Raw genomic sequence first — 72089 nt, forward strand, 5'->3', positions numbered from 1 at the left:
ATGGGATTGCCTTTTTAGTCTCTCTGTCTGTAAGTTCACTATTGGTGTATAGAAAGGCCATAGATTTCTTGGCGTTAATTTTGTATCCTGCTACATTGCCGAATTCATTTATTAAGTCTATTAGTTTTTTGACGGAGTCTTTCGGATTTTTTATGTACAATATCATGTCGTCTGCAAATAAAGACAGCTTTACTTGTTCTTTTCCAATCTGGATGCCTTTTATTTCTTCTTCTTGTCTAATTGCAATGGCTAATACTTCCAGTACTATGTCAAACAGGAGTGGTGAGAGTGGGCATCCCTGTCTTGTTCCTGTTCTTAGGGGAAATGTCTTTAGTTTTTGTCCATTGAGTATGATGTTTGCTGTGGGTTTATCATATATAGCTTTTATTATGTTGAGGTATGAGCCATCTATTCCCACCTTGTTGAGAGCTTTTATCAAGAAAGGGTGTTGGATTTTGTCAAATGCTTTTTCTGCATCAATTGATATGACTATGTGATTTTTATCTTTCAATTTGTTTATGTGATGTATCACGTTTATTGATTTGCGGATATTGTACCATCCTTGCATTCCTGGGATAAAACCTACTTGGTCATGGTGTATGATCTTTCTGATGTACTGCTGGAGCCAATTTGCTAGAATTTTGTTGAGGATTTTGGCATCTATGTTCATGAGGGATATTGGTCTGTAATTCTCTTTCATTGTGTTGTCTTTATCTGGTTTTGGTATTAGGGTGATGCTGGCTTCATAGAAGGAGCTTGGAAGTGTTCCTTCCACTTGAATTTTTTGGAATAGTCTGAGGAGGATAGGTTTTAGTTCTTCCTTGAATGTTTGGTAAAACTCTCCTGTGAAGCCATCAGGCCCCGGGCTTTTGTTTGCCGGAAGCTTTTTGATGACTGCTTCAATTTCGTCCATAGTTATTGGCCTATTGAGCTGTTTAGATTCTTCTTGATTGATTTTTGGAAGGTTATATTTTTCTAGGAATATGTCCATTTCCTCCAGATTGTCCAGTTTGTTGGAATAGAGTTGTTCGTAGTATTTTGTAACAATCCTTTGTATCTCAGCGGGGTCTGTTGTTATTTCACCTCTTTCATTTCTGATTTTGTTTATTTGGGTCCTCTCTCTTTGCTTCTTGGTGAGCCTGGCTAGAGGTCCATCAATCTTGTTTATCCTTTCAAAGAACCAGCTCTTGGTTTTGTTGATCTTATGTATTGTTTCTTTGGTCTCTATGTCATTTATCTCCGCTCTGATCTTTGTTATTTCCTTCCTTCTGGTTACACTGGGCTTTTCTTGCTGCTCTTTTTCTAGCTCTTTGAGTTGTAGGGTTAAGTAATTTATTACCATTGTTTCTTGTTTTTTGCAATAGGCCTGTAGAGCTATGAACTTCCCTCTCAAGACTGCTTTCGCTGTGTCCCATAGATTTTGGATTGTTGTGTTTTCATTGTCATTTGTTGCCATGATGTTTTTTATTTCTTCCTTGATCTCTCTGGTGACCCAGTCCTTGTTTAATAGCATGCTGTTTAGTCTCCATGTGTTTGATTTCTTTGGATTGTATTTATTGTAGTTGATTTCCAGTTTTATGCCACTGTGATCTGAGAAGATGCTTGATATAATTTCTATCTTCTTGAATTTGAAGAGACTTTGCCTGTGACCCAGCATATGGTCTATCTTTGAAAATGACCCATGTGCACTTGAGAAGAATGTATATTCTGTGGCTTTGGGGTGAAATGTTCTGAAGATGTCAATTAATTCCATCTGGTCTAGTGAGTCATTTAGGATTGCTGTTTCTTTGCTGATTTTTTGTTTAGAGGATTTGTCCAGTGGTGATAGTGGGGTATTAAAGTCTCCTACTATGATTGTGTTGCTATTAATCTCTCCCTTGATATCCTCCAGGAGTTTTTTTATGTATTTGGGTGCTCCTATATTGGGAGCGTATATGTTTACCAGAATTATTTCTTCTTGTTGGATTTCTCCCTTTAGTATTATGAAGTGGCCTTCCTTATCTCTTGTTATGGCATTTACTTTGAGGTCTATTTTGTCAGATATAAGTATTGCTACCCCAGCTTTTTTTTCATTTCCATTTGCCTGAAAGATATTTTTCCATCCCTTCACTTTCAATCTGTGTGAGTCTCTTGTTCTGAGGTGGGTCTCTTGTAGACAGCATATATATGGGTCGTGTTTTTTTATCCATTCAGCTACTCGATGTCTTTTGATTGGAGCATTTAGTCCGTTTACATTTAAAGTTATTACTGAAAGGTATTTGTTTGCAGTCATATCTATTTTTGTGTCTGTATTCCTTCTTACCTGTTTATTTCTTCTTTTTACAGTATTCCCTTTAGCAATTCTTGCATTGCTGGTTTGGCGCCACACACTCTTCACACCGGTCAGGGGAAGAGCTGAAGCCCATGGCCAGCGGCAGCGGGACACCCATGAAGCTGCGTCTTCCTTTAAAGGACATGCGAGGCATCTCCATGCTATGGACAGAGGCTGCGGTCACATCCTCCCACCACACCCCTCCTTGGTGGGGGACAGGACTTGCCTGAGCTGTAATCAAACTCTAATGAGCAACCATTTTCCCTTCCGAGTTCTCCTGCTCTTAGGAGGTTTCCTATTCCAGGCAGTGCCCTGGAGGCGCACTTTGATGGGAAGGCAGAGGGGGAAATAGTTGATTGTTGCCATAGCTGCAACCATTGGAGGATCACCTGATATGACATCTGCCTTGAAACCTCACTCCCGTCTTTGATACCCTCGGTACCAAGGAAATTAACTGTGTTGATCGTTAGCAGGAAAGGAATGGAGGCCAGATGGCTCCTGGTGCGCTGTGAGATCATGGGTTCTGCAGTGACCAGAGAGCCGCAAGTGACGGGAGACCTGCGCCAGCGCCGAGCGCGACCTGCGGAAGGCCTGCCGCAGGGCCAGCCGCCGCAGTGAGCGGAGAGCAGACGCTGATGAGAAAAGCTACTTCCCGTTACGTCAATCATGCTCATTTGATTTTGATGATTGCATAGTTTTTCTTGAAATTGCTATAAAAATTTGTTTCTTTTAAAAGATGCCTGAGAAACCATGAGCTTAAGAAGTTTAACCAAGTTCTTTATTTTTCCACAGCCAGCAGCAGCAAAACGCAAATAGTGTAGGTCACCACCCAGAGGCTCCCGACCTTTTCTTTTCAAAGTCACCCGTTCATCACTCAAGTCAGAGAAGTGCTGGGGAGTCGGGAAGAATTATGAGACCCCAGGTCTCTGCTGAGGGTCAGAGCAGAAGCAGAGGCGAGTGCCGGCGCGGGGGGCTGGGAAGGAGGATGTTCTGTGTGATGCGCCCCCTTGGGTCAGCCCGCTCTGCAGGATGGCTGGCTGACAAAGCAGGGGCGCAGGCTGGCCCTGGGGAGCATAAAGGACCGAGGCAGGCGTGCCCTCTCTCCTCCGGGACACAATGTCACGGTGGGTGGCAGGTGCCCAGGTCTACCAAAAGCCCTCTCACTCCCCTTGTGGGGCTGACCGTACCAGACAGTGCTGGCAGCGAAGTACACGAGCAGGCTATGAGGCGGGCCTTCCAGAAGCTCCTTCCAAGGGGCTGGCTCAGCCTGCCGCTCCCCCGCCTCTCCGCCCGCTGCCCGGGGTGGAGCCACGGATGTCACCAGGATGGAGACAGGAGCAACCCCAGGACCCTGGTGCGGCTGCTCAGGGTTCCTGATTGCGAAGAGGAAGACCCCGAGAAGCCATTATTCCTGGGGGCTTGTCACTCAGCTGAGCGCAGGCCTGGCCCCACAGCCCTGCTGATGCGCGGGGAGGGGGGGGGGCAGCAGCAGCCCCGACCACAAGACCTCCTCGAGGGCACTGGTGCCCCGCCTGGCATCTGGAGGAGGAGGCTGTGGTGGGAGGCCCGGGGTCCACATCAGAAAAGGGAGCCCCCCCTCCCCAGCACCCTCTCTTCTCATAGGGACAGGGATCTTTGACGCAGGGTGCACTGCTCTCTCGGGTCACCAGCCTCAGCACTTCCTGAAAGCAGCTGTTTTGAGGGCCTGTGGTGGCAGCAACAGCGGCTCTGAAGCAGGAGGGAGCAGGAAGGAAGCCGGGAAAGTTAACCCAGAAGGACAGGGTGGTAGCAAAGCGATGAAATCACCGCGGCTCTGGTTCAGGTCAGCTGGTCGGTAGGAAGCATCGCCTGGCGATTAGGAAAGACAAAGAAGACATGGAGGATGGAGCCTCATTCTTTCTCCATCTCTGCCAGACATGTGGTGACATTCGGAATGACAACTCTGTGCCAGGTCTTCTCCTCTGTGGTCTTGCTTAATTCTAGAAGACCCCCCAAAGCTCCCAGGCGTCATTCCCAGGCTCAGGTGAGGACCTGGGGCACCCGTCCGCGTGGCCAAGCTCAGGCGGGAGCGCCCCGAGATAGCCCGACTCTATAGGCTCCACAGAGCTTCTCCTTGTAAACATGACCATAAAACTCCAGGAGAGAGAGAGAGCTTCAATTAGCCACCAATCCAGGTAACTTAATTTCCTGTTAATTGAGCACTCGCCAAAAACCTCTCCTTAAAAACATGTTTCCCCAAGTGTGTAAGGCACATTCTCTTGACTTAGTGAACCCAATTAATTGTCTTTGATAATTTACTTGAATTGATACATCTCGCCGACTGTTCTGAAAATCACTTCTCAGCATTTAATGGCATACACACCACAGATTCTTAGTTTTTGTCCAATCTTCCACTAATTAAAACTGAAAAGAACATCTCTAGGCATAAACTTCTTTCCTTTTATATTTCAAACTAGAGGCCTGGTGCATGAAATTCGTGCACGGGGGGAGGGGTGTCCCTCAGCCCAGCCTGCACCCTCTCCAATCTGGGACCCCTCGAGGGATGTCCAACTGCCCGTTTAGGCCCGATCCCAGTAGTAGGATTGAGCCTAAATGGGCAGTTGGACATCCTTCTCACAATCCAGGACTGTTGGCTCCCAACTGCTCGCCTGCCTGCCTTCCTGATTGCCCCTAACCGCTTCTGCCTGCCAGCCTGATCACCCCCTAACCACTCCCCTGCCAGCCTGATTGATGCCTAACTGCTCCCCTGCCAACCTGTTTGCCCCTAACTGCCCTCCCCTGCAGGCCTGGTCACCCCTAACTGCCCTCCCCTGCAGGCCTGGTCCCCCCCAACTGCCCTTCTCTGCAGGCCTGATTGCCCCCAACTTCCCTCCTCTGCCAGCCTGGTCACCCCTAATTGCCCTCCCCTGCAGGCTTGATTGCCCCCAACTGCCCTCCCTTGCAGGCCTGGTCCCTCCCAACTGCCCTCCCCTGCTGGCCTGATCACCCACAACTGCCCTTCCTTGCAGGCCTGGTCCCTCCCAACTGTCCTCCCCTGCTGGCCATCTTGTGGTGGCCATCTTGTGTCCACATGGGGGCAGCCATCTTGTGTGTTGGAGTGATGGTCAATTTGCATATTACTCTTTTATTAGATAGGATAGAGGCCTGGTGCACGGGTGGGGGCTGGCTGGTTTGCCCTGAAGGGTGTCCCGGATCAGGGTGGGGTTCCCTTGGGGCGTGGGGCAGCCTGGGCAAGAGGCCTGTGGTGGTTTGCAGGCTGGCCACACCCCACAGTGACCCAAGCGGAGGCCCTGGTATCCAGTATTTATTTATCTTCTATAATTGAAACTTCGTAGCCTTGAGTGGAGCCAAGTCTCCTACTTGCTCCCTGGCCGCAGCCATTTTTGTTGGGATTTATTTATCTTCTATAATAGAAATTTTGTAGGATTGAGTGGAGGCCTGAGCCAGCCAGGGTGTGAGGAAAGCTTCTTCCATTGCTGGGGGCAACCCAAGCCTCCTGCTCTCTCCGTAGCTGCAGCCATCTTGGTTGGGTTAATTTGCATACTCACTCCTGATTGGCTGGTGGGTGTAGCAGAGTGATGGTTAATTTGCATATTACTCTTTTATTAGATAGGATTAGCTTCAGATACGCCTAACGTGAAATGTTAGCTCATCTGGGTTATAACATACTTTATAGCTCTTTGAATGCTTCCCAGAGTGTTTACAAAATGCCATACCAGTTTTTTCCATGCCGTTGACAGCACTTGGCATTATAACTTTTGAAACAGTTGTAGAGTGTCCTTGCTCAGGATGAATTTAACAGTAAGCTGGTAACTGACGGGCTGGCAGAGCTGTGGACACGGTTCTCAGGGAAGATGGATGAGGCTTAGCCACGAGAGGAGGAAGCACCCAGAGAAGGTCTCAGAGAGCACAGAAGTAGCCCACCTCCACGGAAGCCCTGGTGTCCTGGCACTTCTCAGCGGCTAGCTCTCCAGACAGGAAAAGAGAAAGGTCCTGGTTTGCGGTGTTTGTCACGGTGTCAACTTCAACTCCCTTGGCCCAGGGTTGGGAAAGTGGGCAACTGGGCTCTTGTGACATGGTGGGTGCTGGCCCAGCACATCACTGACAGGGGCCAAGGGGACCCTTGGGAGGAATAGTAAGGGTAAGAACTTGGCATGGGTGTGCCACCACCACCCTCCGTACTGCTGTGTAAGACTTGCCACCCAACAGTTCTGGACACTTACAGGGACCCCAAACAGAGCATGGCATACCTGAGTGCCCTGTGTGGTCGAGATACACATGCCACTTGACCGTGGCACCGGTGCACAGGCCCTGGGAGATGCTCTGTGCCTTGCAGAAGCAGTGCCCCCATGGACCACCTCCCCTAATATCTGCACAAGATCTTGTTCAATCTGAACTGACAACAAAGGCCTTGAACTGTGCATCATATTTCATGTATAGTCATATCTCTATTGGTCATCTATTTCTATGAAATAGGAAAATCCTAACTCAACATAATCATAACTCAGTATGAGTGACAGAAAGTAGTTGATTACTCTGGCAGACAGTGCTAAGTACTAAGATTGAAAATGGACCCAGAAATGAGAAGGTATTTCTCAACAGACACTGTTTTCAGTGCTTTATCTGGTTTTGGCTAAGCAGCAGGTAACACTCAAAAGCCATAGGTTAGAAGTTTCAATGGAGAGATCACAGCAAATGGAATCTTAATTGCTATTTCACTTGGCTCTAGAAAGTGTTTCTTCATGTTCCTTTTCTGCATTGGATATAGTTTTATTTATACAATGACACTGCTTTATTTTTCTAACAAATTTAGAAACACAGGAAATATTGGGAAGCTGCTGATAGCTGAGCCATTCCATGACAGGGGCCAGTGTTCTGACCGTGTCTTCTGTTTTCTGTTTCTGATTATTTGACATCTGGGAACTTGCTGATCCTGGAGTAACCCTTCCTCCCAGGGCTAGACAATTCCTTCAGACACCGAACAGCTCACCTATGAGCATGCCGGCAGAAGCAAACCAACCAGTGCACAGCCCATTCCCAACCCCCTCCTCTCTGGGGCTCTCACACTGGGGCTCACTCTCCCCCTGCCCTCCTTACCCAGGGCCAGGTCCCAGATGACAAAGGCTGGCCCCTGTTCCCGCCACTGAAATTAGTCACTCTGACCAATCCAGAGTCTGCCCAGACATGCTTTGGAGTATCCATCCCCATCCTCTTACTACCACCATGCAGAGGATTTGATGGCTGGAGCTCCAGCAGCCATTGTGGGCCATGAGGATGCGTCCCATGTCCTAGGGAAGTAGAGCAAAATCATCTAATGAATGTGGATCTGTCATGATCTCATAAAGCCAATGAACCCTTTTCATGTGACAGAGAATAAAAATCTATGTTGTCTAAGTAACTATTATTTGAAATTTTGCAGTTGTATTCAGTAAAATAAGCTCACATAATACACTATCCTTAATGTAAAAAAATAATTATACTATCTTGGCCTGAAGTCATGGGTTCAAGCCTGTTGAGGTACTCAATGTTTCCCAAAAATATGTCACTTGATCACTGCTACTGACATCATTTTCAAAAAGAAAATAGCCCAGCCAGTGGGACTCAGTACTTGGGCATCAACCTATGAACCAGGAGGTAACTGCTCGATTCCTGGTCAGGACACCTGTCCAAGTTGTGGGCTCAATCCCCAGTATGGGGTGTGCAGGAGGCAGCCGATCTGTGATTCCCTCTCATATTGATGTTTCTATCTCTCTCTCCCTTTCCCTTCCTCTCTGAAATCAATTAAAACTTTTTTAAAAAATAGTTTAATTTATCTTTAATGTCAAAAATTTGTTAGGAGCATTTCCTGTCAATGGTCAACATACTCAGTGCTGGAAACCAGCATGTTCAATATCCTGCCCCTCCACTTTTTCTAAGCACAGAAGACAAAGTACTGCTGGCCTGGATGCGATTATATTTACAATTTTCACTGTTTTCTTGAACCACAGATCAAGGTCAAGAAGCAGGCCCAGCCAGTGTGAATCAAGGGGTTACGTTATCCCATCAGGCCACATGCTCGGGTTGCAGGACTGATCCCTAGTAGGGGGTGTGCAGGAGGCAGCCAATCAATGCTGTTTTTCTCTCATCAATGTTTCTATCTATCCCTCTCCCTTCCTCTCTCTCTAAAAATAAATAAGAATATATTTTTAAAAAACATAGATCAAGAGGCATATTGTTAATTACCTGCTGCTCTGGAGAATAGAGCAGGACATGATTTTTCATTCATAAAACCTTCCCCTTCCCATGCCAGTCATCACCAGTCCCCATTAGCACTCCAGGGCAGCCCAGTGTACCCTCTGCAGAGCATATCACCTCTTACAAAATTGTCACATGTTAAACAAGTGACAAAGTTCAAACATCTCCTCTAGCGTGGGTTCTCTGCTGACCCCTCACACGTGCCACCAGCATGTATTGAGCTGATTCAGGTGTGACACAGACTCAGAAAACACGAACGCACTGGCCACTGCTCTTCCACATGGGAGGCCATTGATATTATGTGATATCCAACAACAAATAAAGGAATTTAACCAAAGGCCAACTGTGCTTCCTCTCTGAGGACATCTGTAATAAGCTTCGAGTTTGGTCTTATTGGCTTCTGTGTGATGGTATGACTTGTGTCTCTTTCTGCGACAAAAGATAAAATTTGTGGTTTATTTCTTTTCTTTTCTTTAACAGCATTTCATTAATTTCACACTTAAAACCATTATATTGCATTTAATCTGTTACAGAAGGAAACCTGACTGGCTTACTAGTGATGATGAAAGGTGGGTGAATTGATAAGCTTTCTCAAAGAACCACTCGATGGCATAAGGAGTCCAGACTCAGATCACATCATAAGACATTTTCATCTTATTCCCCAAACATCTGTTTTCTTGGTTGGAAAGAGATTCCTGTCTTCAAAAATGATCATACTTGCAGATCCACAGATTCGCCATTTGCAGAGACTCCGAGTGCTGAGGACATTATAAGTTTAGTATTTTGCTACTATTCTATCTCTGCCTGTACACTTCATTGAGTCATGAGTTAGACATACAAAGGAAAAAAAGATACACTTTAACAAACACCAGCATGTATGTACCAAAGCATGAGCATGGCCCAGAGGACAGGCATAGGTGCACAGAAAACAGCCTGGAGGACAGGCCCAGGCCCAGGGGCTCTGGAATGGCTGTTGTGAAGTTGGAACTCAACTCTGAGGTTCCCAATGCGACTTCTGTGAGAGCCAATTAGTTTTAAGAATTTAATCTAAAACTAATTTGCAAATTCTAACACTAATTATCTTTGTCTTGTGTGGACAAAAAAGGGCCACATGCTATCCTGACTAACTCAGGGAAGGCTTGCATGGCAGCCTTCAAACTCAAGAGACCTAAAGTGACCACAAAGGATGGTCTGAAATTAAAACCTTTCTGAAATTAAAAAGCAGTTTATAGTGGGTAGATATGTCCTAGGCCAGTATCTTCCCTGACAAAGGTCAACTTCCATCTTTACTGAGCATATTGTCTTTTTGCATCTAAGATAACTTACCTCTCCCTTCCTCTCTCTCTCTAGTTACAAGGTCAGGGTAACCTGTAACTTACCTTTTTCCAGACCCCTCAGGGCACAACCAAATGCACCAGGATGCCAGGACAGAGACCACAAATTCCTTCATTGTTATTGTTATCATGTTAATTGTTGACTGTTGACTATCCTGCACCCACCGAAGCAAAAGAAGCATGTGTCTATCATTTCACTTTTTATCCAATCCCAGAGTTTCCCCCAACTGGCTTTCTCCCACCTCCCTAATCTATCACCAGTGGATTTCATGGAACCCACCTACGTCTCCTCCTTTGATTGTAATGTATAAAAAATGATTGTAATGAAAAACCACCATTCTCCAGAGGACTATCTCCATACGTTGAGATTCTGCTTCCCCGAAATTGTTGACGGTTTGGCTCAAATAAACTCACAAAATTCTTTACAGATTTGAATGTTTTTTTATGTTAACACTTGAAAACAGAAACTGCCTACACAACTCAACCAGCTACATCTTGAACCGTGCTGATCTTTTGGGCAAAGGCAAGATGTCCCAGAATGCTGGAAGAATTGTCAGCCAATTAGCCAAGTTTATTGCATATTTTCTGTAATCTAATTCATTTTTCATTGACACTACTCAGCCTAAATTTGAAAATGCTTAAAAAATAACTTGTCAAAGAGGATAAAAAATAATTCACAAGTCTGACTCTGGCGTGTTCTCAAGAACTTATCCTTTATAGTAGCACTGTATTTATTTGTATTGTATATATTTTATTTGTTATTTTAAGAGGAAAACAGTGACGGAAAGGAAATGCTAATCTTGGAGATTACAAACCAGAGATAACCTATTGGTTAAGATAAAGTGGGTTACATTACCACACCAAACGCACCAAGCAACACAGGTATTTCTCCGTTGGGCTATATGCCCACTGCCAGTCCCAGGAAGCTCTGCCCGCCCTCACCCTCCTCCTTGCTCTGAGACACGTGTTGACGGAGCCACCACTGTCTGGAGCATTGCTGCTCCTGTGAAGGAGAGGAGAACCCTGGCGGCCTGTTGGCAATGAAATGTTGTCTTCCACTCACGCTCCTCGGCCAGATAGGTCAGATCTGACTCCACAATGAGGGTGCCAGGAAGTGTGACCCTACTCTGTGCCATGGGGGCTGCACTGAATCCCACCATGAGTGTTTAGATGGGGTTCACTGCTCATTCTAACAAGTGTTTACAGGGTACTTACTGGTCCAAAGTGCCAAGAGTTCTCAGCAATGACTTCTGGTTAAACAGTATGAAGCAAATCAGCACATAAGCAAGAAGCATGTTAGCAAAATGAAACATGTTGGAAGAGCCATAAAGAACAGGAAAAGAAGAATTAAGAGGAATCCTGAACACGGTGACAATTCTTTTGATTCAAACGACTGGGAAGGCTTTATAGAAGAGTTCATTGGATGGCAGCCCTAACATAGGAAAATGTTCTAATAAGCAGGAATGAGATAGGGAGACAGAAAGAAGGGATTTCTGAGCAGAGGAAACAGCAGGGCCAAAGTCGTGGCTTTCAACATACCAGCTTTATAGTTGCATAGTCCGTATTATTATATATTTTTCATATTTTGTACACCCAGTGGCCAGACATTACATAACTTAATATGTGATTATCCCAATAAATCTCACACCCATCCAGCACCACACATAGTTATTAAGATGTTATTGACTATATTCCCTATGCTGTACTTTACCTCCCCATGACTATTCTGTAACAACTCATTTTGCTTCTTAATCCCTTCACCTTTTTTGTCCACTCCCCACCCACTCTCCCACCTGGTAACCAACAAAAAGTTCTCTGTATCTATGAGTCTGTTTCTGTTCTGCTTGTTCATTTTGATTGTTGATTCAATTATTGATAAATATGTATTTATTGCCATTTTATTGTTCATAATCTTTATCTTCTTTTCTTTTTCTTTAGGAAGACCCTTTAACATTTCATGTAATACTAGTTTGGTGGTGATGAACTCCTTTAGCCTTTTCTTGTCTGGGAGGCTCTTTATCTGACCTTCAATTCTAAATGAGAGCTTCGCTAGGTAGAGTAATCTTGCTTATAGGTCATTGCTTTTCATCACTTTAAATATTTCTTGCCACTTCTTTCTGGCCTGCAAAGTTTCTGTTGAGAAATCAGTTGACAGTCATAAGGGAGTTCCCTTGTAGGTTCCTAACTACTTTTCCCTTGCTGCTTTTAAGAATCTCTATTTGTCTTTAATCGTTTGCATTTTAATTATAATATGTTTTAGTGTGTGTCTCTTTGGGTTCATCTTGGGATCTCTGTACTTCCTGGACTTATATGTCAATGTCCTTCACCAGGCTAAGGAAGTTTTTCTGTCATTATTTTTTCAAATAGGTTTTCAATTTCTTGCTCTCTCTCTTCTCCTTCTGGCACCCCCATGATGTGAATGTTGGTACACTTGAAGTTGTCCCAAAGGCTCCTTACACTATCTTTTTTATTATTATTATTCCTTTTCCTTTTTGCTATTCTGATTGGGTGGGGTTTTTTTGTTTCTTTGTTTCCTTATATTCCAAATCACTGATTTGATTTTCAGCTTCATCTACTCTACTGTTGATCCCTTGTAAATTATTCTTTATTTCTGTTAGTGTAGCCTTCATTTCTAACTGGTTCTTTTTATGCTGTTGAGGTCCTCCCTAAATTCCTTGATCATCCTTATAATCAGTATTTTGAATACTGCATCTAGTAAATTGCTTATTTCCATTTTGCTTAGTTCTTTTTCTGGAGTTTTATTGTATTGTTTCATTTGGGCCATGTTTCTTTGTCTCCTCATTTTGGCCATCTCCTTGTGGTTGTTTCTGTGTATTAGGTAGAGCTGCTATGTCTCCCAGGCTTGGTAGCATTGCCTAATGTAATAGGTGTCCTTGTAGGGCCCAGTGGCACAGTCTCCCTGATCACTCCTGCTGGGTACTTGAGGTGTGCCCCCCGTGTGGGCTGCATAACCTCCTATTGTAGTTGTGTCTTGATTGCTATTAGCACATCAATGGGAGGGATTTACCCAGGCCAATCAGCTATAAGGATTGGCTGTGACCCCTGACCACCTACCTCCAACCACCTTGGAGGATCAGATGTGTGGGGACCCACAGCACAGAACAGGACTTACTTCAGCAGGGCTCTGGTGCACACTGAGTACACCCCTTGAGTGTGTCGCTTAGATGTGGTCTGGCTCTAGGACCCCCTGGGAGGTGCAGGCCAATATCAGCTACCACTTTTGTTCTACTGGGGACCTCCTGGCATAAGCTACAAAGCAACGTGCAGATAGCTGCTTCCTGTGCTAGGCTTGGAGGTGCCCAGGCAAGGCCAAGCTGTGAACCAAGGTCAGATGCTGCTAATGTGGGGCCTAAAGCCACTTAGTGAGAGGTACACGGCTCACTGAGGCCATATGCTGTTTGGTCAGAGATTTTAGGAAAATCTGAAGCATGAGCCAAGAAGGGCTCTTCCTATGGTAAAGCCACTGGAAACATCTTATCCCTCCTGATTTTTATCTGCCACATGTGGGTATGGGACCAGCCCATTCCACCCCTCCATCCCTCCTACCAGTCTTGATGTGCTGCTTCTTTAATTCTCTAGCTGTAGGACTTCCACTCAGCCGGATTTAAGGTGGTCCTTAATGATAGTTGTTCTGTAGTTAAGTTGTAATTTTGATGTGGTTGTGGGAGGAGGCAAGCACCGTGTTGGCCTATGCCGCCATCTTGGCCGGATGTCCTGTTTGATGCCAGGTTTACAGTGACAATGACAACTTAAACCAAGCCCATTTCCTTGTCCTCCTGAGTTCCTGATACTAACTGGTGGCTGTCACATGGGCTGCTAAAGGTCCTGCGTGGTGTCTGACGGGTGCTTCATGCATGTGCACACATGCATGCTTAGTGCTGACAAGCACTTGGTACTTGATACTTTCAAGAGGGACTCCTTGAAAGTCAATGTGTCCTTGCTATGGGATAGATAGCAAAGAATATAATCCTGACTTTGACCCAAGGGCAGGAAACCTTTCCTACCCGCTGTACAGCCTTTTGTTGTCCCTAATAAAAAACCTGCAGAAGGCTGATGCCACATTCATTATGACGGGACCTACCTCTGCAGGTTTTCAGGACCCCCAGATTTCCCACCTTATAGAAGTTCCGTGAAAACTGGGGTTTCCTCGTGTTCCTGCACCCAGGCTAAACCCTTCCATTTGCTTGAGGCAAAGGGGGTGTGAGGAATTAAAAGAGCAAATCAATAAAACAACAATAATGATAACTGTCATCCTTACACTGTAGAAGTAACGTTAAAATACCTGAGGCAGATGTCTGCGTCTCTGGGTCACCAGTCATTTGTGAAAGACTGGGGTGGGCGGAGGCCTCTTTTAGCTCAGAAACGGGAATGGGATGGGAAAGTGACTGAGAGCAGTTCCATGCTGAGAAAAGAGGAAGGCAGGTGAGGTCCTGCCCTGTCTGAAGCAGGATGGTGGCAGGACAGAGCCGCTGCCTCAGGTCACAGCTGACCCCATTCACGGCATCCGGGGCAACAGCAAGCCTGCAGAGCCCAGGATGGTGCATGGGCCATGCTGGAATTGGGCGGGGAAGGATGGAACATTCCGGACAGTTTGGGGCTTAGAACTAAGACCAGTGAGGTCACCCCATACTTGGAGTGGCTTGGTGGCAGCAGCTCTGCTGTACTTTCCTCTGCGCACCGATATTGGAGGATGCTGTACACAGAGGGGCCCAGGACCCCTCTCACCAATTCCACCCATTTGCTGCCTGGGAAACATTTATTAAAGGGGAGCCCCATTTAATAAGCAACCCCCCAGGAGATTTAGGGAGCTGGCTGGCATTCCATATTAAACTTGGCTAATAGCATCTGTACTCAAAGTTTACTCCACATTTCATCGCCAGGAACTTTAAAATATCCTGAAGTTAAAGCCACATTCCAGACCTGCTGAGTCATGATTTCTGAGTGGAGCCTGGATAGCAATAGGTTCCAAGGCTCCACCAGGCATTTCCATGGGCCGCAGCTGGTGTACCAGATTATAGCCTTGCTACTCAAGGCGCGGTCCATGGAGCATAGCGTTAGCACCTCCTGGGAGCCCCTGGAAATGCAGGTTTACAGGCCCCGCCAGCCCTCTGACTCAGGCTCTGCTGAAGCACAAGGTCCTCAAGTGCTTTGTTTGCACATTAGAGCTTGATGAGCACCAGCAGGATGCCCTTTAATGGGACCTAATGGGGCCTGGGATTGAAATGATCTGCTAAATGGAGAAGCAGAGTAATGGCACAGTAATGACCTGGGGTGGGGACGCTGCTGAGAGCAAGGCCTGGAAGCTGTTCAAGAGGCTCACAGAGCCGGAAAGTGTCTGGTTGGCCGCTGCATCTGCACAGGTTAACTCCCTCCGCACTGCCCGGCTCCACAAGACAGCTCCCAGTGCTTTGGCTTATCATTAACCAGTTAACTGCCACTGCTCCAAAACGGAAACCATCCCCACACGCCATGACAGTTTGAATTGAATTAAAAAAAGCTTCTATAGACGCTTATGGCATACAAAGGGTTAATTTACTGCCCAGGGCTGACCAGGAGCAGACATTAACAATCCTCATTTCTCAGTAAGTGAGGTTAGGATCCTGCCCACAGTCACCTAGCTATTCGAAGGCCCGGGAATGAGTTTGCTTTGCTGATTATTGTTTTCCTGTGCTAGCCTGGAGAAACAGGAGCAAGGACCAGGGGCGGCCAGCAGAGCGGAGCCCCGAGCAGTGCTGGGCTTCTGGATCCAGCCCACGGAAGAGTCTGGCCCTGGCGGGGAGGCGGGCACTCCTATTTGGAGCCAGGATGGAGCATCCTGTCAGCCCAGTGGCAGGGGCCGGGCGGGAAACACCCCGGGAACAGGGCAGGGCCGCTGCGGTGGCCACCCCAGGCTTGCACAGAGCCAGGCAGTCTTCTCTGTGGTCCAATCACAGAGCAGCAGCTGCAGGAACGAGCTCATGGCCACCGGAGACAGGCTGCCCCCTGAAGAACAAGAAACCACCGTCTCCCGGCAGGGTGTTAGAACGAAAGCTTTATTTTAATGTTTCATTATTTTCAGAACATCATTGGCAGCTGGGAATCAGAATGCAAGGGTGATTTTTGTAATTGAAGAGTAATTAAAATATGACAGAGAATGGAATTGGAACAATAAAACACCTTAAATATAAATATACACATGGACACCCCCCGGTATGAAAGCCACGTTCTGCGAGTGCCCTGCGCAGTGCTGTGTGGGCACCGCGCTCCTGGGTGGAGCTGCAAGAGCCTTCGCGTCCCGAGAGCTGTGGCTATTTCCGGAGAGCTTATGTAAAAGCCACACATTGCAAATTTTGAAAAAAATTATCACAAAGCAACTTTTAAAATATTTAATATATTGTTTATTCTACAAAGAATGAACACTTCTGAAATATTACAAACAGTGAAACAAATATAGTAGCTTATGGATATGTACAATGTACTACTTTATATTTCAAAAATGCAGGAAGATAAAGTATATGTGTTAATATATATGTAATTTTGATCTGATGAACAATTCAGTATTGCTCTGGTTGGTCCTGCTGTATTGCATGCATGCCCAGGGCACGCCATGGCTTGTGGCTGGATGGAGGAAGGGGGCGGGCGGGGCAGAGGGAGCGCAGGAGCCCGTGCTCATTTCCAGATGCCAGCCGAGCGCTACCGGGGCTTTTAGCTTTCTGTGCGGTCAAACTCCCGCCCACATGCACTGGAGGCGCATCCTCAGGAACCAACTCCCTTATCGTCGCTGCCTCCACCTGCTTCCATGGGAGGGACTCTCAGCCCTGAACCACGGGGCCCTGAGACCTTTGCCACAGTGTCGATACTGTCAGTTTCCTGCCCCGAAAGGGACCTCAGAGCAAAGACCTCGTTGAAGCTTCGCCAGCTTCCTGTGAACGAGGCCAGGTTTCCCACGAGTATGCGTCCCTCACACTCTGCAGCTCTAAGCACTAAAAACATGGCCCTGGCCTGGGCGGCGAACAGCACTCTCATCGTCAGTAGGAGGACGGCTGGCAGGGAGAGCTCCCGCTGGAAGCCTGGGACGGGCCAGCGCGGCGACACCAGCTTACTGCCAGCACAGACCCACCCAGGCCTCCAGGTCCCTGCTGGCCAGGAAGTCCTGCTTCTTTTGCCACTTGACCCAGAGCCAAATTAAAAACTGGTACATTTCTCTAAGAATAGAAACAGAAAACAGGTAGACACAAGTTGAAAGACAACTGTCCTAAAAGTCCACCCATTAGCTCTCCCTGTGTCGGCGGTGGGCAGTCCCGGAGCCGGACAGCCCGCAGGGGGGCGTCCATGAGGACACGAAGAGGCCTGGCCGGCCTCGGCCCCGCTGACACCCAGGCCCTCCCACACCCTCCCTGCTCAGGTGGGAGACCAGCGCCATCGGTTCTCAAAGCACCTCCCACACACTAACCCGTGGGGGCGGGGAGGGGGAGTCATTAGAAGAACGGAGGGTGAGACAACGGCAGGAAAATACCCCCGGAGGCTGACTTAGGGTTTGTGGAAATCAGGAGTGGGAGCGGCCACCGCGGCGGCTCCGGCCTGCTCCGGAGGCAGGTGCAGGGGAGAGGGGCCCGAGGAGGGTGCAGTCGCCCACAGGTGACACCTCTGCCCGGCTGCTGCCCACAGCAGGTGCCGGGGCCACGTCGGCTGCCAGGCGGGCGCAGGAGGAGTGCCGAGAGGAGATTCCGGAGTCGGGGGTCTGGGCTGTGCTTACGGGAACAAACGGGAGAACTTGGGCTCTGTCAGCGGGAATTTTCGGGAAGCAGAGCCAAACCGGACGCTGGACGGCAGAGAATTAGACCGGCGGCCTCGGCCCCACCGCCTGCCCCGTGCGCCCGCCAGGCAGGGGCCAGCACGGCCGCGATCGGGCTGAAGGACTAGGGTGCACGCAGATCATTAGGAAAAGAGGGGCCCTGCCCTGCACTGCTCTTAGGAGGCGTTTCTGAGGGGACCCGGGAGACCGTGTGCTACTCGAGGCGTTTTCCAGGAATGCAGTGTGTCCAAGGGCATCGAAACACAGCGACAACTGCCGTTCCAAGTGCGTCACAAGGTGCGGGTGGGCACGTCCCGTCGGGCCACCTGGAAGGCCGTGTGCTCGGGCCTTCCCGCGGCCTCGGTTGGCTGCCCCGCAGGTCAGGCCCGCCACGTGCAGAAGACAACCACGCGGCAGGAGAACGGGACGTCTCCAACAGCGAAGTCAGTCGCTTGTGTTTAAAATCTGAGGCTGGCAGAGGGCGCACCCTCCTGGGTTGAGGAAGGAAACTTCACATGTAAACCCTCTGAGTGCCAGTGCCACGGGGCCCGTACGCCGCGGTGCCCGCGCTCACGCCCGCAGCGCTCTCACAAGCAGGCATCCGTGAACCCAACTGCACGTGAACAGGAATCCTCTGGAAGGCTGAGCCGGAGGCTTTCTCCCCGAGGCCCAGGGAGGTGAGGGCACCCCTCAGGGCTCACAGGTCAGCGGGGAGTGAGCATCTCTGGGGGAGGCTGTGGTTTCAATCCAGTTAAAGAACCATGAGGAAAGCAACTTTGGCCTGGCTTCTCCCCTCTTCCCCCCCACCCCCCACAGGACGGCACCGGCTGCTGAGCGGAGGAAAGGCTGGTCTGTGGTGGACCTGCAGCCCCAGGTGAACATGCTTGGACACACATGCAGGGGCAGTCCCTCCCTCCCTCGCTCCACTCCTGGCAGCGCACACACACACACACACACACACACACACACACACACACGGCCACAGAGGCTGCGGGCACTCTCAGCCCCCTGCCACGCCGGCACGTGGGTTTTCGTTGGACCGTCTGGCGGATTCCCTGGTTCCGGAGAGGGGCTTATTGTGGGTGGTGTGGAATGCCCTCTTAAGGACAACAGGGCATGTCTCGGTCAAAATGAGATAGTTAACATGTGGGCATCTTACATGCTGCCCTGGCGGCGGCGGGTTTCACGGGGAAGAGGGAAGGTGAGGTGACAGGGACACGAGAAGGCATTCACATGACCACGCACTTGCCCTTGAGCTTCTCTTTCCTCTTCTGCTGCTTGCTCTTCTTGCCGTCGATCTGTAGGCTCACGGTCCTGCGCTTCTCCAGGTTGAGCAGCTCCTGGAAGAGCTCCTTCACGTTGTGGTTGAGCTTGGCCGAGGTCTCCATGAAGGCGCACTTCCACCTGCGGGCCAGGGCCTCCGCCTCGCTGCTCTCCACCTCGCGGCTCGGGCTCTCGTCGCACTTGTTCCCCACCAGCATGATGGGGATGCTCTCCACGTCCCCTTTGATCTCGCAGATCTGTTCGTAGATGGGCTTGAGCTCCTCCAGGGACTGCCGGCTGGTGATGGAGTACACGAGGATGAAGGCGTGCCCCTTGGAGATGGACAGCCGCTGCATGGCGGGGAACTGGTGGCTGCCGGTGGTGTCCGTGATCTGCAGCGTGCAGATGCTCTTGTCGCAGCTGATGACCTGCCGGTAGGTGTCCTCCACGGTGGGGATGTAGCTCTCCCGGAACGTGCCCTTCACAAACCTCAGGACCAGGGAGCTCTTGCCAACACCACCTGCTCCGAACACGGCCACCCGGTAATCGTTGCTCTGTTCCGGCATGTTGCTCGAGGGCTCCAACTCTCAAGCACAGAGCACCTAGCGGAGGACCAGAGGTTGAGAGAATTAGTAAGAAAGCACCTTGAAAGAGATCACTTGGGTGGCTTTACCCTCTTGGATAGCTTGAAAGAAACGGAAGTGATACAGTTTGCTTTCGCTCTCTCCACATTCAAATTTCATTTCAAAAATCCTTCAGTTCTAAATCCAATAAGTATAGTCAATCCTCAACTTCTAAAGAGGCAGGCAATCTACTCGGTGGCCAGCTGGGCAGTCTGTCTCTTCAGACTGGACCGTGACTCGAGCATCTTTGCTCACAGATGCACCATCTACCAGAGGAGGGTGCCGAGTCCGCCCAGGAGGCGGAACCAAGGAAAGCTCACGGAGAGATGGCATTTCACGCCCCAACACGCACGCGTTTTACCTCAAGTTCTGTAAACACCCAATACTCTACTCACAACATGTGACTTTTTTTTCCGAGCAGAGGAGGGGGAACAATGAGGAGGAAAGCCTATTAATCTTCATTCACTGTCCCAATTAACTCAGGAAATCCTCACCACCTTTCAGAACTGGTGTCGCACTGAAGAAACTGGGAACACAGAAGGAGTCTGGGGATGCCGTGTCCTGGCCTGGCAGAGCCAGTGAGAGGTGAGGCTGAAATGCAAGCCAGAGCGCCGGCCCCTGGCCCTCCTGCTGACTGCGGTGGCCACGACTCAGCTGGTGAGCCGTCCATCGGCAGCAAGAGTGGAGTTAACAAAAAAGCTTGGAGAGCCCTTTCACTCATCAAAATTCAGACGGGTACAGGTGCTTTATGTTTATGAATCGGAGGAGTTGAGCATTACCAAGAGAGTAGTATAAACTGCTATTAACAGCCATTAAAATGGAGTAGGATGGCGTTTGTCTTCATCACAAACTCCATACCGATAACTACTACCTTTCATCCTGCCCCTTCTTTGATACGAAAGGTCATAAACACACACAAAAGTGGAAAAGGAAGCAACACTGAGGTTTTGTTTTAGCTGAAGTCTACAAATTATAGAATAATATGAAACATGAAAGCCATTTCATTTCCTCCAGACAACCACTGTGCTTTCACTTCTCAAATTTTAGAGTAACAGAGGACCAACAGTGACAGAGCCATTGCAGAGGCCAGAGCAGCTATTAAGCATGGTGCCCATGGAGGGAATGGCTGCGGCCAGTAGAGGGACATCAGGTCAAAGACCAGGACTGCGCATCCCGTACACGGGCCTCCAAACCGCTCCAACACTGGGCGGTTCTCCGCGCACTTTGGAATCCCAAACCTCCCGAGAAGCTGCAGAAGCATCAGCGCTGAAAGAGGACGTGGAAAGATGTCAGGAAGTTCATGGACAGAGAAAGCCCGTGAGGAAGCCTGCTTAGGAGCGTGACTGTCCCATGAAATGTTCATAAGGTCCCGCGATCACTTCCCGAGCACAGCACTGCGGGAAGCCGCTCTGCTGGTCACAACGCGGCGGCCTGTGGGCTCTGGTGTGCAACCTCCCTGGGCCCCCGCGCGGGCCCTGTGCGCGTGGGCAGCAGGGTCCACGCGGCCCTGCTCTTCACCAGAGGGAGGGCCCACATTCGGCAGGAAGGGCGCATGGCTTAGCAAGCTCTGCGTCCCAAAACCTCTTGGTCTGCAGCTCACAGCCATTCTGTGTTTGATGACTATTCTGGGCCAACCTAAAATGTCTCCCTTATTAAACTGGCAACCAAGATACAGAAAACAAAGATAAAGCATAAAAAAAGAAGAATGTGTAGTACTGTAATTCATGTATCCAAGAAATATCTATTGAACTTCCTCTGAAGACCGGGCTCTGGGCCAGCAAGCAGCTGTCAGAGGACAGACCTCAGCCAGGGGCTCTGATCTGGAAGAACCTGGGATCAAGTGGAGCAGAAATTCAATGTCACAAAGATTTAATAAATTATATCACAGCAGGCCTGCAAAGGAGAGGTTTAAAGGAGCCCACCCAGCCTGGGGTAGCAGGACCAACTCCCCTAAGCAGGTGGCATGGGAGCAGGAAGCTGAATGGTGCACAGGAGGCAGGCAGGTGAAAGGTGAAAGTTCACTGGATTTATGAGAGAGGTCTGGGGCAATAACTCCATCCTCATCTTCAACTCTCTAACAGTTTTCCCCCAAACTATATTCTTCCACCTCAGATTCATTCATTCTACAAGCATTTATTAAAGAAGAAAAAACCCTCCACATAATATGCAAACGTGGTGCTTACCCAACAGAAGCTCACAGAGCTAGAAGACAAGCATAGGAAGGGTGCATGATGCCCACTGGGCAGGTGCGGCGGCAGAGTCATAAACAAAGGCAGGGGAAGAACTGGGTGGGGCGCCTGTCCTGTCCGCGCCCTCAGGAAAGGTTTCGCAGAGGGCTGCAGGGGAGAGTGAGGCAATGAGAGACACGTGTGCCGACCAGAGGAAAGAACCTCCTGGAGCGGAGCAAGAGCAGGATTAGGGCCAGCACTCAGGAGAACCACGCTAAGCAAACAGCACTGCAACAGATTAAAACCCAGGGAGAAGGCATGTGGCATGAGGGGAGAGGATCGAATGCCACATCCGACCCAGACTAACAAGAGAACTTGGCATGAGCTTTACTTGAACTTTTACTTGAACTTTCTGCACTTGAGTTGCCTAAGCTGTAAGATGATGGAGTAACACCTCATCTTTTTTTATGCATATATTTTTTATTTCAGAGAAGAAGGGAGAGCCACCCCAATTTAATAATATAAGACGACGACAAAATGTGAAGGGGCAGATTCTGTCAAGAAGACGTGGAGGGTGTGCAGCTAAAGCAGTGCACAAAGGGAACTTCATAGCTAAAAACACCTGCATTAAATGAAAAGAAAGGTCTCAAATCAGTAATGTAATCTTCCACCTTATTAGAGAAAAGCAGCAAACTAAACTCAAAAAAAGAAAAAATTAGATTATAGTAAAAATTAGTAAAACAATAAATATAAACACAGGAAGGATGAACTAATAAAACCAGAGTGGTTCTTTAAAATTATCAACAAAATTATCAAACATTTTGTTAAACTGACCAAGAAAAAAAAAGGTGAAAAGACTCAAATTACTAAAATCAGGAATGAAAGAGGAGACATTATTACTGACTTTACAGAAATAAAAAAGATTATAAGAGAATCCTACGATTAACTGTATGCCAACAAGTAATATAACTTAGATGAAACAAACTACCAAAGCTGACTCAAGAAGAAATAAAGATATAAATAGACCTATAACAGGTAAAGATATTAAATTAGTAATCAAAAATTACCCACAAAGAAAAGCCACGGTCTACGTGGCTTCACAGGGCATACATTTAAAGAACTGATAGCAGTTCCTCACAAATGCTTCCAAAAAATGACTAGGAGAAAATGCTTCTCACTATTTCTGAATCCAGTATTACCTTGATACCAACACCAGACAAAGATATCACAAGAAAACTACAGACCAGTATGTCTTATACTAGTAAAAAATTCAAAAATTTTTATAGATACAAAAATTCTCAGCAAAATATCAGCAAATTAAATTCATCAATGTATATAAGAATTATATAGCATAAAACAAGTAGGATATATACTAGTATGCAAAGATGGTTTAACATCCAAAAATTAATACAGCACACCTTATCAATAAACTAAAAGACAAAAGCTATGATAATTTTAGTAGATACAAAAAAATGACAAAATTCAGCACCCAATCGTGAAAAAAAAATGAATAAACCTTAAACCATTTTGAGCAAACCAATATAAAAACACAACTGCAGCAACTTGTTGTGATTAAATAAGGGAATAAAAGGTAACTTCCTTAATCAAATAAAGGGCTTATAATTTAAAACCCAGAGCTCAAGTAATATGTAACAATATTCTCTCCCTACGATTAGAAAAAGCTAAGAGTGTTCAGTCTTACAGTTCCCTTTTTCTTTTTATTGTAATTACAATTTAATACTTGTGTAGACATGAATGGTCATTCTCCCAGAACCAAATAAAGCACCAATCAGAATTACATAAAAGTAATTACAATCAAGAATTTGTTTTTATCTTTTTTGGAGATGAAAAGTTTTAAGAAACAAAAGGTTGTAAAAGTAATAAAATTTAATTTTGTTGTATCCTAATTGCTTAGTATGTTCTATTAATTCCAAATAAGTAAAATAATATAAAAATATATTTTCAATCTTTACAGAATGAAGAGAAAAACACATTAATCATTAAATAGTCTTGGATTTTCTTTACTTCTGAAGCATAGTAACCTCTATTTTGGGTAAAAACTGCTGTTTAAAATTTTAACCCTGATATTTCTGGCTTCTGTAAACGTTTGCTTGCTTAAATAATAGGGAAAAATAAGACTACTCCCATTCAAGAGAGGCCATAAACTATGCCCCAGACAGAGTTGTCAGTGCTGGTGCCAGATACAGTCTCAAGGACCTGTCCCAGCACACAGGACCTCTTTCTCAGAAGGTCCAGAAGTCTCATTCCAAATTTGGAAGACAAAGAACTGAAAAAGATATAAATAGGAAAGACTTCCTCTATTTGGGGCCCAGAATTCCTCGTGGCCTGCTAGCACTAGTGAAATGAAAGGGACTCCAAATAAATTTGGCTTATTGATTAAGGCGTCTTCTGATGTACAGTATAACACTTCTCCCACAGATGAATTCACAAATATAAGAATCAATGTACATTTATATTATGAAGTACAAATCTCCAACAGCCACATAGTCATACGTTTATGTGCAAAGTCGATGTTGCATGTCTTTGCTATGGAAAGCAGAGCACGGGCTCAATGGACAAAGCTGTCTTTGAGGAGCTGTGAGCGACTTATTTCAAACCTGAAGAACAGTATTTTGTCAGTCACCTGCCCCAAAACCAAGCCAGGACAGGATTTCCTTTCTTTTGTTCTCCACGTGGTCAGCGTCATTCTTAGGGGCCTGAGGTGGCAAGAAGATACATTTCACAAAACAACACAAGTTTGCCATCTGTCCACGGAAGACCCCTCCTCTGATGGGGCGGCTTCCTTCCACCCATGATCTACCAACTTTCTATCTTCTCAATCATCTTTACGACGCTAACCAACTGGCTAACGCCTTCCTGTTGTTTCTGATGCTGCTTGATTTCCTGTGACGGTTCTGCATCTATGTAATATCTTTCTTCAGATTTGATGCTCAAAATGACTCTGCATCCTGATTTGGACATGGCTTCACTTAGTCCAGTGGTCGGCAAACTGCGGCTCAAGAGCCACATGCGGCTCTTTGGCCCCTTGAGTGTGGCTCTTCCACAAAATACCACGGCCTGGGCAAGTCTATTTTGAAGAAGTGGCGTTAGAAGAAGTTTAAGTTTAAAAATTTTGGCTCTCAAAAGAAATTTCAATCGTTGTACTGTTGATATTTGGCTCTGTGGACTAATGAGTTTGCCGACCACCGATTTAGCCGATCCTTAACCTGAGTAAGTGCATCTAGTTCACACTGAATTGTATCTAGTTGAGCACGCAAGTGCTCTTCATCAGCTTGGATGGCATACCACTCCTGCGCTGAACTTCCTGTTTGATTAGGGCCTGTAAGGTTCTGTGGGAAAGGCCCATGAGTTTCCTCTTGTATTGTGCAATTTTGGCCACAGCTGTAGTTTGATCTTCTGTAATTCACCAAAAACTTCAGCTATAATATCGAATTTGGTCTGATGCTGCCTAATTATCTGATCTTGACCCTTCAGTCTTCGACACAGCTCTTTGAAAGCCACCCTTGGTTCAGCAACTAACTTTTCAGAATCAGGGTTATCCACCTTGGCTTGTTCCCAGAGAACAGGATCATGGCAACAAGAGGATTCTGTAAAAGCTGTTGGATCTGTGACAGGATTCCAGGGCAGGAGGACTAGGGAAACTGAGGCAGGAAAGTTAAGACAAGGCCACACAGGGTGGGCCATTTGCAGCCAGCTTGTAACTAAGAGCCATTATCTTCCCCAGCCCAGGACACAGCAAAGGGTTAAAAGCCTCCCTGAGGAGAGGATGCAGGAGAGGAGGGGGCGGGGAGGGGGGGAAAGGGGCAGCTTTACTCCCTAAGCAGAGAAGCCGCAGTCTCGGGCCTGACAAGGTAAAGTTTCCAGGTGCCTCTCCTGATTTCTGGGAGGGCCTCAGCAAAGTAAAGAGAGAAAAAAAGGACCTTGACAATGAATCTGTCCCAAAATAGTCAGCAGAGGGGTTTTGAAGCCTACAGACAGGAGGGTCTACAATGCCTCAGACCCCCACCCAACCTGCTCTTCAGGTTAGCTGAGAGAGCCCGTTCATAAGCCAGATGCATAGGTTTGCTTGCTTTGCTTTTTTCAATAAAGATGCATGCTTTGTTTTAATAAATTGGCTTTTCACAACGCAGCCAAGGTCTCTTGTATAAACACATTTATGTGAGAAGACAAGGATCGAGGCTGGGGACAGGCTCAGGGGCTGCCCGGCCCGGGGGCACCTCTCTGGTGTCAGTGAGAGGCGGCCGGAACAGAGCCGTGCAGACGCGGTAGAACCGTTGGGTCTGTGTGGGAGGAAGTTCTGCTCCAGCCAGACAGGGTCACACAGAGCTGCTGCAGTTGTGTCTCTATATTGGGTTGTTCAAAGCGACCTCTAGCCTTGTAGCTGGAGCTCTTCTGGGAGAACCATTTGGAGAACACTCAATAGCACAGATGTCAACTTCTGTCTGATCGTCTGGCAATGTGTGAATACCCTCTGCTTTTACTGTAAGGGCCTGAACTGCATACTTTAATCGGGTGACTTATATTTCAAAAAAGTTGTTATTTAAAACACACACACACACACAAAAACACCCCGAAGACATTGGGAGGGGCAGGAATCCACTGTGTGTGCGGCCATTATCTGCTCTTCTGAAACTGAGTCACCGCTAGCGAGGAAGAGGTCCCCGGACCCCAGGGGAGAACGTGTCAGAGGTGACAGCCTGGCATTGTTCCTAACAGCCAGGTACCGAAAACAGCCCACGTGTCACAACAGAAATGATAAGCAAACAATGGGATACTCATACCATCGAATCAACACACTGAATGGAAACATGTTCCTACAGGAAGAGAAGCCAGTGCAGAGACGAAGCCTACAAACACCATTCTTAGGCTGACAGTGGAGACGCGGGAGGCACTAGAAACGTCGCCTCTCTCCTCTGCATGGAGGTGGTGGCTACAGAGCTGTGCGTGCGGTTCTCCAGATTGTTCTGAATAATTTTATTCTTTTTAAATTATGGAAATGAAATACCAAATTTTAAAGAAGTCATCAAAAACTGGGTCCTCCCATAGAAATCACTCTCAGGTCCCAGTTAAAATCCCTATTGTTAGATGCCGGGTACAACAGGAATGGGAAGGAAGGCTTTGCCTTTGGAGAGCGAGAGGTCGGTGAAGGCCGCCACGCAGCAGGTAAGTGGTACGTGGGCTGTGACGAGAGCTGACGTCATTTCGCACCAGGCTGGAGAGTGATGGGACTGACTGAATGACTGGAAGGACAGTGTAGAGATATTTGGGGGTTAAGGAAAGGGGAGAGGACAATAGGTGTCGGGTAACGTAGGTTAAAGGAGTGGAGAAGGTTACCTGCAGAGGACTGGAGATGGCCGTCCAACGGAGCGAATCAGGAGGAAAGCAGGGCCACTGGGAGCCAGGCTGTGCGCAGCAGGTTGGTCTTCAGGGAGAGAAGGATGGAGCGAAGACAGGGGAGGCGACGGCACGGACGCCTGCTGGGACCGGCACAACAACCCAACCCACGCCTGCGGTCCGGCCCAAACACTGCAACAAACCAGTGAAAGTGGTGTCACGCATGTCTTTAAGAAAAAAGATTATAAAATCCTCTTTCATTCACACACAGGCCCCTTCCTTTGACAGTCCCCATCCCGCTTTCCAGAAATCACCAATCTGGAAAAAACGAGGCTCCGCTGTCATCTCCTGGTGTTCATCATTGTAATTTTAAAGAATACATTCATTGCCTTCATGACGGATCTTAATGTCTTTTTATTTTTCAACCACAGCTGGCAGACAATGTTGTTAGTTGTAGGTGCACACGTGGTGACTAGACATGTATAACCTATGAAGCGGTCACCCTGGCACTCGATGACTTGACGAGTGACTCCGGGCCACATCTACCTACAAAACCCACAGTTACCTTCCTCCGCGGCCTCGGTCCCGTCAACTGATGCTGTGCTTTCAGTCATATACCGGCATTTACGTTTTCCAGATGTAATATTTACAATTTGTTCTACGTTTTAAATCGTCTTCTATGCTTTTACCGTGCGCTGTGTCTAAGCCTATCGATCCACAGCGTTAGGAGGACCTTGTAAAGGCTTTTGCTGTAGGAGACAGTGGGACCGGACCCCTGCGAGGGGAGGGCGCCCCAGCAGACTTCACTCATTAAAGCGGATTTCTGTGTCAGCAGCATTTAGCTCTTACTGTTGTTTTTTTTTTTTAGCTTTGTTTATTTTTTGCCTAGGTAACGCTCAGTTGCCAATTTGTGTACTTTATCACCTTCCTATCATCCATTTTACATTTTCATATAGCCATTACTGGCAAATTCTTCTAGATGGCATTAACATTTCTGAGTTCATGCTCTCACTTGGTTCCTTCAGTTTTAAGGATTATGTAATCTTTAACTTTACCATCCGGAGTTGTTGATGGGAAAGCTGACGTCAGTGTGCTTCCCTGTCTTTGTAGGAAGCTGGGTTTTCCCTTCTCTTTGGTGGAGTTAGAGCACTGTCTCCATTCTGGAGTGAGGACATTTCGTCAGGATATGTCTAGGGCTGCTTTTCAAGTGCGAGGTCTTTGGGGGTGAGAAAGGGTTAAAACCTTATCCTTTCTGCAGCTTAGAGACATTTTCTTCTATTTCTAAAATGCACATCATCCCTATATTTTTCCTGGAACTTGTGTTGTATGATGGGCCCTCTACCTGGCTGTGACTTCTGTGGAATCTTTCCCCTATATTTTCAATAGCCTTTCTTGTAGTCTGACTTTTCTGTTTTCGCAGAAGTACTTTCTTGTTTTAGGAAAGGCGATACAACACTGGATTTCAACAAGATTGCTACCTGAGATTTGTTGCTGCTGGTCTTATGTTCTTATTTATCTGAAAATCTCCGGTTCTGTTTGTTTATTGTTCTTCTCTCCCACGCTGTTGGTCTCACCGAATGTCTGCTGGTCTCGGGTGGCCCCCTAGTTTCTGAAGGAGTCACTCCTCCTCAGGGGGAGGCGACTGGCCTGGCTTCTCTTGATAATGCACAGGCCTGTTGCCCTCACCAGCAGACCCCTGGAGTGACTGTCCCTCTACCCTCTGCTTTCCTTTTCTTGAACTTGTTTGGACTAAACTGTCTCTACAGTCACTTGTACTTGAAGCTGCGTATACACAGACAGATGCACAAGGGAAGGAGCAAGGAAAAGGTGTGGACCGCTCATCCCAAAGAGTCACAAAATCTAACAATGTACGTCTTGGAATAAAGAATTCAAAATGAGACTTTTAAATACTGGAACTCAGCCCGAGGCTCTCCTCGTCTATAAGGCCTGAATTCTGGGGAAAAGGAATTTTGACTTCCTGAGTCACAAAAGCCGCCACCTGGGAGAAATTAGATTCTGGTGAATGACATGAAAGAAGCATCTTAGTTAAACCAAGCTTTGCATGTATTACATCTGAATTGAGCCCGCTTCCAAAAACAAATAATTAAAACAGAGAACAATGATTGAAAAAGTTCAACTCCTTCAAAGTAAAGCGTTGGAAGTCTGGCAGTGGGTATCCTCTCCTGCCCATGTCCCTCACAGCCCGAGGCACAACCGCCTAGAGGTCACACGCTCGTCTCCCTCGGCGTTTGCTTGCTTCTCCGAAAGGCCTTCTTCTGAAATGCATTTGTCTTTATTATAACATTTAAACTTTATTAACTTTAAACAAACTCCACACTTAAGGTTGGTACTTGAGAGTCTATATGTAAAACTACGACTACTAAAAGGTAAGTGGGTCATGGAAGTAGAAATAAGGACTATTACTGAGATCAACATCAATCAGGGTACCCTAAAGGAAACCAAGAAACCGTTTCAGCAGCGCATACTTCTCTAGGCAAGAACGTCTACTTTTATATAATTTTAGAATCTCAATTTAAGAAAATTCATTCCAGGTGCCTTCATTGCTGAACCTAAACAACGAGATGTGTTTCTCAGAGGGAAACATGTGCCTAATTGTAAGGAAGTCAGACCTTCACAGCTCGTCTTTCTCCAAGAAGCAGAGTCGCCCGGCCGGCGTGGCCCAGCAGTTTAGCGTCAGCCCATGAGCCAGGGGCCATGGTTCCTGGTCAGGGCACAGGCCCAGGCTGTGGGCTCATCTCCAGTAGGGGGGCCTGTGAGAGGCAGCGATCCATGATTCCCTCTCTTCATTGGTGTTTCTCTCTCTCCCTCTCCTTTCCTCTCTCTGAAATTAATAAAAACCTTCTTTAAATTTAAAAATGAAAGCAGCAGCCGCCTCTTTTCAGGAACCTGGTCTCACCGCGCGATGGAGAAACCCACAGAGGCCATGTGAGCGCAGGGGCTGATGCAGGCGCCACACCCACACCCCAGGTAGGGCCGGAGAGGGTCTCAGGAACTCAGTGCAAGACTCTTAATGTCTGTGCGAATGCAATACATGGAGAGAAATCGGGCATTTATTGGGATGCAAGGGGCAGAATAAATGATTCTTTCAGAGTTTCATTAGCAAGAGGCAAACAAGCCCACAGCTTAAGCATAGAAATAAGGTTCACTGATGTTTGTCTGAAGCTACTCCATTTGGAGAACGCATGATGGACAGGAATCCCAAAGAGCCAGAAAAAATGCACTTGGAAACACTTTCAGACTCCCCAGCGCCTGACTGCATTGGGCCATCTCTGCTTCGGCCTGTTGCCTGCACGTGGGTAAGGGAAATTAGAGGGAAATCATTGCAATGATAAGCAATGCTACCATCTAGGTCACAGGACACGTCGCCCAGTTTGACCCGCATGCCCAGTGCAGCATGGAGCCCTGCAGGGAAGTAAATACGGGAGAAGGAGGGCGACTGTCACGCAGAAGCTGTGCCCAGGAGAACATGCGCGGTGCCAGGCACGACGGCTTCGCGTGCTGCCGCGGGTCCGCGTATCCGACCATGCGCTGTGCGCCTGCACCTGCTGAGTAGACGGGCTTCTAGTTTTAGCCAAATAGAAGGCGGCTAATTGGCTGAGGAATACAGACTGGCAAGTGGCTGAGAAAGATTCCTTCCAACAATCACGAACTATTTTGTCACTCAACTCTTGGAATCCAAGAATCCATTGCCCAATCCAAGGTCATGAAGATTTATCCCTCTGTTTTCTTCTAAGAGTTGGAAGAAAACGATTCTACAAGTGGTTTTAGTTCTTATGTTTAGATCCTGGCTCTGTTTCCATGTTTGCGTATGGTGTAGGAAGGGCCCAACTTTATCCCTTGACGTGGAAATCCAGTTGTCTCACTTGTTGAAGAGACAATTCTTCCTTCATGAATAGTCCTGACTCTTGTCCGAATCAATTAAGTATAAATGGGCGCATTGATTTCTGTGCTCTGAGTTCCACTCCATCGGTCTCTGTGTCCATCCTGGGCCAGTACCTCACTGTGCTGTCTACTGTAGCTTTACAGTCATTTTGAAATTAGTGAGTGTGAAGCCTCAGTGTTGTCCTTCTTTTTCCAGAGCATTTGGCTGCGAGGGGCCCCTTGCGATTTTGTGCAAATAACTAAACTAGACTTGATCCAAATTAAACACTTTATGCAACAAAGGACATTATCAAGAAAGCTAATTGAGAACCTACACAATGGGAGAAAATAGATATACATGATAAGGATCTAGTATCTAAGATGTATAGAAAACTCTCACAACTGAATAACAAAAAGAAAAACCAACTAAAAAATGGACAAAGAGCTTGAATAGACATTTCTTCAAAAAAGATACACACATGACCGACAAGCCCATTATTAGTCATCAGGAAACACTGGTCAAAGCCACAGCTCTGTCACCTCACACCCAGTAGGATGGCTACCATTTAAAAACATAAAAACACAAATGAATGGTAAAAACAAGTGCCATGGAACATGTGGAGAAACTGCTGGTAGAAATCTGAAATGGTACAGCCTCTCTGAAAACAGTGAAACTGAATTACCACATGATCCAGCAATCTACCTCTAGGTATACTTCCAAAATGATTTAAACAGTGTGTAAGTGACATATTCCTAAATAATAAAAGGCTACTATGCAAATTGTCCCCTCGACCAGGAGTTCGACCAGGAATTCAACCAGGAGTTCGACCAGGGGGTGGGGCCGGCCCACCAACTGCCCGCGACCCCTCTCCCCTGCCAGCCCGGCCTGCACGAATCCGTGCACCGGGCCTCTCGTACTGGTAGAACTGAAGAGATATATGCACATCCATGTTCATAACAGCACTACTCACAATAATTACGAGGGGGGAGCAAGCCAAGTGCCCACCAATTTGGATAAACAAAATGTGGTCTACACGCAGCGGAACACCGTTCAGCCTTGAGAGGGAAAGCAGCTCAGACAGAGGCTACAATGTGGCGAGCCCTGCGGACAGCACCGGGATGAAGTGCACCAGTCACCGAAGGACAAAAAGGTCTGCGCACGGCTGTGCGGTCCCTGGAGCAGTCAAAATAATGGAGACTGAGCGCAGAATGCTGGGGACAGGGCTCAGAGGGGTGCTACTGCTTCATGGGGACAGCGTTTCAGTTTTGCATGATGAAGGGGTCTGGAGATGGAGGGCGGTGAAGGCTGTACAATGTGCTTAAAACCCTGCACCTGTACACTTCGAAATGATTAAGATGGTAAATGTTAAGTGCTGTATATTTGCCACAGTAAAAATATATGATTGTAACTAACAATAAATGTGAGCACAGTTAGCATCACATTATACAGAACAAGCAATGAGCTGTAATCTGATCTGACAAAACCAAAACTATCTAATTCCCTGAAAAGACTAATTGAAATTTGCACCCACATTCACGGGAATGTGAAGCTTAACGATCAGCCAGAGCATTTAAACTCCACCGCACACCGCGCTGCCCCCCATGGAGCCGCCGCCACCTGCGGGAGGCAGAGGCCGATGCCCTGCACTGAGCTCAGGCACGGCGTGTGAAAAGGAGTGTCTCCAATGTGCCCACCGAAGTGAGCGGGTGAGAGCTGTGGTGCATTTACACAGCTTCCCAAGGAAGGAGGTTTTACCCTGCGCCACAGCATGGGTGGACCTGGAGAACATTGTGCTAAGCGAAATTAGCAGTGAGAGGAAGATAAATATCACATGATCTCACTTATATGTGGAATTTGATGAACAAACTGAACTACCAAGCAAAACAGAGGCAGACTCATAGACAGAAACCATGCAGACAGCTCTGGTGGGTTAGGGGGTGTTGGGAGGGTTGGGGTGGAGGGATTGAGCAAAAAGGAAAAAGAGAGAACTCACTGACATGGACAACAGGGTGGTGACTGTCGGGGGAGGGGGGGGAGGGCACAGAGGGGGTAAATGGTGATGGAAAAATAAAAGGTAAAAAGAATGTTAAATATCTCTCTCACAATTTTGATATTGATTACAAGATGAAATAATAATATGCATATACATTGGGTAAAGTCAAATATTTAAATTAACTTCGCCGGTGTCTTTTCACTTTTTAAATGCTATTACTAGAAAATGAAAATTACACATGTGACTAACATTGTGTATTTATTGGTCTGCACTGCTCTACAACATAAAAACAAACCTCCAGGCATTTTTAGCAAAATTTAACAATACATCATATTTAACCTAATATATTACAAAATTTAATTAAACTTGATTTATTTTTAGTGCTTAAATCCTCTTCTTATTGATAGTGCAAGGCAAGAAGCCACAAACCACCGGAAAAGACTTACTTTCCTGCTGTGGTAAAATATAGAAAATAATACACCGAATGATGGGGTGACAACTGAGATGCAGCTTCCTCTGACTCCGGTATGGAGATCAATAGAAAACAATGCCGACGGTTTGAACAGAGCCATATGACAAGTCTCACGGGGCAGAGATCGGCTAACGGTTGAGCAAAGTGCGAATGAGTCAAACCACTGCCGGCCTCTGCTGGCCTTTGCTGGCGCGACTCTCTGAGTAACAACAGGCTCTGGCACCTCGGCCGTGGCACTTTCTCCCTCCGCCTCCGAAGATCGTGCCCCAGAGAAGGACGCATCCACCTGCCCGTCAGGGCATTTAACCCCGCCCAGACTCTCAGCACAGCGAGCACACTGACCGATTTCCTCTGCTGCCAGCACATTATTGTGAGACAACCAAGGAAAATTGCAGCAGGGAAGATAAATGTGCTCTATAAAGAACCAGAATACATTTTTGAAAAATCTACATATGAAAACCACTCACAGCATGGCAGGGTCAAGGGAAACAGAAGATTACAGGAGGACGTGTGTCACGTTCCAGACCAGAGGAGAAGGCTGAGCGCTTCACTGGCCGGCCGGCCCCTGGTCACAGCCAGACCTGGCGGCCAGAAGCGCACAGGCCGCGGGACCCCGTGCATTGGGCAGTTCCTCTGCTTTCAATAAGGACATGTAGGTTCCTTCCTGTATTTTTATGGCGATAAGGAGCAACACAAAAATAATTTCTACCACATGTTGGCTCACTCGTCATCTTGTGACAAAGAAAATAAAGGGCATGAGTTGTGTGTGTTGTTGTTTTTTATAAAAGAGCAACTGTTCTAAATTCATTTCCAGGGTCTGTGTGGCAGGTGGCTTTAGTCGTGTGCCATCTAGCAGGAATGTTTCAAAAATAAGCACCCTTCCCCCGCCCTGTGACATAAAGGTGACATCTAAATGTGAGCGGGGACACAGGGCCTGCTTTGGAGACAGCTGTCTTACGGAGAAAGCATTTTGAAAAAAATACGTATAAAAATTCTTCTACCATGACTTTTCCAGAAGCAATGCAAAGGCGTCCCTTAAAATGCTTTCCTATCTGCACAATTAAACTTGAAAATCAATTCTTTTTTCATTTAAAGGTCTCCCACTAAAGGGTTTCATGGGATGGGTACGTTTGGTAAAACACGTCTATGCAGTTTCCTTCAGTTCCATCCCGAGTGCGGGGACCACAGAGGTGGCAGGAGGCCAGAGCGGGACTCCCGGAGAGCGGCCATCCCAGCAAAGCTTTGAGCGCGTTGACATGTGAAGTCTGGTGCCTGAGGAGGAAGGCCCAGCGGGCAGGCGCTAGCGTGGTGTGCTCCAGGGACATGGAAGGCTCTGAGTGCAGGAGGGAGGAAGGTAAGCCCGGAGATGCAATGGGCAGGGGAGAGGACGGGGCCGTGTCCAGGCAGCCTTCACTTTGAGGAGGAGGGGAGGCCAAGGAGGTTCTGAGCAGAGGAGAGGCAGGGCTGACGCCTGCTGCACCAGGGCCTCCCGAGGACTCGGATGGACAAGAGCGGAGGCAGCAGACCCCTGGGGAGGGCCGGCTGGGTGAGGGTGCCGGCAGGAAAGGTGGGGGGATGCCACTGCCCCTGGTTCGCTCACCAGTCAGACAGCCTCACACCTCCATCCTCGGTACGCTCCCCTCCCTGCTAAACTCGCCCCCCAATGGTGTCACCTGGTTCCATGACTTTGGGTATCAACCATACGCCCACAGCCATCTGCCCAGGCACGGCCAGGCCTCTCGCCCAAAGTGCAGGCGCTCAGGCCCGCTCTCTCCTGGATGTTGCCACTCGCATGCCTTGGAGATAACCCAAAGGCAACGTGAGCAACGCTGACCTCCCAGGACCCGAGACGGCTCCCCTTCTCTCTCAGCCCAGGCAGCCTTCGCCCAGGGCAGCCTACACCCTCGGAGTCCTCCTGAATCCCTCTTGTTTTCTCGTAGCTCACGTCCAACCCATCAGCCACATGTGTAAGTAGTATCTTCAAAACACGCCCAGACCTAACCCTAACCACCTCCCCTGGTTCCCAGGCGCCCCGAACGCCTGCGCCTCTTCCAGGGACCTCTGCCACGGCTCCTGAGGGGCAGTCGGCTCCAGGCCCGGGCACTGGGCCACATCATTCCTGCGCAAACCCCCCATCTCCCGCCCTGCGAGTAACAGCTCGAGGGCTCTGCCTCCGCCGGCACCGCACCCTCCCGTCCTACTTCCCCTCTCCAATCCAATCCGCCACTCTCCTCTTCAGTGCCACTCGGACACACCTGGCACAAGCTCCTGCCTCAGAGCCTCCGCACCAGCTGTTCCCGCCACCTGCTCCACCCTTCCTCCCGCCTCCCACAGACTATGTTCAAATATCACCTCTCAGCAGGAACTTCCCTGACCACCCGTCTGAGTTTACAATCCCACCCTCGACCCCCACCCCCGCTGTAACCTCTTCCTGCTTGACTTTCTCTATAGCACAACTTCCTTTCTGACATACTATCTATTTCCAGTTTTAAAATCTGTGCTTAATTCCACTATATTACAAGCTCCATGAGGGCTTTTATCTGTTTCATTCACTAGTGTCTCCCTAATGCTTGGACGCTGCGTGTCTGAGTCTGCAGTTGACTTCCGATGAACAGACCAGGAGGCCAGGCTGAGTGAGTTTAGGGACAGAGGCAGTGGGTGTTGTCTCCACTTGGCTATGCACCTGTGGTCCTATCCACACAGGTGGGCTGCGTGGGTCTCAGATGTGGCTTCCTCCTGCAACAGCAAGGACCAGTGGGGACCAGGCCCCTACTTCAGTGACGGGCGGTACGCTGCTGGCGATGGCCGCACACGGCCCCTGCGAGGAGGGAGCACTAACCACGGACAGTGGAGGGCTCACAGCGAGGGGGCAGGTGGACAACGCGTCCTGGGCCAGCGAGCATCTGAGATTGGGGTGCACAGGCGGGGTCCTCAGTGGAGGGAGGGCCCGAAGCCCAGCTTGTGGGGGACAGGGCTGTGAGAACAAGAGCGCAGAGGCTCACACATGCCTCGGGGGGCGCCGGGGCGAGTCTGAAAGGCAGTGAGTCTGCAAGAATTAAAAGCAGGGCTGACTTAAGGTAGCAGCAGCTGCACTAACGGGCCATGTTATGGAGGCCGAGGAGAGTGCGGGCTCCCCAAACAGGAGGGCTCCCCCGCGTCACTGGTGCCAGAGCTGACGTACAGAGCGCCGTGGGAAGCCCCTGGGCTGGGAGGCCACGGAGTCCCCCGCAAGAGAACCAACAGGAGGACTTTCTGAGGCAGCGCGTGGGGCGCGGCAGGAGCCAGGAGGGAGCCTGAGGTGCAGACGTCGGCACAGCCGCTCAGACACAGTTCCCAGGACTTGGGTTGAAAGTTGGAGGAAAGCTTATGAATTGGTGGCTGAGTGGTACCCTGTTTTGAAAGTTTAAAGGCTTCTTTTTAGTTAATGTTAAAATACAGAGACATGAACATGTATGAATGTTACTGGACATAGCAAGGTGAAGTGTAAGTTCTGGGAGAGTGCACAGAGGAGCTGAGCAAGCGTGCCGCACCCGGGCCTGTGGGACGGGTGTCCTGGTCCCCGGGGAGGGGACTTCCCAGAGTTGCAAGCGTCCCCGGGACTGCAGGTGTGGAACGGAGGAGTGGAGGAAAACTCAAACACACGGCATGTGAGGACAGGGGAAGGGAGAGGACTGCACCGCCAGCGCCCTGATGAGCAAACAAGGACAATCAGGCCGGGAGCGACGGCGTGAGAAGGCCGCCCAGGGATCGCTGGCCGTTTCCTGTGCTGCTCGACAGCCACCGGCAGGCCAGCCAACCACGCTCCGCGCTGAGCTGCTGGGTGCCCGGGACCAGGCAGCCACCGGCAGGCACCCTGCACCCAGTCCTCGGAGGCTGCCAGCCCAGGCCAGGCCCCAGTGCCACGGCATTCTGGCTCAAGGCTGGGATGACAACAGTCCCCGCAGGGGATGTTCTCACACCCTCAGGGGCACTCAGGTGGAGTCAGAACTGCCCGGGAGGAGGTGAGTCAGTCCAGGCACAGGGGCAAGTGCTGATGGAGGAGGGAACCGGATTTTCCCAGACACAAGCCGGGGTCCCGGGAGGCTGGCTCAGAGGATGCTGTGAGGGGAAATCGCTGTTTCGAGGTGATTTAGAGGTTGGGTACCAGGTGAGCTAGAAAAGGCTGATGCCAGTGGCCAGCATCCCACCAAGAAGCAACGTGCAACTATGAGATAGCGGCCCCGAGCCAGGCTGCGAAGGGGAAAGAGAAACCCAGACAGTGAGCAAGAGGAACCACCGGTTCTGGTCAGACAGCACGGCGGGCGCCCAGGAACCCTGACCACCACGCAAGTGTCCAGAGGTCCCGAACAAGCCTGACCTCGAAACGCCTTTGATGTAGGGGTTAGCAGCCCCATTTTACAGAAAAGGGAACTGAGACTCTAGCTCAGGGCTGGGGAACATCCGGCCCTCGGGCCACGTAAGGCTTGTGAAATCATTTGGTCCGGTCCTGCGTTAGGGGAGAGTTCATTAAATGTTTGACCAAACATAGCAGGCTAATTTTTAAGTTGATACTTTTGTATGGCCAGTGAATTTACACTAATAAAAGAGAAAGATGCAAATTGACCGTACCTTTGCGATGCCCACCAGACATCAGGAATGAGTATGCAAATTAACCCAACAAAGATGGCAGGTTATACTGCATACACAGGTACCGAGCGGCCAGAGGCGGGATGCTTGCGTCATTGCCATGGCGACGACGCAGGCGTTCTGCACTGCCCCAGCCGCTCCGGGCCTCTGGGCAGCGTGGGAAGGCGGAAAGGCAGCTCCGGCCGAAGCGAAGGCGGTGCCGGCAGCCAGGGGAAGGAAGGCCCATTCTTGCAGGAATCTTCGTGCATCGGGCCTCTAGTGATGTTATAAATACCCAAATGGCCCTGGGCAGAGAAAGGGTTCCCACCCCCGTCTAGGTGGTTAAAGTAGCAGCACATTGCTCAGCTCTTAAGGGGCCGCACCTGCACTTCTACTCAAGGTTAGCAGATCCAGCGCGGAGCTCAGCCAATCCCAATTAGTGACAACTGAGCAAGGAGCTCTGGACTCCAACATGTTGAGGAAGTTTTCTTTACACCAACATGTACTATTACCAAGCAACTGTCAGAGTGCTACAATTTATTTTTAAAATGTAATAGTGATATTAGGCAGCTAATAATGGGTGACTGTGTATGTTTTCTGACTCATCAAAAAGCCATAGATGCCTTTAAAAAAGCTGAACTCTGAGCCATCGTAACACACACCTGGAAACACGGGTTATACTTATGCCCTGGGGTATTTAAACCAGTGTTTCTGGTTAACCCTGATGCCGGGCAGTGTCCTGGTCAGGCTGAGCAGCCGGGGCCCAGGCTGCAGGGCCAGAGGCAGAGTCGGGGTGACTCTATGATCTTTGTGTGTCTCAGAGGGCAGAGGACGTGAAAATGGTTAGGATTCACACACCTTTCACTGCTCAGTGAAAATAAAGACTCAGAGTTCCTCACGAGTACAAATGTCTCACTAGTGACGTCCCGAAGGAGCACAGAGCCTATAATTTAGGTGTAAGAGGCAGTGGCTGTCTCAGGGCTGTAGGGCAAGATCCCAGGCCCCAAACAGGGTTCATCCTACCTAATAAAATAGTAATTTGCAAATTGACCGCACCTTCGCTATGCCAAAGCCACGCCCACCAGCCAATCAGGGCGAGCATGCAAATTACCCAACAAAGATGGCGGTTAATTTGCATACACTGAGGGAGGAGTGAAGACTGAAGACAACTTAGAAGGAAGAGGGAGGAAAAGCGGAAAGCAAGGTGGCTGCCAGAGGGAAAGCCCGGGCGGGGCTGAGCCGGGCGGGGCGGAGCGGGGTGGGCTGCAGTGGCGAGCGGGTGCAGGCGCGGTGGCCGCAAAGGCGGGGGCAGCGGCAGCGTACGCGGCCGCAACAGCCGCTTGCAGGATTTTCCTGCAAATGGGCTACTAGTGTTTCTATAATGGAAGTGGGAAGACTTCATGGAATTTGGAATTGACCTAAAGCCGTGGTCGGCAAACTGCGGCTCGCGAGCCACATGCAGCTCTTTGGCCCCTTGAGTGTGGCTCTTCCACAAAATACCACGGCCTGGGCGAGTCTATTTTGAAGAAGTGGCGTTAGAAGTTTAAGTTTAAAAAATTTGGCTCTCAAAAGAAATTTCAATCGTTGTACTGTTGATATTTGGCTCTGTGGACTAATGAGTTTGCCGACCACTGACCTAAAGGATACACATGGATAATCTTTTGAGAGAAAAGTCTCAGAATGTCCACGTAAGAATGAAAACAGTACAAAACAATTACCAATGCAAAAATCAACATTTCCTATACATTTCCAATGCATTGACTTGACTGAGCTCACTTCTCACATAAACTCACAGCAGCGACTAACGTGATTTCTGTTTCAATTGCCAGAAGTAGTCAAGAGCACAAATCAGATGGAAAGGAAGGTGGGTAAGGAGACACTGAGCATGTAAGTCACAGGTGAGTGGAAGCAGGTGTTAACAAAACGGTGCCTAGTCAGCGAGGGGCAGCTCTCAATAGAGGGAGAGGGAGAGAGGAGAGAGGAGCACCGTCTCCCAGCGTTCCCTGCAGACCTGTCCACATGGCCACCGGAAGAGCACACCGTGCTCGGTAACACTGCTCGGACTGCAGCGCCTACCAGCCTGTTTCTCACTGAACGCTGCTTTTGCTCAGTGAACAACCTTAAACATAAACATCGCATCTTGATTTTTCAGACTATGTGTAGAATGTACTCTTATAAGTGGAACTGCTGGGTCAAAGGGTATGTGCATTTTAACGATGGCAAAGATTGCCAATTGTCCCGAAAATTAGCACCATTGTGCCCCCAATGTGTACGGGAGTGCTAGTTCCTCATACCTTTCGTAGTCCAGTGTATTAGCCAACTCTTTAATCCTCTCCAGTGGAAAAAGAAATGTTTCTCATTATTGATCGAATCGCCGTTGTTTAATTTGTATGACACTGAGCATCTTTCCATGTGGAAGCGGTTTTGTTTGTGTGCTGAGACCTGCGTGGTCTTGCTCTCTGCTCAGCTTCCTATTAGCTGGCACAGGTGGCCCTTGCCCCGTATGGAGGCGGTCAGTATGCTGACTCCCTCTCTGTGGCTGGAGCCAGCATCTCAGGTTTAACACGCCCATCGTGTGATTCAGACACTCACAGACTCTGAGACCCACTGTATTCAGGAAAGTAGACTTCATCGAAAATATGTTGCTAATCTTCCTTCCCAGCTGTCATTTGTCTCATGATGTTGTTGTTTATTTTTTCTGGACAGAAATTTTAAATGTCTGTGCAGTCAAATTTAACAAACTTCTCCTGTTTAGTATCCCAGCTTGGGATCATCCTTAGAAAATTGTTTCCTCCTCTGAGATTATTAAAAATTCTCCTGTATTTCCACTTTCATTCTTTATGTTTAAATAGTTGCTACACTAATCTGATTTATTTCTGCATCTTGAAATTGTTGGTATATTTATACAAATTCAAACACTTGAAAAGATGGAAGAACAAAACAAGAGATGCAGTGTCATCTGTAAACCCACCGGAGAGAATAAAAACATATACAAACACTTGGTTGTCGTGATTCCTGGGAAATTTAGGTTCTTTTCAAAATCTAGGTCACCCATCATTTCTAGCATCCAGCCTTCCCACCCTCCTTTGCTGGCGGACCGCACTAAGATTAAGATCGCGATGCCCGTTTTGCATTCTGTGGTCCCTCATTCTTCTGTGGTCAGGAACCCAGTGAACACCAAAGGGGCTCAAAAGAGGAGCACGCTCTTTCTGTCAGCGCCCGGGACTCTCCCAGGCCAGGAGGCAGGGGCTGCCCACGGGTCTCCTGTGAGCAGCGGCCAGAGGGGGTGGCTGGGGGTGGAGTTGAGAAGATGAGGCCAAGTGCATACAAAAGGAAAGTGCCACAGAGCTGGCTGCTGGATCCGATGGGGGACTGAGAGCGCCTGGCTCTGGGCCGGTCCAGAGACCGGGACATGCTCCTTTTCCCCTCTGCTCAGCATCATCTGAGGATAAACTCCAAAATCAGAAGTCACAGGAGATACATTAAACACCGTCAAAAATAAACTTACACATGATCTCAAATTGCTCTAATAGTGTGATCTTGGACCTTTTATTTACTTTTATCAGTAAACAGAACCTAAAGATGACATCCGAAGGAGAGCTGCCCCTCCAAGGACTCCGCAGCCCGAGTTGTGGGGAGTGTGGGGACCCCAGCTTCAGAAGTGAAGGGGGGAGAAAAAGAGAGAGAGGACTCGTGTGCGTGTGCGTGTGCGCACTAAGGCCTGCTACAAAGTTGTGTTCTCTTTCTCAGAAAAACAATCACTTTCCAAACATGAATTAGCTTCAGAAAATACTGCACAAGCTCCTTCCATACTAAGTGCTCGTCTCCTTCACCTCCTGGTTTCCGGGACGAGAGCCGAGCGGCAGGCACCAGCAGGAGCCGCCCGGGCTGAAACCGCACCGTCACGAAGGGCGGGAGTCCCGCCGTGTTTCAGGAGTAGTATTCCCGGTCGGTCATACAGCATTCACATGTCACCAGCTTCATCTAATGGTGGACATGCACAGACACAAACATCAAAAATGTGAAAACCAAGCCTCGCAGCGAAGGATACGACCCAAAGCTCCGCCTTATACCACCGCGGGCTGTGGGCTGACTCCAGGGGCTGGCGGCTGAGTGCCCAGGAGAGGGATGGAGACAGCCACACTGGCTGGTCTCCTATGGGACTGGGCTCTCCCTGCCGACACTGAGATCAGGGACTGGCCCGAATGACCAACCGGGAATACTACTCCTGAAGCACTGAGGCAAACTAGTCCCACAGCAGGAGGGCCACGCGCCCCGAGGCCGGCCCCTGCTCCCGCCACAGCAGACCGCAGCTGCCCGGACGTCCCGTCCACCAGTCTGTCCACTTGTTACAGTCTGCAGTCAGGGGATGTAGCTGACCAACCCTCTTGTTTACTGATACAATTAGAGCAATTTGAGATTGTATGTAAATTTACTTTTGATGGTGTTTAATTGGTTTAATGTAATGGCCCTTAATATTTCAGCTTTTAAATTGCTTTGTCAAACGGTTAAAAATCTATAGCTGTGCTGGTCAATACACTGGCCACTAGTCACGTGGGTTACTGAACTCTTGAAACGTGGCTAATTAAAATTGAGATATTCTGTAAGACTTAGCATGAAAAACGTATATATCTTATTAGTACTTGGTATCCTCCTATATAATAAAAAGGTAATATGCAAATTGACCATCACTCCAACACACAAGATGGCCACCCCCATGTGGTCAAAGATGGCCACCCCCATGTGGACACAAGATGGCCACCACAAGGTGGCCAGCAGGGGAGGGCAGTTGTGGGCGATTAGGCCAGCAGGGGAGGGCAACATATTGGGTTAAAGGAAACATATGAAAATTAATTTTACTTGTTAATTTTTCTTTTCTAATGTGACTACTAGGACATTTAAATTATGTGTGTTGTTCACACATTTTATTTCTCTTGGAGATACTGACTTATGGGAAAACACTTAACTGCACTGAGCAGAGAGTGGCAAGGAATCTTTCTTTCCTGAACTGGCCAGTGGCAAGAGCAAAGCAGGAGGGAATGAGAGGGCATTTATTCTGAGTCTTTACCTCATCAATAAAGGAGACACTTGCAAACCACATAATAAAAACTAAAACATTGTTTGAAATCAATTAAAAAATAAAGTCAATACTTATATGTGTGCATGCATACATTTACCTTGCTAGAGAACATTAGGAATTGTGACAACATGACAACTATCATCTTCCCTTTTGATGAAAAGCAGCTATTTTCCAAGAAAAATCATAACCAAAAATAACTAATGTCCTAGAAATCAGTTCAGCTTTTAAAGAGACATCTGCCCATTGCAAATACACATACCAGATAGACAGATAGATGGGTAGGTCTATAGACAGAGGACAGGTGCATCGATGGATGACGAAGGCCCAGCCCACTGTATACATGAGCACCGGGCGCAGTGTTTATCGGAACTGGAAGTTACAGATGGGCACCGGATGCTTTTTTAACTTAAAACAGCTGGCAAGCCACCATCTCACCACAGACAACCAAATGTTCCCTCTGTAACAAAGAAATTCTCATAGTGCAAAAGTTTACTGTATTTATTTTGGGGGTAAATGATTATTTTTGTCTAAATCAATAGGTTAATTTCCAATATACTAATATACCAACTATGGCCACAAAACCAGAAGAATGTACAATGTTTCTATTTTCTCGGATTCACTCTCCTTTCAATAAAAGAGCCTCCATCATTTTAGTTTAATTTTCAGTGAGCTGTGCAGGCCTCAGGGCAGAGGTAGGGTCCACCCTGGAACACTCGGCTCCTGGCGGTGAAGGCCTGTGCACAGGGTGTGCACACCTGACATCAATGGGGAGGCCCGCGCACCACTGCCCACTGCCGAGAGCGCCGGCCTGCTGGCACAGCTGCAGAGGGACGCCACAGCGTGGCACTGATGGAGGTGGCTTCGGTATCTTTCTTAGGAACAACTCTATCGAGGCTCTAACGAGGAAAGATTCTGGAGGCTTCTACGTAGCCGTGCACACAGAACTGCCATGTGCAGATGGGACCGAGGCATGCCCAGCAAGGCTGACCCCTGCGCTCCCCGCCCTGTCGCCCGCACCACTGTCCCCACCACAGACTGAGGGCGGGTGGGGTGGGATGAGGAGCTTCTATTCCTGTAAGACGGGCTGTGTGCGGGCTTTCTGTGCCGGAGCCCACAGGGCCTCCCCATGTCCAGAGATAGAACTGTTGACAATGTGCAATTTCAGACCACAACCAACAGAATAGTGTTATCCCCCCACAAACCGGTTCCATTTTTTCTAACGTTCTTCTCCCCTTTCCTCTCCCTCCCCCTCCCCCTCTTGGAAGCCAAATGCGGTGGAGGGAAGTGCCTTTGATTGATCTGGAATGTACATGCTCGGTCCTTGATTGTTATCTAGAGCATCTTCATGAAAATTTTAAAAGTTTTTAGCTCAAAGCAGAAAGGACTTCCTGTGCTCACTCCACCTTCTCAAGGGAACGGGCTGTTCACAAGATGACAGGGGGCCGTAATGAGCGATTCCTAAGGACGGGAGCTGAGCGCCCCTGGGAGGATCCCACCAGGAGGTCCTTTTGCACCGTCAGTGGGTGGAACGCATCGTCCACGGAGCTTCCCGTTCAAGTCTCCCAAGCCCCACAGGACGTGAACTGGAGTTTTAAAGGGGAAAAAACAGCATTTGTCGCCGGGGTCTCAGGCCTGCTCCCACGCGGGAGAAGCCCGATGCTCTGCAAGCCCGCCCGGCAGCTGGGAGCTGGGAGCAGCCGCGGTCCTCCTAGGGACCACAGCCCACCAGCTGGAGGCGGGGGCAGCGCCCTGCGCGCATTCTGCTCCTGGGACAGGGCGGCAAGCAGGAGCGCATGCAGCGGCGAGGCTGTCCTTAAGAGACTGAAACAGGCGGCCAAGCCTCCCCAAGCCCAGAAGGGCTGCGGCTGGAGAGCGGGCTCCCCGCAGCCGCCACCATGCCTGCTTTTTCCTCACTCTGGACCACATCTTCTCAGGACTTGGATAAACCCATTAAATCGCCCACGTTCATAGAAACCCCTGGGCCACACCACAGGCTTTCCTAAAACACCAACTTCAGTTTTGGAAGAAACCCCAAATAATGTCAGTGGGTTTTTTAAAAAGAACTTGTTTTAAAGCAGGGTATCAAAATGTTCGCCTCCCGGAGGGTGCCCTCGCCACCTCCACCCAGTGTGTTGTGCTGACTCGCCCTCCCGGAGGCGGCCGTCCGCCCAGGGCGCACCCACAGCGGCCCGCGCGCAGGGCCGGCGCGGACGCAGGACGCCCCCGCCGCGCCGGGAAGCCCGTTACCTGAGGAAGGGCGGCTGCTCCGGGCTTCTCCGCGCTCGCCTCGCCCGGACGGACGGCAGCAGCGGCCGCGATCCGGCTCCTCCCGAGGCAGGCGGGGCGCGCACTCCCCCGCAGCCGTGACGACGCTGTCAGCTGCTCGCCCGCCGGCGCCCCCCTCGCTCCTGCGCCCCGTGCGCCCCGCGGTCCCGGCCCCGCGCACCTGCCCGGCGCTCTGCGCTCCGGCGCCGCCCCACCAGCGGGGCGGGCGGTCCCAGCCCGCAGCCCGGCCTTCCTCCTCCGCTGCGATCTCCGGCTTCCGCGCCGCCGAGCGCCGGCTGCCGCCAGGCTGGTCCTGCGTAAATGGCGCCGGCTCTCCACCAAAGAGCTCCCAGGCGCCACCTACTGCCCGCTTCTGGGATGGGCGGCAGGGCTGGAATTCTCTGAGATCTCAATGAATTAAAATGCTTTCATTGAAAGTGCGCCAGGTTATTTCGTTTTAGGTCGTTCACGTTGCCCACTATAATTACCACTAACCACATAAGCCTTTCTTTCCGTGTCCCGATGCCAGATTGAAACCCCACGCAGTTAGCAGGCGGACGAAATGGGGCCGTGCCCGATAGCCGCTGCTCCGTGCACACGAGTACATTGTAATTGGAGGGACGTGACACAACCACCATTGGCGACCCCAGGCCAGAATTCCCTTTCCACCGAGTAGTTTCGCATGGTTGTTTCAAGGAAATGACCGGGTTTATTTTCTGACATTGATAAACAATTTTGTCCAAGAAGTATTGGTCAAAAACAGGTGAATCAGCAAGAAATAAGATTTATGACTAACAATTCTGTGCCGACATTTTAAAGATGCTTGCCTGTAACACTGATCCGTAAATTTAAACTACGGGTTTGAGGAAATATTTCCTCCCTATTATAACTTATTATTTTTAATACTACCAAATTTGCTAAGGGTTGAGCAATATTTAATATTTTATTGATTTTAAATTAGATTTAGCTCATCAAAGCCCATTTACCTGTTCTAAAACTGTTTTTGAATTTCTGTATCATTACAAATAGCATTGTCCTTTGATGTTAATTTCCAAAGTACATTTCTACCCTGTTACTCGGAGGAAATACTTGTCTTTAAAATCTAACTCAAGAATGATCATAACAACCAGTAGCTTTATTTTGCTTACTAACTCTCCCCGATGCTGACCTTGCAGCTATGGCCATTGGGAAGGAAAAGAATTCACCGTTTTGTCTGTCATTTGAGACCACCAGCGGCAAATCTAACGAATGATGCCGGGAAGCAGTGGCCTCTCTCTGCCCATCTCCTCTTCCTTTCCAGTGGCGGGATGGCCCCTGGGAAAGCGTCCAGAGCAGGGTCCAGACACACTGGGAAGGCTCTGGGCTCCCTGCCACCATTTCTGGAATCTGAAACGACCATCCAGACTAACAAATCAGGATGTTTTCCATGACAACCCAAAATATAGGTTACCCAGTTAAATGATAAAGTGGAGGTTGAGGACTAACCAGAGAAGGGTGAAAAATTTAAAGAGCTAAAAATATTGAGCTGGGGAATGGGAAGGAGCTGCGAGGAGGGGGGGGGGGGGGGAGAATGGGAGATATCTATAATACTATCCTATCTATAATACTATCCTATCTAATAAAAGAGTAATATGCAAATTGACCATCACCCCAACACACAAGATGGCTGCCCCCATGTGGACACAAGATGGCCAGCAGAGAAGGGCAGTTGGGAGGGACCAAGCCTGCAAGGGAGGGCAGTTGGGGGTGATCAAGCCTGCAGAAGAGGGCAGTTAAGGGTGACCAGGCTGGCAGAGGAGGGAAGTTTGGGGTGACCGGGCCTGCAGGGAAGGGAAGTTGGGAGGGACTCAGGCCTGCAGGGGAGAGCAGTTTGGGTGGGGGGGGGGGGCAGGCCTGCAGGGAAGGGCAGTTGGAGGGAACCCAGGCCTGTAGGGGAGGGCAGTTAGGGGAAATCAGGCTGTCAGGGGAGCAGTTAGGCATCAATCAGGCTGGCAGGGCAGTGATTAGGTGGTAATCAGGCTGTCAGGCAGAAGCAGTTAGGGGCAATCAGGAAGGAAGGCAGGTGAGCAGTTGGGAGCCAGCAGTCCTGGATTGTGAGAGAGATGTCTGACTGCCCGTTTAGGCCCGGGATCGGGCCTAAACGGGCAGTCGGACATCCCTCGAGGGGTCCCAGATTGGAGAGGATGCAGGCTGGGCTGAGGGACACACACCCCTGTGCACGAATTTCATTCACCGGTCCTCTAGTCAACAATAAAAACATATTAAAAACAGAAATTAAATGTTCAACAACATAAAAAATAATAAAAATATTGAAGGCAAAAAGCCAGTTCTAGCCCAGATCTAGTAGGGAGCAAGAATCTGGAGTGGGTGAAGGGCACCAGTTCAATTCTGCAAATTACACATTATGGGAGAAGCCTGCGTTTTGCCACATATGATGAGTATTTGTTCTAGAAAGAGAAGCAGGGCCCAGGGCCCATTTACACAGGAGCAATGGACTGAAATGGTCTGTCTGCCACTCCCCCAGCTCTGACTGCATCGGCCAGAGGAGCAGCGTGCTCCCGGGACCTCATCGTCAGGTCAGATTGAATAAGATCCCAGGACACACCGAGGCCTGTTGGGGTGAGAAGCTCCAGGCGAGTGTCTTTCACACTCTGCCCTGATTCAGAACCACCCGGCGGGCTTGTTAATCCCGCAGCTGGGCCAGGACCCAGGTTTCCTGATTCAGCAGAGCTGGGGCTGGGCAGGATGTGTGACCCACCCCAGGCCGGCGGTCCTGCTGAGGCTGCTCGCAGCAGCACTGAGCTGGCCACCTGGGTGCAGAGACGGCTCCTGTGCGAATGTGCGCGGGGAAGCGGGCACAGCATTCCTCTATATCCCAAAGCAGATTGCAATGGACTCAGCCAACCCAGCGTCCTTCACTCCGAGGAGGCTGTGTCCTTCTCCTGACTCACACGTGTGCCCACGGTCTTTGGGGGAGACCATAAAAGGAGCCCCTCACCTGCGTTCCCTCTTTGCTCTCCTGACCTGGGGTTCTGCGAGCTCACACGTGGTCTCTATGCAAATCAGAAAAAGGACCCTCGCGGGGGACCCCCTCACTCTCTCTCCCCCTCAAGACAGAGCACGGTCTGAGGGTCAGAGGACCCTTTGTGCAAAGAACTTCCTTGGGAGAGGCACTGCCCACTCCAGGTTCAGCTGGGTGAGAGGGCGCCTGCGGAGCCCGCCCCTCTCTCGGGCTCTGCTGGTCACCCTTGAGTGTTACCCAACGGCATCGCCAAGCACGCCAGCCCTGCTCCTCCCCCGGGACCGCATGATCCACGTGAGAGCCAGCAGCTCCTTCTGGGACCTGGCCCCCAGGCCCAGAGCGTGCAAACACCATCCAGGGAGAGGCAGAGCGGAGACAGTAGGAGAGCCCTGCTCGGCTACTGAGCAGGCAGACACACAAGAAAGACGGCTGAGAGGCAGACACACACCAAAGATGCTTCTGGTCCTGCACCTTAGTACTTGTCTATTCAATCAAATTCTAAGAGTTATCACATAAGGGGCGGGGGGGGGGGGGGGAGGACACCCCATTTCCCAGCAGTCTTGTCAGCAGTCAGGATGTCCTCCTCCAGGACTGGCCATGACCTTCTTCTTCCCGCCTCTATCTTCTCCCCACGGAGCCACTCTAGTCTAATTGCTGGGTGGGCCAGACCCTCCACACTAAGATCTTGACCCTAAAATGCAAGAAGCTTTTCACATCTACTTGGAGAAAAGAAAGCCCAGGCCCAAGAATAGAAGGGCTCCCCGCAAAAGGGAAAGAAAATGCAATTTGTCTTTGGATTTTGTCCCTGAGTTCACTGGCCCCAAATCAGAGCTCTGAAGTTTGGTGGGCCCTTCAGAGATGCCCCAGCTGGCGCGCAGCACTGGGCCAGCCCCACATGTGTGCTGTGCCCCGGGCCCTCTCTGAGCGCCATTCCCAGGACAGGCGCCTGCTGAGAGCCTCCAGCAGCAACACTGCGGCCACTGGGGCACGGGACTCAGCCCCATGCGTGTGTCAGTGTGTAGTGCTCCCCGCACCCACTTCCGTAGCCAAGGACGATTGGTAGAGAATGGCATCAATTTGACGTGAATGAAGAACCTGAGAGCAGGCCTTTCTGCAGAGAATAAAGGTTGTGTGTTACTCCGCTGGTTTTGACCCTGATTCTGCATGTTTAACCACCCCTGCAGGCCTACCCACTGCACCAGGAGGCATTGCCTTTTCTCCCTCCCCATCCTTGATGCCACGTGCACCCCGCAAGGATGGGGCGCCACACTGTCTATTTGCTTTTAATCTTTCAGCTCAGCAGGCCCACACAGAGCTGCCAGCTGTTTTCTGTCATCTGAGAGTTATGTTATCCCTGTTTTATCTAAGGCTGACCTAGTTCTCTTGCTCGACTAACATATGAACAAATGCAGACAGATGCTACATCCATAAGATGCAACTTGGTAAGCTCTTACTGCTCTGCAGGTCCCTGGGTCCCGCCCAGCAGACCCCTCCTGTCCTCCTTCCCCAAACATCCTGTATCCTGTGGAACATGGGCCTTATTCATCACGTTCCTCTGAACCCTAAACTGCTTTGTGCAAGACTCTGCCACTTTGCCACAATTCAAAGCTGACGCCTCTGCAGTCCTCCCTTCTCCGGTAGCATCTCATGCAGACTTCCATCTCATGCCCCAGCAACTCCTCAGCTCAATGAGCGGGCCCTTCCGAGACATAGCTTCCCCTCTGGCTACACATCCTGCTTCCTGCTGGCTTGTAGCACGTTCTTCCTTCTGAGGGGGTTTAGAGATGAGAGAGGCAGTTAGGGCAGGGTCCCTGGGAAAGGGATGGGTGTGTGAGGGGCAGAGCCAGCTCCAAACCACCAGAATGTTTATCTCACCAGCACAGAGGGAGCAGAATGCTACAGGGGGAGGAAAGGGGAAGTGCTGGGTAGGCTTAGAAGCTTTGAAACTGACACCAGGCAGGAAGGGGGAGATCGGCCAATTGGGAAAAAGCACGAGGGGACATAAAACGAGGAAGGGTCCAATTAGAAAGTAGCATGAACAGACAAAGAGGCGGCAGCATTTATAAACCCTGAGACAAAGAGACTTCACGGGTTACCATTTTGGGGCCCCTCCCCAGGCGGGGGTTTGTATATGCTTGCAATAAATGTCCAGGCTTTTGCATAAAATCTTTTAGTCCATGATTTTTAGTCTTCAACTTTGTGGGACAAGAACCCGGAATAAGGACTCCGGCTTGCCGTTAGGGGTAACACTTTCATCTTGCCATCTTTTGGGTCATCTGCCACCTCCGCTCCTTTGGGTCTGGAGGTCTTCCTCTCCACCGGATAGAGCGCCCCTTGAAATGCCCCGCTTTCTCCCGCCCCCCGTGCCTTTATCCTCCTCTCCGCCCCAGAGCTGAGAATCCTGCCCAGCCTTTATGTGGCTCACAAAGCTCTCATGATGTGGCAGCTTGCAGTGTCCCAATTCCATCTCTGGCCCTCTTCCCTCTGCTCCCAGGAGCCAGCCAAACTAGCCTTTTCTCCGTTCCCTAAATGCACCAGCGCCTCCCTCCACTGTGCTTGCCATCAGCTCTGTGGGCTCATCGGGCCACGCTCATTCCACGCATCTCTGCCTCACCTCTGCTCCTGAGTGCACTGTCCACGAGAGGCCTTCCGTGGGTGCCCTGTTTAAGGGTGATTTGCCTCTTGGTGTGGGTGAATTGTGGCCCCTCCCAAAGGGTACGGGAGGACCATCCCCCAGTCTTCAGACACGTGACCTTATTTGAATACAGGGTTATCACAGAGATATTTGGAGAAGATGAGGTCATATGGGAGTAGAGTGGGCCTTTGAAATGACTGGTATTCTTTTAAGAAGAGGAGAAGAGATGCGTGGAGGAAGGCAGCCCTGTGGTGATGAAGGCAGAGGTCGGAGTGACAGACACACCTACAAGGATCACCAGCAAACAGCAAAAGTTAGAAGAGCGGGAAGGATTCTCCCCAAGCTTTCAGAGGGAGCTGGCCGGCAACAGCTTGAAGGATTGCAAACTCCAGCCCCAGAATCCCGGGTCCAGACTCCCAGCAACAAATCCCCTGAGCCCCAGTCCCTTCCTTATTTTGTTATGGATTCTGCCTCCTTCATAGTCTACACCACAATTAGTCTCCATTTTCTCTTTGTTGACTAGTCATATAGTTTTCATTAATGTTATTGTGTGAGAGAGAGAGATTTGTGCTTTGAGAGAGAGATATTTCCAATTCTAGCATTCTTACGTAACTTTAAATATATAGGGATGACCATTAGCATTGTACGAGATTTAATGCCATCTGGTCTATGGCTTAGGAAGAGCAACTGCGGCAAAACTACTCGCATGAAGGAAATGAAGGAGAGGCACGTGCAGAACTGATGCCCTGTCTTCGTTTATTGTGGCTTTATTCTTTCACCCAACCATGAAAAATTCTAACTTAACTTGCTATAGCGAGAACAGGGGAAGAAATCTTCAGTTCACCAATCACTCTTGCTGCAATCACTAAGCTCAGGCGGCTGCTACCGCAGGAGAAACGGGCCGACGGGATGACACATGGCTGTTCTGCGGAGATGTGCTCTTTCAAAGGGCAGTCCCACAGGTCTCTCAGTCCTGCGTGCAGGAGAGGTTCCAAAAGAACAAAGAACAACGGGCGCCAGAGGGCCTTTATCTAAATGTCACTCGTAAGCTGGGTAATGAGAATTGAAGGAGTTCCATTGGAGATAATAAACCAATTTTTGAGAGAGAAGATGAAGTAATTAATTATTCAACTTCATTTCCACAAGCCACATTCATCCTTAGCTGTTCAAGTAGGAAGCAGGCTGCACACTGCACTCCCAAGCACCTTCTTCAATAAGAAACCAGCTGTATGTAGTTCAATTCAGGAATTCTGAGTGTGCGGGTCGGTGGTTCCTGGCAGACACTTGTAGGCACAGAACCACCTCTGGGCAAGGCAGGGCCCTCCCCTCCCCCTGCTGGGATGCTGGTAGATGCACAGCCTGTGGTTCCAGCAAGGTCCCGCTGGGCCAAACAGCAAGCAGAGGTGGGCCCTCGGATGCAGCACAGGGAGCTTCCCACCAGAGGCATCATGGGCTGGCTTCCCCACCTGCCCTTGGGAAAACCTTGCTGGAGGGAGGAGTCTTGGAATTAAACTGGGTAAGAATTTTCCTTTGGTTTTGCAGCATCCTCCCAGGTTTGCTGGGAGCGGGTGGGGGTGGAGGGGTAGGGGAGTGGGGGGGTAGAGGGGGAGGGAGGCGTCACAGTATTTGGAGAAGCCCTGTGGTTGGAGCACAGCGGAAGTTTCCGGAGCCAATGACCAGGAATATCCCTCTTTGCCAGTTCACCTGTAGTTTACCTTCTGTAAGGCTTAATTTCCGAATGTATACTAGATGATGTCCATGTTCTCTTTTAGTTCCAAACTTAGTTTTGTTTTTCAGAACAATAGATTTGATCAATTGAAGGGGGAACAAATCATAGGAGCCTAAACGGCAAGGCAGGCATGGCCTGTCGGTAGGGTGGCCCTGCCTTGAGCCCTGGCTTCTCTCTCTGCTGAGCCGCCTCTAGATGTGACGTTCCACCCCGAGACCCCCATAAACTCATCCCAATTCCTTTCTAAACGTGTAATTAAATTATTGGGGTGATAATGGAATTGTACACTTGAAACCTATACAAATTTGGGGGCTTTGAAGGATGTGAAACCTGAGGCCTCCTTTCAATTCAACAGGACCAAGTTGGCTGCATCTGCCTGGACATTTTGTTGTTGTTGTTTTGTGTTTTGTTTTCAAAAATCCTACTGCATTAGTCATGTTTCCTCAGACATAGAACCCCTGAGGGGTGTGTGTGTGTGTGTGTGTGTGTGTGTGTGTGTGTGTGTGTTCATTACTGCCATGCGCTGCATAACGACATTCCCCTCAGTGACAGAATGCATACAATGGCGGTCTTGTCAGGGGCAGAAATAGAATGTTGGGGACCAACTATAATTGTAAGAAATGTTACTCATGCTCAGCATGTTTTGTTCTGATTAAAGAAGGCACATTCCAACCTGGCTGGGGGCTCACCTGGGCATGCGGGCCATCCTCCCCATCGGAGCTGCCTGTTCTCATGGAAAGGTTAACAGCCTTGTTGCAGAAACCAGAGCCAGAAACCAGAGCCGCCAGCCCTTTGAAGAGCCCAGGCTTTGCATACCCACAGGCTTTTGCAAATTTCCAGCTGCATTACTTGTTAACTGGCCTTTGGCTACCCTTTTGCCTCCTTCCCCATGTAATCTTTGTTCTTCTACCCGATATAAATAGCTGACACGGGAGGGGCGGGGGCGGTCAGAGCAGATGTTTGTGGATGACCTGCTGCTCCCACTCCGCTGGCCCGGCCTGGCGGAGGCTGCTGGTGCTGGCCCTGGGCGAGGGAGCCTCTCGGCACTCACTCCCCGGGAGCGGGAGCGAGGCTGCGAGTGCTGCTGCGAGGCGCTGGGCGTGGGGAAGCTGCAGAGAAGCTGATGGTGAAGGAAGGACCAGGGAGCTCTGCCCTGAGGATGGAGCCGCCCTTCCAGGCGGCGCCGCGGGGAGCACCTGGACGCGGGGAGGCCAGCGCCAGGGCCCGGCTTCCAGGAGCAGAGAACAGTCTTGCTCGGGGCCACGGCGGGGCCCCAATGGAGACCCGTGTGTCTGGCACCTTGAGACCCGCCTTCACGCGTGTCAGTGACACGCACGCCCGTGACCCGCAGAGCAGTGAGCCTCCTGGTGGCCGGCTCCTCCCCCAGAGGCCCCTCACGTCCAGGCGGCGCCATGGGGAGGGCCGTGTGGGGAGGACACCTTCAGGAAGTGCTCACTGTGGCACGTGCCCTTGTCGGTGCTCTCCATCCCCAAACCCAAGTGGTGGCATCCTCTCAGCCGCCTTTCCCGCCAGGAACGCCGGGAGGTGCAGCCTTAGCGTGTGCCTGGGCCGCCTGGGCCTGGCTGTGCGCAGCCGAGGGAGGACGGGTGCCATTCCAAAGGGTGACCGCGTCCACGCTGCACCCAGAGCCTCGCTGTGAGCCCCCGCGAGTCGACGGCTGTCACTCGGGGAAGACACAGGGTTCGTCAAAGGACTTGCCAAGCACGAGGGGCTGGCAGCTCAGCAGCTGGCGAGAGGCCAAGGGCTCCCCTGGGCGTGGAGGGGGTGGCCCGAGGAGCTCCTGGCGGGGGTCCTGGGGAGCTGACGGATGAGGAGCTGTGGGACCTGGAGCAGGAACGCAGGGCTGAGAAGAGACGGGAAACGGAAACTGCGGGGGAAGGAAAAGAAGATCCCCAAGAAAACGCCAGTGAAGCGTTTACAGGAGCTCTGCAGACTCCGCCAGCTCCGGGACGTTTGGAAACATGAACCCCAACACCAAAGGTTTTCCCCGATGGAGAGGGATGTCCATGGAGCATTACATGCTTGCAACCTAATCTGTGATTAAAGAGCAAGACAAGTGACCCATTGTGGTCATAGTTCTGACAGAGTGACACCTGCTTCCCCAGGAGACCTCAGGCCGGTCCTCCCAGAGGGGCTCCCGGAGGGCACTGCTGTCCCAGGAGACCACAGCCCGTGGCTGTCACTGCCCCTGGACACTCCCAGGACGAGATGTGGAGATGGAGGCAGTGGCATTTGAAGTATGGTAGCAACCACACTTAGGTAAAAACTGCTGTTTGAATTTTAACCCTGCTATTCTGGCTTCTGCCAGCACTTACTTGCTTGGACAATAGGGTGGTTACCTCAGCTTCCAGACTGAGGCCTGGAGACTCACAGAGGTAATGTTCCTGTGCCTGTGGACCAGGACTGCAGGAGATTGATTCCCACTGACTCAGTAGCTCCAGGAGTAGAAACTGTAGATAACCTTTAGAGCTTACTGAGTCCGCTTGGGTCTGCTTCTGTAAAAACCTGCTTTCCCAGCAGGACAAAGGAAAATTCTTGTGGTCTAGACCTTTGAAAGGACTGCCTACACCTGGAACGGGGCGGTCGTGAGGGTGGACTCCACCTGCATGTGGTGCCCTCGCAGCCGTCCTGGCCAGTTCAATAAATCCTTGCCTGCTTTTTAAATCAATTAGCAGCCTCCGGTGGTCTTATTCTGACTCCAGGGTTCGACCCCACAACAGCATTGATGGTCCTGACCCTGCGTGGGCCTAGGCTAGTGCATGTGTTCATGTGTTCGTGTCTTAGTGTTTAACAAAAAAGTTTAACAACTGAAAAGTAAAGCGACAAAATAATTTTAAATAGAAAAAAGCATATAGAATTAGGATTTAAAGGAAATGTTTTTGTACAGCTGTGCGACGCATTTGTGTTTAAGCTGAGTGTATGACAAAAGAGTCAGAAAGTTAAAATTGGAATAAAATAAAAGAGTCCCAGGAAGCTGAGGTGAGTTTGTTATTGCAGAAAGGAAGGCGTTTTCATAAGCTTACTGTAGGTGAGTGCGCCGTGTTTGCAATGTCTGCAGGGATGCACAGCATGTCCTAGGCCTTCACTCTCCTCACCACTCACTCAGACTCACCCAGAGCGCCGCCAGTCCTGGTGAGTGCATCATTTTTATCTGTCACGTGTTTACTGTGCCTTGTGTGTATTTAGATATGTTTAGACACACACAACACACTTACCATTGTGTTCCAGTTGCCTGCGTGTTCAGGAGAGTAACACGCTGTATGGTTTGTATGTTAGGAGCAATAGGCTAGACCGTACAGCCTGGGTGTGTAATGGGCCGCGCAAAGATGGTGTGTGAGGTGCACGCTGTGGCGTGTGCATGAAATTGCCTACTAATGCATTCTTCAAACAAAGCTCTGCTGTTAAGAGATTACAACTGTAAAAGGAATTGGCTCACATAATTATGGAGACTTCTGTCCCAAGGTATGTGCTTGGCAGGTTGAAGACTAAGGAGCCAATGTTGTGGTTACAGTCTGAACGCCAGCAGGCTTGAGACCCAGGAGGACCTGAAGTCAGGAAAAGCCGAGGTCCCAGTTCAAAGGCCACCAGGCAGGAGATCCCTCTTAACTGAGGACGTCAGCCTCCCTCCTCTATTCAGGCCGCCAGCTGATGGGAGAGGTCCCCACACTGGGGCGGGCATCTGCTCACACGGTCCACCAGGTTCAAATGTTAATCCATCCAGAAACACCCTCACAGGAACACCTGGAGTAATGTTTGACCCAATGTGTGGGCACTGTGTGGCCTCGTCAGGTTGACACATACAATCACACGCACCGAAGGGTTAGTAAGAAAAGACAACGCGGGAGTGGGGAGAGTCGGAGGACCATCAGAGCGTTGGGTACAGGATGGGCGATGGGCCCGGATGGCCGAGGGCAGATGCAACTTTGAAAGAGGCCCTGGAGCAGAAGGACAAGTTTCTCTCTGTGGTGACTCCAGGGTCAAGGGTATGAAGAAGGAGTGTGGAGAGGAGGAACCTACACCAAAACAATTAATGGAAAAAAACCAACAACAAAAAACAAAACACACCTCTGGCCAAGGGTTGAAAGGACCAGCTTTCACTGCTCGGAGGTGGAGCAGTGAGCCAAACCCCAGGATAAAGGCAAGGAAGCAATCACAGACAGAGTGATCTCCCTGGCACGGACCCAGTCTGAGTTGGTGCCCAGAGTAGCTCCTCCTGGACGGACTGGGCACCCTGGAGGAGCCCGCCTGCCCCTGTGGTCCTCGCCCAGGCCGTGAAGTGAAGCCTGGCCGTTGACCTGCGCTGCCCACAGTCCTAGCGCTGTGGCCAGCTCCCTTGTCCGCAAGGATATGAGGAAGGCCGGGACGACCACAGGAAGCACCGTACAGATCGCCCGGCTCCCATTGATAATAAAAACGCTGTCAGCATAACAAAGCCCAGCGGGCAGCCCGGAGCATGAGGCCCTGGAGGAAATGCTCTGTCCTTTCCATTCTCCAGAGGTCAAGCACAATCACCGTCACCTCTCCCCCGTGACACTAACTCTGGACACTGCCCTCAAGGGATGCGGTGTGAATAGCAGGTCAGAGGTGGGGTCTCCGGGCACTTGTGTGAAAGAGAGAGGTCCTCAGTGCCTTGCGCGTTTTCCTGAGATCTGCTGACTGTCTGCGTGATGAGAGCGGACAGCGCGGCCGGAGCAGAGCCGCCTCCTTTGCGTTCGGTGCAGCCTCCTCTCACCGGGTCGCTTCCATTCCTGGCTTCGGCTCCGTGTTACCTTTTCCATCGATGCACACGATTCTCATCCTGACAGCACGGGCTCCAGGATGCCATCTGTGCCATGCCAGTCCTCGCGCTCAGCAGCCTTTGCCAGCTCTGCCACCATTCCCAGCATTCAGCTGTCTCAGATGTCATTCCTCAGTACACGCGGCCTCCCCTGCCTCCTGGACAGCCTGATTCTCAGGGCGAAGGACATGCCGCGGGTTACCGTGTCCTTTGCACCTGCCACCCTCACCTCAAGGCTGCATTCCAGCCCGGGGCACAGCATGCCCTGCACGTTGGCAGAACTGGACCGCTCCTTGGCGTGGCGTTTGTGGGAGGCCTGATCCTGCACGTGACATGACCTGACATGACGCGGATGTGCTGTTTCCTGTTCTCACACGTCTGCTCCGAGAAACTCCGAGAAAACACTCTCCTGAGTTTGGGGTCTGTCACTCTCCAAGTTCTCTTGGCTCTTGAACTAGTTAGCACCCCTAAATGATGGGCTTCCCTCGCCGCGGGCAGCATGATGTGATGCACTGTGTGCATCCTGGGCAACTTCATTTTCTCTCCCTCCTCTCTGTGAGCTTCATCTGCAGGGGTCTGGGCGTGATTCATTTTACTTCTGAATGACGTGCCTCTCTTAATATTTATGACTAATTTGCTATTGCAAACAATGGCTATGTGAACGCTTTTACACATGCCACCTGACAAGCGCAGGGACTGGCCCTCCCTGGAGTGACACTGCTGGCAGCTCAGTCTTCAGCTCCACTCAAGAGGCCCAAGGTGTTCCCAAACAGTGGCGCCACCTCCTGGTGCGCAGGGCCTGAGTGCAGGCTGTGCCACACCCACTGACTGCTGGGTTCTCTTCATTTCTTTCAGGTCTGGTGAGTGAGAAATGCATCAAGCTGCTTGCTTCATTGATTACCAGTGAGTCTGGGCATTTAAAATATATGTTTAAAAATATATATATATTTCCCCCTTGTAAATAGACTCTAGATCACTGGCACATGATGCTTTTCTCTTTTGATTTTAAAGATTTCATATTTATTTATATATTTTTGTAGGACCTAGAAATTGCACAAGCTTTTATTTTGTTATTCAATTAGTGACATTCAATATTACTTTATATTAGTTTCAGGTGTGCAACATACTAGTTAGACAATCATATAATTTACAAAGTAATCACCCCAATATTTCCAGTACCCACCTGGCACCAGATGTAGTTATTCCAATATTATTGCCTATATTCCTTCTGCTGTACTTTACATCCCCATGACTATTTTGTAACTACCAATTTGTACTTCATAATACCTCACCTTTTTTACCAGCCCCACCCCCATCCTCTTTGGCAACCATCAGTCTGTTCTATGTCTTTGAGTCTGTTTTGGTTATGTTTGTTCATTTATTTTGTTCCTTAGATTCCACATATAAGTGAAATATATGGTACTTATTTTTCTCTGTCTGCCTTATTTCACTTGGCACAGTGGTTGACAAACTGCGGCTCGCGAGCCACATGAGGCTCGCGTGCTGCGGTTTGCCGCTCTGTTGACTAATGAGTTTGCCGACCACTGTGTAAGGCATTACCCTTACCCAGAAGCTTTGACTTCAGATTAAAGACATTAGTACATTATTAAAATGTTTTTAAGTGTTTTTCCCTAAGGCAGTGGTCGGCAAACTCATTAGTCAACAGAGCGGCAAACAGCGGCTCATGAGCCGCATGTGGCTCGCAAGCCGCCGTTTGCCGACCACTGACTTAGCATAATACTCTCCAGGTCCATTCGTGCTGTTGCAAATGGTAAGATTTAATTCCTTTTTATGATTGAGTAACATTTCATTGTACAAATGTACCACATTGTCTTTATCCAACTGATGGCCACGTGGGGTGCCTCCATATCTTGAATATTGTGAATAATGTTGCAATGAAAATAGGGGCACATAGGTCCTTTTGAATGAGTGTTTTGGGTTTCTGGAGACATGTAACCAGGAGTGGGTTTGCTGGGTCATAAGGCATTTTTAACTTTTTTAGAACCCTCCATGGTGGCTGCACCAATCTTCATTCACAACAGCCAAGAGGGTTCCCTTTCCTCCACACCCTCCAGCACTTGTTGCCTGTTGATTTAGTGATGGTAGGCATTCTGACAGGTGAGGTGAAATCTCATTGGTTTTAATTCGCATCTCTCTGATGATTGGTAATTCTGAGCATCTTATCATATATCTATTGGCCATCTGTATGTTCTCTATGGAGAAGTGTCTGTTCAGGTCCTCTGCCCTCTTTTTAATTGTATTGTTTGTTTGTGGTGTTGAGTTTTATAAGTTCTTTATAACTTTTGGATAGTAACACCTTATCAGATGAATCATTGGCAAATATGTTCCCCCAGTCAGTAGGTTGCCTTTTCATTTTGTTGGTGGTTTCCTTTGCTGTGCAAAAACTTTTTAGTTTAATATAGTCCCATTGGTTTATTTTTTCTTTTGCTATCTTTGCCTGAAGAGATATAACAGAAAAAAAAAATTGCTAAGAGACATGTCAGAGAATTTACTGCCTATGTTTTCTAGGAGTTTTATGATTTTGAGTTTTACATTTAAGTCTTTAATTCATTTTGAGTTTATTCTTGTACATGGCATAAGAAAGTGGTATAGTTTAATTGCTTTTGCATGTATCTGTCCATTTTTCCTGACACCATTTATTGAATAGACTGTCTTTACCGTGTTGTATATTCTTGCCTTCTTTGTCAAATGTTAATTGACTGTGTAGGAAAGGAATTATTTCTGGCTCTCTATTCTCTTCCATGTGACCTATGTGTCTTTTTATGCTCATGCCATGCTGGTTTGATTGCTACAGCCTTGTAGTATAGTTTGATATCAGATAGCATGATAGCACCAACTTTGGTCTTCTTTCTCAAAATTACAGTGGCTAATAATGGCAATAATCACTCTCCAATATATTATAAAAGTTAGTTATTTATCAGTTTGTTGCTTGGTATATCTCCCCAAAAAGAATATAAGCTCCTATTCTGTATTATTTTATAAGGTAAGCCAAGGGTCTAAAGCAGTGTCTAGTGTATAATAGGTGCTTATTAAATGTCACAAATTATTCTTACAGGTTTTAATTATCTACCATCTATTCTGTGCAGATGGCATATTTTAATGTCATGCCCTTAATGGACAGCTGCTTATATTGGTTGATTTTTGTAGTGAAAGCAGATGTATTGCAAACATTCTGAGATAAAAAATGACCACTTGGGGTAAACATTCTCATCCGCATACAAATATGCTATACTACCTCTCAACTTAAAGTCCTCCATCTACTACCTCCCTCCAGCTACCATCTTATTTCTCCAATCTATATTAATAATAGAGGAATATGCAAATTGTCTGGGATGCTGTCACAGTAACAGTAATGACTGAACAGCAGGCTGGCAGGCTGCATGGGGCAACAAGGCCAGCAGGGGGGTTAGTGAGGGACGACCAAATGACTGAACAGCAGGCTGAGTGGGGCGACCATGTCGGCAGGGGGGGCAGTTGGGGACAACCAGGCCAGGAGGGAGGCAGTTGGGGGTGACCAAGCTGGTAGGGGGGAGCAGTTGGGGGAGACCAGGCTGGCAGGGGAGGTTGGTAAAGGATGACCAGGCCAGTGGGGGGGGGGCAATTAGGGGCAACAGGCCAGCAGAGGGGGGCAGTTGAGGGCAACCAGGCTGGCGGGGGGGCAGTTAAGGGTGACCAGGCTGGCAGAGGGGGGAATTTTGGGGTGACCAGGCTGGCAGGGGGGGGGGTAGTTAGGGATGACCAGGCTGGCAGAGGGGCAGTTGGGGGTGACCAGGTCAGCAGTGGGGGCAGTAAAGGGCGACCAGGCCAGCGGGGGTAGGGGGCAGTTATGGGGCAACCAGGCTGGCGGGGGGGCAGTTAAGGGTGACCAGGCTGGCAGAGGGGGGCATTTTGGGGTGACCAGGCCGGCAGGGGCGGGGGGTGCAGTTAGGGACGACCAGGCTGGTGGATGGGCAGTTGGGGGCGACCAGGTCAGCAATGGGGGCAGTAAGGGGCGACCAGGCCAGCGGGGGTAGGGGGCAGTTAGGGGCAACCAGACTGGCGAAGGGGCAGTTGGGGGCAACCAGGCCAGCAGGGGGGTAAGTTGGGGGTGACAAGGCCAGCAGGCAGGTGAGCAGTTAGGAGCCAGTGGTCCCAGATTGTGAGAGGGATGTCCGACTGCCGAACATTCTCCGAGGGGTCCTGGATTGGAGAGGGTGCAGGCTGGGCTGAGGGGGCCCCTCACCCCCCATGCATGAATTTCATGCACCGGGCCTCTAGTATTCTTTATAAACCAGAATTAATTCTCAAAAACATTATATATTCCCACTGTCTCCACTCCCTCTCCTCTAGTCACTATTCAAAAGCCTTGGTCTGGCTTTACCCACAGCACCCAGTGAGCCAGGCTTCCATGGGGCCAGATCTAATGTACTTCTCAGCTGCTGCATAACCTTCCCCTCGCTGGGCCGTGAAAGGTCCTCTCTGCTTGGTCACCCCAACACCCCGCTCTGCTGGCTCCCCTGCCAGTGGCGGCATTTTCTGAGCTGTGTGTCGTCCTCTCCCTGAGTACCTCTCCACATTGAGGCTCCTCGGAGTTTGATTCTGGGTCTCTAATCTCTTCCCTGTGCTTTGTTCCTTGTTCATCTCCAAGGTTTGATCCCATCTTTGTGTTCATGACAGAGTTGTCTGGAGCTTTGAGCGCTCTGTGGCTCCACACTGGCGTTTCCAACCACGGCCTCTGACTCCCACGTGGTCCTTAGAAATGCCTGTTTCTAAAACAAACCCTTGAGTTCTGTTCCCCATGTTCTGTCCCCTTGTTCCTCGTGTCATAAAGAGGGCCACCATCTGCTCACGTGTCAAGCCAAACCCTCAACCGTCTTCCTAGCAGGTGTTTGAACATGTTCCGCCTCCTTGGGCTCTCCTCACGCCCTCCCATCAATCCCCTTCCACCCTTGCCTTTCTCTAATCCAGGCTCCCCCCAGCAGCAAGAGAGCTCCTTGAGAAATAGAGTTCCGATGATATTGGCCTTGTAATTCCCAGGAGACTTGCCATGAAACCCACCCTTCGCCATCACCTCCAAGGCCTTCTCCTTCTTTCTTGCAGAGCCTTTGTGCTCCTTTCCCCTTGCCCCCAGCTCTCCAGATGCAGCGATTCCCTCCCTCCCTGACCATCCTACTCTGTCAGTGCAGGGACCTCGCACTGTGGCTCTGTGCACGGGACTGACTCCTACGTTAAATGGCCTCTCTTCAGAGGGGCCTGCAGACCAGCTCGCTGCCCAGGCGGGGCCTTTCTACATGGCCCAGGCTTCCTTCTGTCAGTGGCCTCATCATCCTGGCATTGTTTTGTCTGCGAATGGGTTTTGCATTGCCAGTCTTCACCTCTGAGGCAGCAGATGCAAGGATGGGACAGAGCCTCCGTCCTCTGTCCCAGCTACAGACAAGACATTTGCTCAATATTAGTTAAATGAATGGCATTTCCCAAGTACTTCACTGTTGGGAGCGCCATACTGATTTGCATTTCAGAAACAGTCAGAACTACTTTAACGTAATATTATAGGACACAGCTGCCACAATTGTAACAGTGCTCCCTGCCATGAAGGTGCACCAAACTTTTAGATCCCGATAAATAATAGGCATAATTTAAGGTTGAAAAGGAAGCCGGGGCAGGTAGCCCAGCAATGAGTGAGTTGCCTTCAGTTACATGTGAGTTACAGGGCTGATTGCATTTGGAACTATCATTCCCTCCTACACCAGCCATGATTTATAACTTCTCACAAGCACGTAGCATATGTGCCATAATTATTAAAACTGAGTTAATGTAAAAACACTAACACAGTCTCCAGCTAGCATATCCATCCAATGGAATGTGACTCAGCTTGGAAAGGAAGGGAATTCGGACACGTGCCACAGCATGCATGGCCCTGAGGACACTATGCTAATGAAAGCAGCCAGGCACAAAAGGAGACATGCTGCCTGATTGCACGTATAGGAGGCATGGGTTCCAGGCAAAATCACAGCCAGAACGCAGAACGGTGGTTGGCAGGGGCTGGGGGCGGGACAATGGCGAGTTAGTGTTTGATGCAGACAGAGTTCCAGCTTGACAAGAGCGCTGGAGCTGGTCGGTGGGGAGGGGGGCACAACAATGGAATGCACTAAGGCCACTGAGAAATGGTCAAGATGGCCGATTCATGTTATGTAAATTTTATTGCAATTTAAAAGGCATCTCTGGCTTTATTCTCTACTGGGTACCCTCATTTGCTCTCTCATCCTCTTCCTCATTCCTTTAACTATATCATGTCTTATTAGAGTGCATGTATTTATGTGACTCAGCTGAAATATTTCCTTGAGCTAAATGTGGGGTATATTTTTTAATTGCACTGATCTGATCCCAGACGTGGTGGATTTGGAAGCATACGTGCCACTTTCGTGGATGAAAATGAACCATCAGTTTCACAGCTGGAGTGGGGGCTGATGCCAGGCAATAAAGCACCCCAAGGTACGGACGTGGCTCAGGACAAGTGACAGAGAGGATACCAGATGCTGGGCTTTGCACAAAAAGCAGATGATATGGGTCAGGACGACAGGAGGCCCGCACCTATTTGTCCACCTGCCTTTCTCTAACTCAGCGCACTCTCGGAGGGCAGGCCGTGCCTACCAGCACCCTCTCCCTCAAGGCACAGCCCCCTCCAGTGTGTCCAGAGATTGACACAGCTCCACGGTGCTGATCTATTTAGCTCTTACAGTGAGGACAGTGTTATCAGCATGTCACAGATGGGAAGATTGAGGTGTCAACAGTCCAATAACTTGCCAGGTGATGTGCTGTCACCACCAAAGAGCTGGTTCTGCTCTCGTGCGTGCCTAGCCCTGTGCTTTCCCACAGGGGCCCCTCAGACACTGCCCCAGGGACTCCTCGGTCTCCCACGCCAGGAGGTCCCCAGAGTCCAGGAGTGCTCCGCTGGCCTGCAGTAAAGCTGTGATCTGTGTGTGTCTGCTTCTCAAGGGGAGTGACTAGGAATGGAATGCAGCCACAGCTGCGATATGGTGTGTCAGGTCCTGGTTCTCGGGACTGCCCGCTGGGAGAACAGGCATGGAATCGAGACATTCTCTTAGTGTCCAGCTGCCTTCTATCTTCCGGGGAGAATTTGTAGACATATCAGCTCTGAGGCAGGCACTTGGCTGGGGTACAGCTGCACTGGGCAGAGCCCGTCGCTGCACTGCCCGCGTAGGCTGTCTCCTCACCCCTCCTGGAAGGGCCTCTGGCCAATCGTAGGCCTGAGCGCTGCTGTGGGAGCCTCTCGGTGCAGCCAGCAGAGGTGTGCTGTTTGCAGCCTTCTCTCTGGGGGGGTGGGGGGCTGAGAAATGCCCACTCCTGTCCACACAGGGAGCTTCCAGGGCGCCTCCACGGTGAAGACCCCTGGTCACCATGTGGCCGCACCCGCAGCAGTGCCAGCCTCGCCTGGGAACTTGGTAAGAACGCAGGTTCTCAGGCCTCCCCACACCGGTTGAACCAGAAACTCAGGTGGGGCACAGCCCAGGGTTTAGCCAGTGCCCTGTGATTCTCATGCATGCTCAAGGGGAACAGCCCCCAAAAGTGGAGGGGACCCCCAGAAAGGTAGGGAAAGACAAGGGGGGAGAGACCAAGTAAAGGCCAACCTAACTGCCCTGAAGAGGCCATGTCTTGTGAACTGAATCAGAAAAGTTACCCAAGGGCATTCTCTGCTGTCCAAGGGCTGCTTGGCCAGCATACAGTTGCCCTGACTGTCACCGTGCTGTGCGCATTCCTGGTGCTGCTGGGCAAGGCCCAGGGGTTCATGTTGGATTAGAAAGCAGACCCAATAAAGATGACATCCCATCATCATGGCCATCATCACCCTGCTTCAGGCCCATCCTGGCCTCCCAGAGGCGGCACTGCCTGGGCACAGAGGGCAGTGTTACCCACTGTCCATTTCTCTCAAGCATTTTCTCCGTGCCAAATGTGGGTCTAAGTTTTCTGCAGATGCTTTCACTCAATTGCATAACCATCCTGTTTGTTTGGTATTATTGTTATTCCCATTTTATGGATGAGGAAGCTGTGGTCGGTCACATGGTTAAGCTCACAGGAACTCCCAACTGAGAACTGGCCTGCTGAAATCCTCTGTATGACTAGGGCCAGCCACTCCCCTTCCTCACAATTTTCTCCTCTGTATAAATGAGAGGCTACAAAGGGCCCACCTCACAGGCTTCCAGTGAGAGCCCAGCGGTCAGGACAGTGCCCCTCCTCAGTGCATGTTGACACACTTGGGGAGCCCTACAACTGGTTTGATTTCAGAGATTCTGTTTCCCTATTTGCTCTGCTTCTCTGGAGTGGAAATCTTTATAGATTGTCAGCCTTCCTGCATCCAATTGTCTTTATCTACAGAAGGAACAAAGCACCACACGTACACACATCAGACACAGAAACATACACCATACACATACACACAGACACAGACACCCATATACACACATTACACACACACAATATGCACACATCCACATAATACACACACATGCACATACTCTTGCATATCTAGTTCATGCATACTTCATTAGATAAATTAATTTTTATGTCCTAAGAAGAACCCAAACAGACCCACACTCAGACACATCATAATTAAAATGCCAAAAATTAAAGACAAAGAGAGAATCTTAAAGGCAGCAAAAGAAAAGCCATTTGTTGCCTACAAAGGAGGAGCTCCCATAAGACTGTCAGCTGATTTCTCATCAGAAACTCTATAGGCTAGAAGAGAATGGCATAAAGTATTCAAGTTAATGAAAACCAAGGATCTGAAACCAAGTTTACTATATTCAGCAAGGCTGTGATTCAAAATAGATGGTGAAATAAAGACCTTCCCAGACAACAACAACAAAAAAAGGCTAAAGGAGTTTATCACCACCAAACCAGCACTACAAGAAATGCTGCTAAAGGAACTGTTGTAATGAGAAGATATATATATATATATATATATATATATATATATATATATATATATATATCTCAAGTGGCCAGATTATTATTATGATCTCTGAATGCATAATAATCTGGCCACTCAGTGTATATATGTGTGTGTGTGTGTGTGTGTGTGTGTGCACGTGTGTGTGTGTGTGTGTCTGTTTGGGTTCTTCTTAAGACCCAGTGCATGAATTTGTGCATGGGTGGGGTCTGGCCAGCCTTGCCAGGAGGAGGGGACATGGGCAGTTGTGGCCTGCCTGCTGGTCAAACTCCTGGTCAAGGGGACAATTTGCATATTAGCCTTTTATTATATAGGATATACACTGAGTGGCCAGATTATTATGCATTCAAAGATCATAATAATCTGGCCACTCAGTGTGTGTGTGTGTGTGTGTGTGTGTGTGTGTGTGTGTATATATATATATATATATATATATATATATATATATATAGAGAGAGAGAGAGAGAGAGAGAGAGAGATAGGCATACAGAATTAAAAGGGCCACAAATAAGTACTATCAATAATAACCTTAAAAGATTAAATACTCCAATCAAAAGACACAGGTTAGCTGATTGGATAAAAAACATGATCCAATTACTAGTATATACTGTCTATAAGAGAACCACCTCAGAAAAAAAGACCCACACAGGATGAGAGTGAAGAGATGGAAACAAAATTTCTCATGCAAATGGAAATGAAAAAAGAGCTGATGTAGCAATACTCCTATCTGACAAAATAGACGTCAAAATGAAGGCCATCACAATAGACAACAAAGGTCACTACATAATACTAAAGGGATTGATGCAACAAGAGGATATAACCCTGGTAAACATATATGCACCCAATATCTAAAAATGCTTCTACCAGACTTTAAGGGAGAGATTGACAACAGTACAGTCATAGTAGGGTACTTGAACACCCCACTGACCTCACTGGATCGATCTTACAGATAAAAAATGAACAAGGAAGAAGTGACTCTAAAAGAAACACTGGATCAGATGGATTTAACTGATATTTATAGAACATTTCACCTCAAAGCTATAGAATATGCATTCTTCTCAAATGCAAATGGGTCATTCACAATGATAAGCCACATGTTAGGACACAAAACAAGTCTCTACAAGTTCAGGAAGATTGAAATCATATCAACCATCTTCTCATATCACAATGGAATGAAATTAAAAATCAACTATAGCAAAAACACTCAAAAACATTCAAACACATAAAAGCTAAACAGCATGTTATTAAATAAAGATTGGGTTACCAATGAGATTAAGAAATAAATAAAAAAACTTCCTGGAAACAAATGAAAATGAATACACAACAACCCCAAATATCTAGGACACAGCAAAAGCAGTCCTGAGAGGGAAGTTCATAGCACTATAGACCTACCTCAAAAAAAAAAATTAATAATAAACTATTTAACCCTACAACTTAAAGAGCTAGAAAGAGAACAACAATAAAAACCAGGAGTAAATAGAAGGAAAGAAATAATAAAGATTAGAGCAGAAATAAATAACATAGAGGCTAAAATAACAATATAAAACATGAATGACACCAAGAGCTGGTTCTTTGAAAAGATAAACAAAATTGATGAACCATTAGCCAGACTCATCAAGAAACAGAGAGAGAGGATCTAAATAAATTAAATCACAAATGAAAGCCGAGAATTAGCAACTGATGCCACAGAAACAGAAAGGATTGTAAGAAAATACTGTGAACAACAATATGCCAACAAGTTGGACAATGTGGATGAAATGGACAAATTACTAGAAAAATACAATCTTCCAAACTGAATCCGGAAGAATCAGAAAACCCAAATAGGCCAATAACAACTGAGGAAAAAGAAGCAGTAATCAAAGCACTCCCAAAAAACAAAGGCCCAGTTACAGACAGCTTCACAGGAGAGTTTTCCAAACATTCAAAGAAGAATTAACACCTATACTCCTAAAACTATCCCAAAACATCCAAGGGTAAGGAACACTTCCAAGCTCTTTTTATGAGGCCAGCATTATCCTAATTCTAAAACCAGATAAAGACACTACAAAAAGAGAATTATAGGCCAATATCCCTGATGAACATAGATGCTAAAATCTTCAACAAAATATTAGCAAGATGCTAAAATCTTCAACAAAATATTAGCAAGCAATATGTTAAAAAGATCATACATCATGACAAAGTGGGATTCATTCCAGGGATACAAGGCTGGTACAATATTCACAAAACAATAAATGTGATACATCACATAAAGAAATTGAAAGACAAAAATCACATGATCTTATCAATAGATGCAGAAAAAAAATTTGACAAAATCCAACACCTATTTTTTATTAAAACTCTCAGCAAAGTGGGAATAGAGGGATCATACTTCAACATGATAAAGGCCATATATGACAAGCCTACAGCACATATCATGTTCAATGGGAAAAAACTAAAACCATTTCCCCTAAGAACAGGAACAAGACTGGATGTCACTTTCACCACTCTTATTCAACATAGTACTGGAAGTCCTAGCCACAGTGATCAGACAAGAAGAAAAAACAAAATGCATCCAAATTGGAAAGGAGGAAATAAAACTCATTACTCGCAGATGACATGATATTGTACATAGAAAACCCTAAAGACTCCATAAAAAAACTACTAGATTTAATAAATGAATTTGGCAACATAGCAGGATACAAAATTTACACCCCAAAATTGATGTGTGTATATTATATACACCAATAAAATGAATTCTCAGAAAGAGAAGGAACTAAACAAACAATCCTGTTTAGCATTGCCACAACAACAACAACAAAAATAAGATACTTAGTAATAAACTTAACCAAGGAGGTAAAAAGACTTGTACTTGAAAAACTACAGGACGTTGAAAAAAGAGATAGAAGGAGATATAAACAAGTGGAAGATTATTCCATGTTCATGGATTGGTAGAATCAACATCATTAAAATGTCCATACTACACAAAGTAATCTACAGATTCACTTCAATCCATATTAAAATACCAACAGCATATTTCATAAATCTAGAACAAATACTCCAAAAATTTATATGGAACCACAAAAGACCCTGAATAGCTGCAGCAATATTGAGAAAGGAGAACAAAGTTGGAGGGATCACAATACTAGATATCAAGTTATACTACAAACCCACTGTAATCAAGACAGCCTGGTACTGGCCCAAGAACAGGCATATAGACCAATGGAACAGAACAGAGACCCCAGAAATCGACCCAAGCCATTATGCCCAATTAATATTTGACAGAGGAAGCAAGAGCATACAATGGAATCAAGACAGTCTCCAATAAATGGTGTTGGCAAAATTAGACAGATACATGCAAAAAAAGAAAACTAGATCACCAACTTACACCATTCACAAGAATAAACTCAAAATGGATAAAAGATTTAAATGTAAGTCATGAAACCATAAAGATCTTAGAAGAAACCACAGGCAGCAAAATCTTAGATATCTCTCATAGCACTACGTTTATTGATACATCTCCACCGTGGTCGGCAAACTGCGGCTCGCGAGCCACATGCGGCTCTTTGGTCCCTTGAGTGTGGCTCTTCCACAAAATACCACGGCCTGGGCGAGTCTATTTTGAAGAAGTGGCGTTAGAAGAAGTTTAAAAATTTTGGCTCTCAAAAGAAATTTCAATCATTGTACTATTGATATTTGGCTCTGTTGACTAATGAGTTTGCCGACCACTGTCGTAGGGTAAAGGAAAGTAAAGAGAAAATAAATAAATGGACTACATCAAAATGAAAAGCTTCTGCACAGCAAAAGAAAACATCAACAAAATAAAAAGGGAACCCACTGTATGGGAGAACATATTTGGCAATGATACATCTGATAAACAGTTAATATCCAAAATAAATAAGGAACTCATACAACTTAACAAAAGAAAGACAAACAATCCAATTTAAAAATGGGCAAAGGACCTAGATAGACACTTCTCCAAAGTGGACATACAGATGCCAAGATACAGATGAAAACATGCCCAAAGTCACTGATCACCAGAGAGATGCAAATTAAAATGACAATGAGGTATCACCTCACACCTGTCAGAATGGCTACCATCAACAAATCAACAAATGACAAGTGCTGGCGAGGATGTGGAGAAAAGGGAACCCTTATACACGGCTAGTGAGAATGCAGACTGGTGCAGCCATTATGGAAAACAGTATGGAGTTTCCTCAAAAAACTAAATATGGAACTGCCATTTGACCCAGTGTTCCCACTTCTAGGAATATATTCTAAGAAACCCGAAACACCAATCGGAAAGGATGTATGCACCCCTATGTTCATAGTAGCACAACTTATAATAGCTAAGATCTGGAAACAGCCCAAGTGCCCATCAGGAGATGAGTTGATACTAAAGCTGTGGTACATTTATACCATGGAATACTGTGCAGCTGTAAAAAAGCAGGATCTCTTACCCTTTGAGACAGCATGGAAGGACCTGGAGAGTATTATGCTAAGACCGTGGTCGGCAAACTGTGGCTCGCTAGCCACATGCGGCTCTTTGGTCCCTTGAGTGTGGCTCTTCCACAAAATACCACGGCCTGGGCGAGTCTATTTTGAAGAAATGGCGTTAGAAGAAGTTTAAGTTTAAAAAAATTTGGCTCTCAAAAGAAATTTCAATTGTTGTACTGTTGATATTTGATTCTGTTGACAAAAGAGTTTGCCGACCACTGTGCTAAGAGAGTAAGTCAGTCAGAGAAAGACAAGTATTACATTATCTCACTCATATGTGGAATCTAATGAACAAAATAAACTGATGAGCAAAATAGATCCAGAGACATAGAAGCATAGAACAGCCTGCGGAATCTCAGAGGGAAAGCAGGGAAGGTTGGTGATGGGATGTGATCAACCGAAGAAATGGCATATAACCCACGGACAGACAATAGGGTGCTGAAGGCCTCCGGCAGGGGACGGGGCGGGCTAGAAGGGGTCAATGGGCAAAAAGGGACATCTGTAATACTTTCTATAATAAAGATTTAATTTTTAAAAGTTGAAGCTTAGTTTTGATTTTGTGAAGGAAACCAAACATTTATTTTTCACTCAGAAAGATACCTTTGTTAGTTAAGCTTAAGCTTGATACATAGCTAAACAGAATTGGCTAACATGTTTTTATTCCAACAATAGTTTTACACCTGAGATTTTTACACCTGAGATTGGTCTCCCTATATTCTTTTTTTTTTCTATCCTCACCAGAGGATATGTTTATTAATTATTTTTTTTTAGAAAAAGAGAGAGGGAGAGAGAGAAACATTGATGTGAGAGTGAAACATTGATTGGTTGCCTCCCATACACACCCTGACCAGGGATCAAACCCGAAACCTTCTGGTGTCCTGGATGACGCTCCACCCTACTGAGCCCCTCGGCCAGGGGGCCTCCCTACATACTTAGTCAAAAGCCTCTATGAGATCTTTACAAAACGTTTTGCATTTTGCATGCTCCTAGGTGTTCAGAGCAGAGGAAAGCAGGTGCCCTGGGTGCCTCGGGGTTGTTCCGGTGGCTGGACTCGCCCTCCGCCTGTCCCGCTGCCGCAGGAGC

General features: G+C 48.5%; 1 protein-coding gene across 3 annotated transcripts; it reads right to left on the reverse strand.

Moving 5' to 3' along the window:
• Positions 1–16033: 16033 nt before the first annotated feature.
• DIRAS2 (DIRAS family GTPase 2) lies at positions 16034–45685 on the reverse strand. Of its 3 annotated transcripts, none has more exons than XM_079791465.1 (3): positions 45563–45685; positions 27084–27275; positions 16034–19539 (listed from the first exon to the last, which is right to left on the reverse strand). In XM_079791465.1, the coding sequence occupies exon 3, from the start codon at positions 19501–19503 to the stop codon at positions 18904–18906; it is 600 nt and encodes a 199-aa protein (XP_079647591.1). In that variant the 5' UTR covers positions 19504–19539; positions 27084–27275; positions 45563–45685; the 3' UTR covers positions 16034–18903. The 3 variants fall into 3 exon arrangements, with proteins under 3 accessions (XP_079647591.1, XP_079647590.1, XP_079647592.1); XM_079791464.1 differs by having other exon boundaries at positions 45364–45656; XM_079791466.1 differs by lacking the exon at positions 27084–27275 and having other exon boundaries at positions 45364–45656.
• Positions 45686–72089: the final 26404 nt, after the last annotated feature.

This window comes from Cnephaeus nilssonii (genome assembly GCF_951640355.1).
Source record: "Cnephaeus nilssonii genome assembly, chromosome: 14".
NCBI classification, from domain to species: Eukaryota; Metazoa; Chordata; class Mammalia; order Chiroptera; family Vespertilionidae; genus Cnephaeus; species Cnephaeus nilssonii.

Excerpts from the sequence above, each read along its gene's own strand:
- DIRAS2 (XM_079791465.1), bottom strand. The coding sequence starts at position 19,503 with ATGCCGGAACAGAGCAACGATTACCGGGTGGCCGTGTTCGGAGCAGGT.